The sequence below is a fragment of the Cannabis sativa genome, chromosome 5, assembly GCF_029168945.1.
Source record: "Cannabis sativa cultivar Pink pepper isolate KNU-18-1 chromosome 5, ASM2916894v1, whole genome shotgun sequence".
Lineage (NCBI taxonomy): Eukaryota > Viridiplantae > Streptophyta > Magnoliopsida > Rosales > Cannabaceae > Cannabis > Cannabis sativa.
In genome coordinates this window covers 27368308-27440396 of record NC_083605.1, presented here as the reverse complement: position 1 = coordinate 27440396, position 72089 = coordinate 27368308, and the positions used below count along the sequence as shown (strand labels likewise).

The 72089-nt window shown below is 36.8% G+C and overlaps 2 protein-coding genes and 2 long non-coding RNA genes across 4 annotated transcripts in view; 2 read left to right on the top strand and 2 right to left on the bottom strand.

Annotated features, from left to right (window-relative positions):
* Positions 1-20401: 20401 nt before the first annotated feature.
* On the top strand, positions 20402-51425 carry LOC133038247 (uncharacterized). Its single transcript, XM_061116337.1, has 4 exons — positions 20402-20821; positions 49252-49866; positions 49962-50273; positions 50676-51425. The coding sequence occupies exons 1-4, from the start codon at positions 20402-20404 to the stop codon at positions 51423-51425; spliced, it is 2097 nt and encodes a 698-aa protein (XP_060972320.1).
* A 5751-nt stretch (positions 51426-57176) lies between these two features.
* On the bottom strand, positions 57177-57528 carry LOC133038563 (uncharacterized). Its single transcript, XR_009688069.1, has 2 exons — positions 57460-57528; positions 57177-57425 (listed from the first exon to the last, which is right to left on the bottom strand). It is a non-coding gene; the product is annotated as an uncharacterized LOC133038563 (long non-coding RNA).
* A 9915-nt stretch (positions 57529-67443) lies between these two features.
* LOC115716921 (uncharacterized) lies at positions 67444-68076 on the bottom strand. The gene is made up of 4 exons (XR_004011631.2): positions 67978-68076; positions 67834-67892; positions 67636-67741; positions 67444-67502 (listed from the first exon to the last, which is right to left on the bottom strand). It is a non-coding gene; the product is annotated as an uncharacterized LOC115716921 (long non-coding RNA).
* Positions 68077-68445: 369 nt separating this feature from the next.
* Positions 68446-72089, top strand: part of LOC133038246 (uncharacterized) — a 6651-nt gene continuing 3007 nt past the window's right edge. Inside the window, exon 1 of the mRNA XM_061116336.1 lies at positions 68446-68593. Within this exon, the coding sequence (XP_060972319.1) occupies positions 68446-68593 (148 nt within the window). The remainder of the gene's footprint in view (positions 68594-72089) is intronic.

The window sequence follows — 72089 nt, the reverse complement described above, 5'->3', positions numbered from 1 at the left end:
CCTCGGGAATTGTGCCGACCGACTTCAGCAAGAAAGAGAAGTATCTTGATGGTTTAAATGCGAAGATCAAACACGATTTAATGATCACCACGGACGACAACACCACCTATGCTCAGATGGTGGAGAAGGCACTACGAGCTGAGGGCGCAGTTGGGTGTATGTCGGAGTCAGCTAGTACTCCGGCGAGTGGCGGGGCTCCTACCCCTCCTGCATCAGGCTTTAGCAGGGGGAGTAGTGGTTCGGCCATTGATCAGAGGAAGAGAACACCCACTGCTTCAGGTGGCTCGAGTCAGAACAAGAGGTTCCGGGGGAACTAGAACAGAGGGAGTCGTCCTGGTGGTACAGAGACCCGATTCTCCTATCCCGAGTGCCCTAGCTACAAAAGGCACCATCGGGGTGAGTGCAAAGGTCAGGGATGCTTTCACTTTGGCATGCCCGGACAGTTCAAGAGGGACTGTCCCCAGCTCCGATTAGAGGCACCGAGAGCTCCGGCGATACCCACTCCAGCCAGGGTGTTCTCCATCACTCAGGCTGATGCAGATGCCAGCCCATCAGTTGTCACAGGTCAGCTTTCTGTAAATAACTCGCTTTATTCAGTGCTGTTGGATTCTGGGACTACACATTCTTATGTGGCGGCCAGAGTCTTTAATAAATTGGATAGACCGTACGATAGATATGAATCAGGGTTTGGAACCCTATTACCTGGCGGAGAATTGGTTACTCCAACAGGTGGATTAGGTCTATGCCGATCAGGATAGATGGTAGGGAGTTAAGTGCTGATTTGATAGAGATGAGTTTAGTAGAGTTTGATATTATTTAGGAATGGATTTCCTATCTAAATATTCGGCGAGCATTGATTGTAAAAGGAAGATGGTGATCTTCTAACCGGAAAGTGAAGAACCATTTGTGTTTGTTGTTCAGTTCAGGGATCCCGGATCCCGGTGATTTCGGCCATGTCAGCTAGAGAATTATTGCATGGCGGTTGTTTAGGGTTTCTGGCCGTGGTGGTGGACACCACTCGGCCAGATACCATTCGGCCAGAGGACATCAAAGTGGTTCAGGAATTTTTGGATGTTTTTCCCGAAGAACTTCCAGGGTTACCACCTCAGTGGGAGATTGACTTCGTGATAGATTTGGCACCAGGGGTGGAACCGGTTTCCAAAGCCTCGTATAGAATGGCTCCAGCTGAACTTAAGCAATTAAAGATTCAGCTCCAAGGGTTGCTTGACATAGGGTTTATTCGGCCCAGTGTGTCACCCTGGGGAGCCCCGGTTTTATTCGTCAAGAAGAAAGATGGATCTATCAGAATGTGCATCGACTACAGAGAATTGAACAAGCTGACGGTGAAGAATAAATATCCATTACCTAGGATCGATGATTTGTTCGATCAGCTTCAGGGGAAGACGGTCTTTTCTAAGATTGATCTCCATTCGGGTTATCATTAGTTGAGAATCCGAGAGGAGGACATTCCGAAGACGGCTTTCCGCACTAGGTATGGACATTACGAATTTCTGGTTATTTCGTTCGGACTAACCAATGCTCCTGCAGCATTCATGGACTTGATGAATAGGGTATTCAAGGATTTCCTCGATATCTGTGTGATTGTGTTTATCGACGACATCCTCGTGTACTCTCAATCAGAAGAGGAGCATGAGTTACATCTTCAGATGGTACTGCAACGACTTCGAGAACATAAGCTTTATGCCAAGTTCAAGAAATGTGAGTTCTGGCTATCTCAGGTGTCCTTCCTAGGGCACATTGTGAGCAAAGATGGGATCAAAGTGGATCCCTGGAAGATTGAATCCGTCAGGGATTGGCCGAGACCGAAGACAGTGACAGAGATCAGAAGCTTCTTGGGATTAGTTGGGTACTACCGTAGGTTCGTCGAAGGGTTCTCTAAAATTTCAATGCCCCTAACCGAACTTACAAAGAAAAATCAGCGATTTATTTGGTCAAACAAGTGCGAAGCTAGTTTTCAGGAGCTAAAGCGGAGGTTGATTACCGCTCCAGTGCTAGCTTTGCCTTCAGACAAGGAGAAGTTCGTAGTTTATTGTGACGCATCCAAACAGGGTTTGGGGTGTGTGTTGATGCAAGCCGATCGGGTTATCGCTTATGCCTCCCGACAGTTAAAGGATTATGAACAGCGATACCCGACTCATGACCTAGAGTTGGCCGCGGTAGTTTTCGCATTGAAGATTTGGCGGCATTACCTTTATGGGGAAAAGTGTGAAATCTATACCAACCATAAAAGTCTCAAGTATTTCTTCACTCGGAAAGATTTAAATATGAGACAAAGGCGTTGGTTGGAATTAGTGAAAGATTACGACTGTGAGATCCTCTATCACCCCGGGAAGGCCAATGTAGTGGCCGATGCCCTGAGCAGAAAGGGTCCCGGGCAAGTAGCTAGTATGATTCAGATCTCTCCTCGGCCCAGCGCAGGATATGGTTAGATCCAGCATTGAGTTTGTGGTAGGTCAGCTTCACAACTTAACGCTGCAATCTGATCTGTTGGAAAGAATAAAAGTCGCTCAGATGAAGGATCCAGAGTTAGTGAAGATCAGAGATGAGGTGTTGGCTGGTCAAGCCAAAAACTTTTCAGTGTCAGACAGCGGGATGCTTTTGTATAAACCCAGGGTTTGTGTTCCGAATAGTGTAGAACTTAGGAATGAGATCTTTGAGGAGGCTCATTCTACCCCGTATTCTCTGCATCCCGGCAGCACTACGATGTACCAAGATCTTAAACCGTACTTCTGGTGGAGCGGTATGAAGAAGAATTTGGTAGAATTCATATCAAGATGCCTCACTTGTCAGCAGATTAAGGCTGAACATCAGAGACCAGCAGGGTTGTTGCAGCCTCTAACCCTACCAGAATGGAAATGGGAAGATATCGCGATGGATTTTGTGGTCGGGTTACCTAGGACCACGGGTTTATTTGACTCCATCTGGGTAGTGGTAGATCGATTTACGAAATCTGCTCATTTTCTGCCAGTTAGAACAACATTTACAGTGGATCAGTTGGCAGAGTTGTATGTCAGAGAGATAGTAAGACTTCACGGGGTACCGAAGTCTATAGTTTCGGACAGGGATCCGAAGTTCACCTCCAAATTTTGGCAAAGTTTGCAACGAGCAATGGGTACAAAGCTGAAATTTAGTACAGCATTCCATCCTCAGACAGATGGTCAGTCCGAAAGGACAATTCAGATATCGAACGACATGTTGCGAGCCTGTGTTATGGATTTCGAAGGCTCATGGAATAAGTATCTACCGTTGATAGAATTTTCTTACAACAACAGTTACCAAAGTACGATAGGGATGGCTCCCTATGAACTGTTATACGGTAGGAAATGTAGATCTCCCATCCACTGGGATGAGACAGGGGAGAGGAAATACCTAGGTCTAGAGTCAGTGCAGCAGACCAATGAGGCAATAGAGAAGATAAAAGCTAGAATGCTTGCCTCACAGAGCAGACAGAAGAGTTACGCAGATCCGAAACGCAGAGATATTGAGTTCCAAGTAGGGGACCATGTGTTTTTACGGGTATCTCCGATGAAGGGGATCAAACGTTTCGGGAAGAGAGGCAAGTTATGCCCTAGATTTACAGGACCTTTCGAGATTCTCGAGAAGATAGGTCAAGTGGCATACCGGTTAGCATTGCCTCCAGCATTATCAGCAGTTCACAACGTATTCCATGTCTCGATGTTGAGAAAATACGTTTCAGATCCCTCTCATATACTCAGTTATGTGAGCCTTGAGCTGCAGTCAGACATGTCTTACGAAGAACAGCCAGTGCAGATCCTGGATAGAAAGGATAAAGTCCTTCGGAATAAGACCATAGCATTGGTCAAGGTTCTCTGGACAAATAGCAAGGTGGAGGAAGCCACCTGGGAGCTAGAGTCAGACATGAGAGCTCAATATCCGGAGTTATTCAAGTTAGATTTCGGGGACGAAATCCTTTTAAGGGGGGAATAGTTGTAAAGACCGCTTAGTTTAATTTGGAAATTAGCAGTTAATCATGATTAATTATGAAAATTATTTATAGCTATTTAAATAATTTATTATACTGTTATTTATTGAATTCAGAGATGCATTTTTATGTCATGTAGTAGTTTGCATAATTTTGCATTCCGGTGCCCGGTATTTTGGAACTCGGTGTTTGGCTCAGTAGAAATCACAACTTAGTATGTTAGTAGTTTGGGGCGGATTATTAGACATTGGGAATGTCGGGAATGGCCGGGAATTTAGAATTTCCCAAAAATACCCCTTTAGTGTAATTTATGTGATTTTGGTGTGGAGGGGGAAAATGGTCTTTTTGCCCCAATGATATTTTGTCTTCTAGTGACTTTATTAATTGAAATAAAATAAATGTTAATTGTTTATTTTTGGCTGAAATGATATTGGTTTATATTAGATAGCTTTTATTTCTTTTTATTCAAAAAATACTAAGTTAGAAAATAGAAAAAAAAATCAAAACACTCTCTCTTTTCCTCTCTCTTTTTCGGCCCTAGGAGCAACTGGGTTCTTGCTCTTCTTTTCTTGTGGATTCAAGGATTTTGTGTGTTTAATCCAAGCTAGGTTAGCTCCTCATCTTTTCCTCTTTAAGTTGTTGAATTTTTGATGAAAAAAGTGTTATGCATGCATGATTATTTGGTTGTGTTTGCTGCTGTGTTTTGTGGTTAGATTCTGTAATTAAAGCTTGTTAGATTAAGGTTAATTGAGTTGTTTTTGAAGCATGAATCTTAGGTTGAGCAAAGCTATGGTTTTTCTATGCAAAATATATGATTTTTGAAAGAAATTGTATAATCATTGCGTTGATGTTGTTGATGTTTTTAGTTGTTTTCAGAGGTTATATTATGCTTGTTTATGTAGATTTATGTTGGTTTGATTGCATGTTAGCGTATCACTTATAGTGTTGTGATTTTTATGGTTTAGGAGCCTGTAATCCGCCGCGCAGTTAAAGTTCCAAATCGGAGTTGGCCAAGACACCGTAATCTCGAATCCGTGTAAGATTAGTATAACAAGATGCATATGTAGATTACATGTTTAGCGTGCATGTAGGAAGCCCGTTAGATTACATTAGTTATGTATGTTGGCTTCGAACCATCCAACCCCGTCACGTCAAGCACAGCCGGAGTATGAACAAGAATGCGGAGTATGACCGGCTCGACCGATCAGCCGATTTGGTACTCTTTAATACGCCTATGTTAGTTAGGGTGTTACAAGTTTAGTCTTATTCTACTCTTTAATCTTCTAATGAAACTGATTTTGTATTTAAGCTGAAATGGATGGTCTAGATGACTTAAATTAGCTATGTACTAATTAGAATGAAGATTGAAGGAAGCTAGGTATTATTTTGGTATTTTATGGACTTATTAAATCTATCTATTTGGTGATTACATAACTGTGGGGATATTATTGTTCTTTTATATTGATGAGTTGTCCTGATTTTGTTACTAATATTTTCTTATTAATGTTAGAGTTAATCCATTACTTTTAAATTAGTATTTTGTAATATAAATTAAAGGATCATTTATAAGCTTTATCTTTCTACAAGGGTCAAAGTGCGACCTTTGACCACCCAAGTTATGGATATTACATATCTGCCACGGCCTAGGGCTCGGGTCGTGATAGAAAAATGGTATCAGAGCACCGGGTTTAATTACCTGAGATTGTGTCACCAAATAGTTTAGATTTATTTTAAATAATAATAGTAATAAGTATCTTGGTATTTTTATGTATAAGATATATTTATATTATTAACATCCAATCCTTGCTAACTTATTAGCCTTTGGTTCTCAAACCTAAGAAAGTACCTCCAAAAGGAAGGAAGACAAGGAGAACAGTTGGGGAAGACGCCCCTCAAGATAATGTCCAACCTCCACAAGCTGAATTCCCTATGAACGCCCTTCTCGAAGCCTTAAGAGCAGTTCTCGCTCAATAGATGGATCCTACCGCTTGATAGAGTCATCATTTTCAGATCTTCCATCGGATCCAAGTGCCTGAGTTTGAGGGTGGACAAGATCCCATGGTAGCTGAACGGTGGTTGAGGTAGATAAAGAAAAATTTCAACACAGTAGGAACACCTGAGGAATATCAAGTTACTTTTGTTGTGTTCAAGTTAGAGGGTGGTGCAGCAGATTGGTGGGAGACCTTGTCTAGGACAATGGAAACTGATGGGATGACTTGGCGAGATTTTGAGGAAGTCTTTAGGGAACAATATTTTAGTCCATCTCACAAGAGGGCTCTGATTGGAGTATTTGATGATCTAAGACAAGGGGATATGATTGTGAATGAATTTTACTTGAAGTTTGTAGAGCTATCCTCTTATGCATATCCTGGTGTTGTTGAGCAACCCTTGGTGATTTAACAGTTCATGCGTCGTTTGAGGCGTGCGATACGTGGCCCTATAGCCCATTTGACCTTTAATAATCTGACAGAGTGTGTGACCGCAGCCTTGCAAAATGAGGCTCATGTAGAAGGGAATGAGAAGAAGAACACAAGTAGAGGAAGAGGAAATGACCGAAAGATGACCAAGACGAATCAAGGACAGTGGTCCCAAGGACAACAATTTGGTGGGGGTAGCACTAGTAGTGGTTCATCTAGAAAGACTCGTAATGGACCATACGGGTGTTTTAGCTGTGGTCAACAAGGTCATAAGAAGAAAGATTGTCCACAACGACAACAAAGATTTCAAGCATCTCATGGAGGACCCATAGGGAGCTATGTAGAGTTTACTCCTTTTCATGGACAGCCCAGGACAAACCAGTCCCAGTCTTCATCCTATGATTTCACACCCTGATCGGGCTAGCAGTCTCAGTATCAACATCAGTTTAGGCCACAAGGTTCAGGGTTCAACATGGGGTACTCACAAGGTTTCTGAACTCCTACTCCTAGTGGGAGTCAAAGAGGCTACAATCAAGGTGGAGGGTCTGGTGCAAGTACAATCCATCCTAGTTAGGGAAAGGGAAAGGCAAAAGCAAAGTCATCCGTTCAAGCCTACGCTCTTGGGGTTGATGATGTATAGGGCGAGGCTGACCAAGGAGTTGTTGATGGTATGGTTCTTATCTCACACTCTTGGGCTCATGTGTTATTTGATACTGGTGCATCCCATTCCTTTATATCTTTGATGTTTGCTAGTATGTTGGGTTTTAGTTGGGAAACTTTTAGTCCTGCACTACATTTGAGTGTACCTATGGGCGGACACGATAAGGTATCCACCATATGTAGGTCAGTTTGTATTGTGTTCGAGGGACACAAGTTATTTGGAAACTTATTAGTGTTGCCTATGGAGCAATTTGATGTAATTCTTGGTATGGATTGGTTGTCTAAATACCAAGCTATTGTGGATTGTTCACGTAAAAAAGTGACTCTTTTAACCCCTAGTGGTGATTTCATTGTTTATCGAGCCAACATGAGTGCAGTGAGATAAAATCCTATCTTAAGGGAATCTATTTGCAATCAATGATTAGTCTAGGAATTTAGAACAGTTCCCTTGGATATCAGTGGTTAGTGGTCTTCTAGATGTGTTTCCGGAGGATTTACCAGGATTACCACCTGATAGGGAGATTGAGTTTTGCATTGATTTGATTCCTGGAGCTCAACCAGTTTCTATTGCGCCTTATCGCATGGCACCTGCAGAGTTGGTTGAATTGAAAAAACAATTAGGGGAGTTAATGGATAAGGGTTACATCAGATATAGTACTTATCCATGGGGAGCTTCAGTCTTGTTTTCCAAGAAAGCTGATGGGACTTTGCGACTTTGTGTCTACTATAGAAAGCTAAATCAGGTGACAATTAAAAAAAAAATTCTCTATCGAGGATTGATGAATTATTTGATCAACTTGGTGGTTCAAAGTTCTTTTCAAAGATTGATTTGAGGTCAGGCTACCATCAATTGAGGATTAGGGAAGAAGATATCCCTAAGATTGCTTTCAGGACACGTTATGGACACTTTGAGTTTTTGGTAATGCCATTTGGGTTAACGAATGCACCTGCTGCATTTATCGATCTTATGAATAGAGTCTTTAGACCTTTCTTGGATAAGTTTATGGTGGTATTCATTGATGATATCTTGGTGTATTCTAAGACACGTGAGGATCATGCTGAACACTTGACAATAGTATTATAGACATTGAGAGATCATCAATTGTACTCTAAGAAAGAGAAGTGTGAATTTTGGATGACTGAAGTCAAGTTCTTGGGCCATGTAATTTCTCAAGATGGTATCACAGTTGATCCTGCAAAGATAGACTCTATTCTACAGTGGGAAAGACCAAAGAATGTCACTGAAGTTCGAAGTTTTCTTAGGTTGGCAGGCTACTACCGTCGCTTTGTAGAGAATTTCTCTCGAATTGCTATGCCTTTGACAAAGTTAACAAGAAAAGAAGTAAAGTTTATGTGGGATGATAGTTGTGAAGAAGCTTTTAGAGAATTGAAGGAAAGATTAACTTCGACGCCTGTTCTCACTATTCCTAATAGCGAGGAACCATATGTGGTATTCACTAATGCTTCAGGTACTGGATTAGGAGGTGTACTCATGCAAAATGGCAAGGTAGTTGCCTATGCTTCTCGATAATTGAAACCACATGAGAAGAATTACCTACGCATGACCTAGAACTTGTTGCGATAATCTTTGTCTTGAAAATTTGGAGATGTTATTTATATGGCGTAAAGTTTGAGTTATACTCAGATCATAAGAGCTTGAAGTATCTTTTTACTCAAAGGGACATGAACTTGAGGCCAAGAAGATGGGTTGAGTATATGGAGGACTATGATTTCACTTTGCAGTACCATCCTGGTGAAGCTTATGTAGTAGTTGATGCACTAAGTAGAAAGCCTCATGGTACTTTGGCATGTTTAGCTCTCAAGGACTGGAAAAGGACAATCACAATGGGTGATTATAACTTGCAATACTATGAAGGGGAAGGAGTAGCTTGTATCTCTAACATAGTGGCTACACCAGTGCTACTTCAACAAGTTAAGCAACATCAGTGGCAAGATGGAAAGCTAAGACTTATTTGGAACCGAATCTAGGATGGTGAGCAACTAGATGGGTGGACAATTAATAGTGAAAGGTATCTATACCATATTGGAAGACTAGTTGTTGCAGATATCCCTGATCTTAGGGAGACCATTTTGATTGAGGCCCATAGATCCAAATTTGTTGTACATCCTGGAAGTATTACTTCAACCTTTGCCTATACCAGAATGAAAGTGGGACAAGATTACAATGGACTTTGTTACTGGGTTGCCGTTGACACCTTTGAAGTATGACAATGTTTGGGTGATTGTTCATCGTTTGACTAAGTCTGCTCATTTTATTCCAATTAGGAACAATTACAAGCTTACAAAGCTAGCTCGACTTTATGTAGAAAATATAGTCCGACTACATGGAGTGCCTTCAAGCATTGTTTCTAATAGAGATCCTCAATTTACATCAAGGTTTTGGAAGGCCTTGCAACAAGCCTTAGGGACTAAACTTCACTTGAGTACTGCCCATCATCCACAGAGAGATGGACAGTCTGAGAGGACCATAAAGACTTTAGACAACATGCTTCGCTCTTGTGTTTTTGATTTTGGAGGTAGTTTGGGAGAACACTTGTCACTAGTGGAATTCACATACAACAATAGCTACCAAGCCAGTATAGGTATGGCTCCTTATGAGGCCTTATATGGGAGACCATGCAGATCGCCATTGTGTTGGGCAGAACCAGATGAGCATGTCACTATTGGACCTCAGATTATCACTAGTACCACTGAAAAGATTAAGGGAATCCAAGAAAGACTTAAGGTTGTTCAGAGTCATCAGAAAAGCTATGCCGATCTCCATGAACGGGAAGTTGAGTTTGATGTTGGTGATTATGTCTTCTTGAAAGTTACTCCTATGCGTGGCGCAACGAGATTTGGAGTGAAGGGTAAGCTAGCCCCGAGGTATATTGGACCTTTCAAGGTTGTCGAGAGGATTGGGGAGGTCGCTTACTGATTAAACTTACCAGGACAGTTGGGACATGTTCATAATGTGTTCCATGTGTCTATGTTGAGGAAGTATACTCCAGATCTGTCACATGTTATTGAGTATGAGGCTATCCCTCTTCAGGAAGATGTGACTTATGAAGAACAACCTGTCAAAATCTTGGCGAGAGAGCTAAAAGTGTTAAGGAACAGAGAGATTCCAGTAGTCAAGGTCTTATGGAAGAACCACAGAGAAGACGAGGCTAAATTGGGAGTTAGAGTCCAAGATGTATATGAAGTATCCTCACTTGTTTAATTTTCAACTTGAGATTGTACTTTGAAATTTCGGGATGAAATTTCTTTAAGGAGGGGAGAATGTAAGAACTCGGTTGACCGAGTCAAAGAAAAAAAAGTATATATACAATAATAATAAATAAATAAATAATATATATATATGTACATTCAAAAAAATGAATCATATTAACCCCCCCATTTCGTCCTCTTCCTCACTCTCCCTCTCTCTTTCTCTCTCTTCAAACACAAAAGAGAAACCCACAAACCACCATCACCACCACTCTCCGGCGACCCACCTCTGGCCACTGACTAGCCCCACGCGCCGGACAAAATGAACCACTTGGTGCCGGCGACCTCACCCCCAAGCGGTGCCACTTCTTTCGCTACCATTAGCTCGGGATCCCAAGTCAAAGTTTGGGGGTTCAAACTTTGAACGAATTTTCTGGTCACCAGCGGTGTCCGTTTGATGAGACGTCTTCACCACTAAACTCAGCTCGTCGGGAAAACAACCTACACTAAACCATTTTCCCAGTTCGCTACTTTTCCCAGTGACATTAGCTCCGCCCCTTTCCAGCAATATCGTGTACCGTTTTAACAAATAGTTGGCATGGGTGTGATCTACTCATCGAGGTGGTCATTTTGATATACACTACATCTATTTTCGGCGATGTTTCCGGTACACCGATTTTTACCGCCACCGATTTTTAATGTGTACTGCATAGGTGAGGTTTTGGAACCCCAAATTTTAAATATAGTCATATTATATGTCGGTGGACTCAATTTTGAATGTAGAATGCGATGATGATAATTATTTAACCATTTGATGGTATAGGTGAGAGTAATATGTAAGATTGGACTAAATAATTGGAGCTCGGGACTTAAGAGCTTAAGATCGTCTTTTGGAAAAAGTTTAACGACTCGGGAGAGGTAGGGACTCAACTTGACTATTGGACTTGATTTTTATATGTCTTGTATAACATTGAACATATTCCAATTTTTATGATTTACAAAATTGTTTGAAAATCCGAAAACTTAATCTGCATATTTTTCTGGACTGTTATGGGGCACTGAGTGTCAAATATATTTTTTTGTGCAAATACTTATGCAGGTTATGATTTTTGGGTTTATTCCAAATATAGTTGTTATGCTGCTGAATTTTCTAGAAAATAAAAAGGAATATGTTCTTTCGTTATGCTTATTATTTTCCTGCCTTGGTTATACTGATGAGAGCCATGTTGATCATGTTCGATGCATATTGTTGTTTCACGACCTAGTCTCTGTGTCATCATAGGTAGATTAGGTGTGCACTCACCTGTAGGTGAAAGACCTAGAATATGTACAGGGAGTGAATTAAATCTGAGTCCTGGTATTATGGTGGATATCAGATGCGACTACACGGTATTGGATATCGTTTTCTATGATTGGTATTGACAGCTATGGTCTATTTACTTTGTTTATACATTTTGATACCGGTGATGAGGTATTTTATTGTTACAAAGCTAACCATGCAGGAATTTTATTAAACCAATGGTCCTTTGATATTAGTTGTTTTCCTACTAGGCTTTATAAGCTCACCCCCTATTTTATCCCATTCTAGGAACTCAGTTTGATGTTAGTGGATGAGGATGGTATTGTTGGGAAAGGAAGTTGTTAATAGATTAGTCTTATTCTACTCTTTAATCTTTTAATGAAACTGATTTTGTATTTAAGCTGAAATGGATGGTCTAGATGACTTAAATTAGCTATGTACTGTTGGGTTTTGTGCCCTAAATAAAATCCATTTCAATATAATCAGATTTATTTATTAATAAAGATCAAAAATAACATTTTATGTTTCATGGTTCACATAATTTATGGAATTGACCATTTTACCCCTAGCTTTAGAAATACCCTAAGTTTGAGTCAAAGGGCAATTTGGACTTTTTATTTAAGTCATGGATAGGTGGCTTTTTGGTTAGTTGACACCTAGCAAGGCTATACTCAGCAAGGAAAAGGATTTTTCCTAGTCTTTATTTCATTTAGAGAAAATAGGAAAACATAGAAAAATATCTCAACCATTTCCTCTCTCTCTCTTGCTTTCGGCTGGGGCAAATCAAAGGCAAAAAAAGATTTTTTTTCCTTTCATTTCCTTGGATTTTTAGCAAGGATTTAAGCTATTGCAAGTGAGGTAAAGCCCTAGACTATTGGTTATTTATTTCAAGCTTTTAAGTTAGGTTGAAATGGTGTTTTGGAGTAATAGGGGCTGTTAGGTTTTCATATGCCTAGGGTTCGAATTTTAGGGTCTTCTTGAGTTGATTTTAAGTCCTAGTTGCTGGTTTTAATGATTGGTTTAAGTTTTGTGCAATTCTAAGTTTAGAGTTGAAAGCTTTGAGCTTTAATGGCAAATTGATTTGGAATGGTTTTGTGCAATTCTAAGCTTCACAACTTCTAAAACATAAGATTTTATTTATCTAAGGAAAAGTTTCAACTATTCCAGAAAAGATAAAGCCATGAAAGAATTTCTTATATCAACAGTGAGAGGTCTTAGATATGCTATTGTATGCCTTAGACCAGACACCTGCTGTTGAGTGGGAGTAATGAGTAGGTATCAGATTAATCCAGGAGAAGAACATTGGAAGACAATCAAGTAAATTTTAAGATTAAGAAGAGGAACTATATGTTAGTCTATAAGGGTATGTTTAAAACTCTTAGACTACACCATATTAGATTTCGAAATTTGCCTTTGTGCTAGTAAATCTTTCTGATAAGATGGTGGTTACTCTGGGGGTGGAATAGTGATTTTGGAGAAGTGTAAAAACCTATCTGAAGTCTCTAGGTCTACCAGAGAGGGACTGAATGTTAAAGCTGCAGGAAAGGTACTTATTCAGTCTAAGGAAAGTTCTATACATCTTTGGCACCATTCCAAATTGCCTTAAACTACTAGTGTTAATTTCCTGATTAACCAAAAGTAGTTGCCAAAGGTATAGAATCCAGTATCCCAAGAGAGTAGACATATAGAGAGGAATTTCACATTATCAATGATTTTGTGATTAAAGGAAGAGTAATAGTGGAGAAAAGGTTGTGGTTAATTCAACCTTTCAGATCCTATTACGAGGAGTTTACTACTACTACACTTGATTTGTATATCAAGGTGTTGAGATTATTTGAAACACACTTTTTTGTTTTATATTAGTGCAAGTGGGAGTTTGTTGGGTTTTATGCCCTAAATAAAACTCATTTCAATATAATCAGATTTACTTATTAATATAGATCAGAAATAACATTTAATGTTGCATGGTTCACATGATTTATTTCATGATTATATGTACATAATGTATAGATTCATCTGAAACCCTTTTCACATACTTGATCCTGTTTATTGTGCCGTCAACACATTGGAAAGTAAACATGACTATGTGAATAAAGTTTCCTAGATTTATCAGACACAGGGTTTTACTGATATGATAATCTACAACAAGAGTTACTTGTATTTGGAGAAATACTATGTTCTTTCCAGAACATTGGTTAAAGTAAAGCTCAGGTTGGATGCATGGAGTATCCATCGGAAGGGACCGATATTGAACTTTGACTTAGATTTAATTGAACTTACCGTAAAATCTATTCAAGTCAATATCACCTAGTTGATCCTAGATCAAATGATCTTAATCCTGTTATGATTAGGCTCAATCTTGAAAGGCTATTCGTGTTCCTTGAATTGTTAGGTAAGCCTACTTTTAGGTCAGGGTCATACGTACTTTTTGGGAACACGGTAGTGCAATTGAGTGGGAGCGCTAGCATAAACATGGAATCTATAGCTTCTATCTGGCGAATAGTAAGCAAAGGATGATCACCTTCGAGCTTGACCAAACGAAAATAAATGGTGGAGATCTCATTTCACATAAGCTGAAATATCATTTATACGGGGTCAAGTGTTTTAAGGATAAAATACATAGTAGGGTGTTACGGTAATTTAATCCCTTTACTGTGTAGATCATTCATATAGAGGATAATTGATCACATTAGGATTATAACAATGGATAACTAATGATGTGTCTATATGGTGGAACATATAGAGCATTTTATATACTGAGAGTGCAATTCTAAGTTCTATGCGTGGATTCAACGAAGAATTAATAAGTTAGTGAATTTTAGTGCTAAATTCTTGATCTACTTATTGGAAGCTCGGTTATATAGACCCATGGTCCCCCCACTAGTTGAGATAATATTGCTTGTAAGACTCATGTAATTGGTTTTGATTAATCAATTATAATTCACAAGTTAGACTATGTCTATTTGTGAAATTTTCACTAAGTAAGGGCGAAATTGTAAAGAAAGAGTTTATAGGGGCATATTTGTTAATTATGATACTTTGTATGGTTCAATTAATAAATATGATAAATGACAATATTATTTAATAATTATTTATAGTTATTAAATAGTTAGAATTAGCATTTAAATGGTTGAATTAGGAAATTGGCATTTTTGAGAAAATCAGATACAAAAGGTGTTAAAATTACAAAATTGCAAAAAGCAAGGCCCAATCCATTAGTGTATAGCCGGCCACCTATTGTAGTATTTTAAGTTGATTTTTTCATTATTTTAATGCCATATAATTCAAATCTAACCCTAGTGGAATGCTATAAATAGATAGTGAAGGCTTCAAGAAAAATAGACTTTTCTTCTGACACTTCTTCTGATTCAGAAAAACTGAGCCTTCTCTCTCCCTATCTTTAGCTGCCACTTCTTCTTTCTCTTCCTTTGAATTTCGAAATCCTTAGTGATTAGAGTAGTGCCCACACACATCAAGTGATACCGTAATCATAGTGAGGAAGATCGTGAAGAAAGATCATTAGCAAAGGAGTTTCAGCATCAAAGATTCAGAGAAAGAGATCCAGGTTCAGATATTGATAATGCTCTGCTACAGAAAGGAATCAAGGGCTAGATATCTGAACGGAAGGAGTCATTATATTCCGCTGCACCCAATGTAAGGTTTCTTAAACTTTATATGTGTTTAATTCCATCGTTTTAGAAAGTTCATATTTAGGGTGTTAATAAACATACTTGTGAGTATATCTAAGATCCTGGTAAAATAAATTCCAACAAGAATAACCCAGTAAGAGCATAGCAGAACCTAGGGTTTTGGTTTTGGGTTTCCCGGGATTAGGGTTTTAATCATGTAACTTACCCGGTTTCAAAATGTGATTAGGGCATCCATCTAGCACGAGATTTCCGTTCACGTCGGCCAAAGACACTTGAATTCGAAAAACAGGTAAGAACTGGATATAGTGTGTGATGTGATTATCTGAATGTATGTATATGTGTTTGTATATGCATGCTTAAATTGTGATTTGCACTACCAACACTTGTATGGATATGATACAGAGTGCATTGGTATAGTGAGTGTTGTTGTTGTGAGTACAATACAGTGATACCAACACGAGTAGGAGAAAGTGCTAAGGTGTGTGGTATATCACTCAGTGGTACTCAGGGTACGGAGTAAACCCTAACAACACTCGTACATAGAGGTACGTTGTGTATGTGGTATAGTGGTTGTACCCTAGTATTGAACGTTCATACTCATCTGTTAAGCTCTGTAAATAGGTGTATGGGCGCCTATTTACAGGTCGAAAATTATATGATATGTTATATGCATTTCTTACTGACTCTGTTGACTCACAGTTTTTGCTTCCATGTGTAGGTAAAGGAAAGGCGAAGGCTGAACAGGAGTGAACCTGAGCTCGGGTGAGATTGTACATGTCAAGCAGCGCGACCTGGAGTGTTCGATCTCGGGACATCTAAGAGTTGTATTTTGAAAGTCGTTGTGCGACCAGTAAATTTGTGTATTTTGGAATGTATATTTTGGAAAGTAAATTTTACAAAGTTTGAAAACGGGATCCCGGCACTTGTAAATATTTTATTATATTATAAAGTTTAATATTTAATGCAAAAGTTTTAATTTGACACGTTTTTCGAGAAAATTCTTTGATTAGCAAAGATTGCATTATAATTGAAAAAGCATTGTAGCATGCCTTAGCATTAGGGCGTTACAATTTTGGTATCAGAGCAGCCAGGTTTGTCTACCGAAGCTTGCTAAGACATGTACAATCTTCATCAGAGAAAGCTCGGTTCACGGTTCAGTAAGCCCGTACTTGTTTAGTACTTTAAATAAATGTGAATGTGAAAGCATGTTAGGAAGCATATTAGATTTTAATTAATTATTTAAAAAAAAAGTGTGTTGCCTTTAAGTTATCAAGAGCGGTGTTAAGTTTTGATCGCTGTCTAACCTGCCTGGCTTATGGATTCGTAGGCTAAGTCCTATTAAATGGAGGCCCCGCGAAATACAAGAAGTCAGGGTGATATGGTTGAGACCGGAGGCGGTCAGAGGAATCCCCAAAATCCTCGTGGTCGCGGCCGTGGCCGTAGCCGAGCTCAGGGTGGTCGCCCTGTAAATCCACCTCAAGCTCCTCCTGACTGGGAGCAAAGATTTACGGAAATGCAAGATAGAATCCGCCAACAAGATGAAGAGATTCAAAGATTGAGGCAGCAGGGTGCTCCTGCCGCGCCTCCTCAATTGGTTCAGGTCGTGGCGCTCCTACAAGGCGCGAACAACTTGTTGTTGGCAACCATATGGAGCCGTTGTACGAAAGGTTCCGGAAGCAGGCACCTCTAGTGTTTCTGGGAGGTCCTGATGTGATGAAGGCCGAGCAGTGGCTTTCGGTGATCGAGCGTATCCTCAACTTTATGGGAGTTGTGTTAGGTTTTATGCCCTAAATAAAACTCCATTTCAATGTAATCTATTTTATTCAACATCAATAAAGAAACAGAAGTATTTTTCATTCATTTGTGTACGTTTTGGTTCACTTTATCAATTGCTTGTCTATTTGATTTATAAATTCATCTTAAACCCTTTTCACATACTTGATCATGTTTATTGTGTTGTCATCACATTGGAAAGTAAACATGACTATGTGAATAAAGTTTCCTAGATTTATCAGACACAGGGTTTTACTGATATGATAATCTACAACAAGAGTTAACTTGCATTTGGAGAAATGCTATGTTCTTTCCAGAACATTGGTTAAAGTAAAGCTGGTTGGATGCATGGAGTATGCATCGAAAGGGACCGATATTGAACTTTGACTTAGATTTATTAAACTTACCGTAAAATCTATTCAAGTCAATATCGCCAACTTGATCCTAGATCAAATGTTCTTAATCCTGTTATGATTAGGCTCAATCTTGAAAGGCTATTCGTGTTCTTTGATTTGTTAGTTAAGCGTGCTTTTAGGTCAGGGTGATACGTACATTTTGGGAACACGGTAGTGCAATTGAGTGGGAGCGCTAGCATAAACATGGAATCTATAGCTTCTATCTGGCAAATAGAAAGCAAAGGATGATCTCCTTCGAGCTTGACCAAACGAACATAAGTAGTGGAGTACTCATTTCACATAAGCTGAAATATCATTTATACGGGGTCAAGTGTTTTAAGGATAAAATACATAGTAGGGTGTTACGGTAATCTAATCACTTTACAGTGTACATCATTCATATAGAGGATCATTGATCAAATTAGGATTATAACAATGGATAACTAATGATGCGTCTATATGGTGGAACATATAGAGCATTCTATATACTGAGAGTGCAATTCTAAGTTCTATGCATGGGTTCAACGAAGAATTAATAAGTTAGTGAATTTTAGTGCTAAATTCTTGATCTACTTATTGGAAGCTCGGTTATATAGACCCATGGTCACCGCACTAGTTGAGATAATATTGTTTGTAAGACTCATGTAATTGGTTTTGATTAATCAATTATAATTCTCAAATTAGACTATGTCTATTTGTGAAATTTTCACTAAGTAAGGGCGAAATTGTAAAGAAAGAGTTAATAGGGGCATATTTGTTAATTATGATACTTTGTATGGTTCAATTAATAAATATGATAAATGACAATATTATTTAATAATTATTTATAGTTATTAAATAGTTAGAATTGGCATTTAAATGGTTGAATTAGAAAATTGGCATTTTTGAGAAAATCAGATACAAAAGTGTTAAAATTGCAAAATTGCAAAAAGCAAGGCCCAAATCCACTAAGCCATGGCCGGCCACTTTTGTAGGCATTTTAAACTGATATTTTCATTATTTTAATGCCAAATAATTCAAACCTAACCCTAGTGGAACGCTATAAATAGATAGTGAAGGCTTCAGGAAAATTACACTTCTGAATCAGAAAAACCTAAGCCTTCTCTCTCTTCCTTGTCTGCCACCCTCTCTCTCTCTTCTTCCTTCATATTTCGAAATTACCTTAGTGATTAGAGTAGTGCCCACACACAGCAAGCAATACCTCAATCATAGTGAGGAAGATCGTGAAGAAAGATCATCAGCAAAGGAGTTTCAGCATCAAGGATTCAGAGAAAGAGATCCAGGTTCAGATCTTGATAATACTCTGCTACAAAAAGGATACAAGGGTTAGAGATCTGAATGGAAGGAGTCATTTAATTCCATTGCACCCAATGTAAGGTTTCTTTAACTTTATATGTGTTTAATTTCATCGTTTTCGAAAGTTCATATTTAGGGTGTTAATAAACATACTTGTGAGTAGATCTAAGATCCTGGTAAAATAAATTCCAACAAGTGGTTGGTAATGACCGGGTGACCTGCGCCACTTTCCAGTTTCAGAAAGACGCTCTCGTGTGGTGGGAGTTGATAACCCTCACTCGAGACGTCACAGTGATGACCTGGGAAGAATTCAAAGAGTTGTTTAACTCTAAGTATTACAACGAAGCAGTCGGCAGTGCAAAGCGGAAAGAGTTCGCCGAATTGGTTCAAATTGAGGGAATGTCGGTTACTGAATATAGGACAAAGTTTGACCGGTTGGCCAAGCTGGCAGCGGGAATTGTGCCAACTGATTTCAGCAAGAAAGAAAAATATTTGGCGGGTTTAAGCGCAAAGATTAGACATGATCTGGTTATTACTACTACTGAGGCAACCACATATGCAGAGATGGTTGAGAAGGCTTTGAGAGCTGAGGGTGCAGTGAAATTCCTTCAGGAGCCCCGGGTGACTCCGAGTGTTGGTGGAACCCCCACTATTCCTACTCCTGTTTACGGTAGGGATGGTGGTGACTCCACCACCGAGAAGAAAAGAAAAGTTGTTCCAGCTTCTGGTGGCTCGGGGCAAAGTAAGCGGTTCCGTGGGAACCAAGGCAGAGGTGGACGCCAGGGTTACTCTTACCCTGAATGTCCACGGTGCAAGAAACATCATCTGGGAGAGTGTAACCGGAAAACATGCTTCCTGTGTGGCATGGTGGGGCATTTCAAGAAAGATTGCCCCCAGGCAAAGAAAGAGGAGCCGAAAGCTGAGGTGAAACCGGTTCCTGCTCGAGTGTTTGCCATCACCCGAGCTGATGCTGCAGCCGCCTTCGCCAGACAGTCGCCTTCCCGTCAACAACTTATTGTTTACAGTATTATTTGACTCGGGAGCTACACGCTCATATGTAGCTACAAGAGTAATTGATCTTTTGGGTAGGCCTTGTGATATTTTAGAAAGAGGGTTTGGAACCCTAATGCCTAGCGGGGAATCGGTTATCTCTAATAGGCGCATTAGGTCTATGCCAATTAGGATCCAAGATAGGGAATTGAGTACTGACCTCATAGAATTGAAATTAACTGAGTTTGACATTATACTGGGAATGGATTTTCTATCCAAGTATTCGACCAGTATAGATTGTAGGCAAAAAATGGTGATTTTTCAGCCACAAGGTGAAGATCCATTTGTTTATGTTGGATCAGTTCAGGGGTCTCGGATCCCGGTTATTTCTGTATTAAGGGCTAGGGATTTACTATGCAATGGCTGTGTAGGATTTCTAGCGGTGGTATTTGACTCCAGCAGACCTGAAACATTTGGGCCTGAGGTAGTCAGGGTGGTAAAAGATTTTCTTGACGTGTTTCCCGAGGAGTTGTCGGGATTGCCGCCACAGCGAGAGATTGATTTTGTAATTGATCTGGCACCTGGAGTTGAACCTGTTTCTAAAGCTTCATATAGGATGGCTCCAGCAGAACTCAAGGAGCTTAAGTTGCAACTTCAGGGATGCTTGACATTGGGTTTATTCGACCCAGTGTATCGCCCTGGGGGCTCCGGTTCTCTTTGTGAAAAAGAAAGATGGTTCCCTCAGAATGTGTATTGACTATCGGGAACTAAACAAGCTGACGATTAAGAACAAGTACCCGTTGCCTAGGATCGATGACCTGTTCGATCAGCTTCAGGGAAAGACAGTGTTTTCAAAAATTGATTTACGATCTGGTTATCATCAATTGAGGATTCGAGAGGAGGACATACCAAAGACTGCTTTTAGAACCAGATATAGGCACTATGAGTTTCTGGTAATGTCATTCGGATTGACTAATGCTCCTGCGGCCTTTATGGATCTTATCAATAGGGTATTCAAGGATTTCCTCGATAACTGCGTTATAGTGTTTATCGATGACATTCTTATATACTCTCAGTCAGAAGAGGAGCACGAGCATCATCTTCGAATGGTATTGCAGCGACTTAGGGATCACAAGTTGTATGCAAAGTTCAAAAAGTGCGAATTCTGGTTGTCTGAGGTGTCCTTTCTGGGTCATATTGTTGGGAAGAATGGAATTATGGTTGATCCAAACAAGGTAGAATCAGTGAAGAACTAGCCGAGGCCCAAGTCTGTGACGGAAGTTCGAAGTTTTCTCGGGTTAGCAAGGTATTATCGACGTTTCGTCGAAGGATTTTCTAAACTCTTTATGCCCCTAACCGAATTGACCAAGAAAAATTAGAGATTTGTGTGGTCAGATAAGTGTGAAACAAGCTTTCAGGAGTTGAAGCAACGTTTGATAACAGCTCCGGTGTTAGCTTTTGTTGGGTTTTATGCCCTAAATAAAACTCATTTCAATATAATCAGATTTACTTATTTATATAGATCAGAAATAACATTTAATGTTGCATGGTTCACATGATTTATTTCATGATTATATGTACATAATGTATAGATTCATCTGAAACCCTTTTCACATACTTGATCCTGTTTATTGTGCCGTCAACACATTGGAAAGTAAACATGACTATGTGAATAAAGTTTCCTAGATTTATCAGACACAGGGTTTTAGTGATATGATAATCTACAACAAGAGTTTACTTGTATTTGGAGAAATACTATGTTCTTTCCAGAACATTGGTTAAAGTAAAGCTCAGGTTGGATGCATGGAGTATGCATCGGAAGGGACCGATATTGAACTTTGACTTAGATTTAATTAAACTTACCGTAAAATCTATTCAAGTCAATATCGCCTAGTTGATCCTAGATCAAATGATCTTAATCCTGTTATGATTAGGCTCAATCTTGAAAGGCTATTCGTGTTCTTTGATTTGTTAGTTAAGCCTACTTTTAGGTCAGGGTGATACGTACATTTTGGGAACACGGTAGTGCAATTGAGTGGGAGCGCTAGCATAAACATGGAATCTATAGCTTCTATCTGGCGAATAGTAAGCAAAGGATTATCTCCTTCGAGCTTGACCAAACGAAAATAAATGGTGGAGATCTCATTTCACATAAGTTGAAATATCATTTATACGGGGTCAAGTGTTTTAAGGATAAAATACATAGTAGGGTGTTACGGTAATTTAATCCCTTTACTGTGTACATCATTCATATAGAGGATAATTGATCACATTAGTATTAAAACAATGGATAACTAATGATGTGTCTATATGGTGGAACATATAGAGCATTCTATATACTGAGAGTGCAATTCTAAGTTCTATGCGTGGATTCAACGAAGAATTAATAAGTTAGTGAATTTTAGTGCTAAATTCTTGATCTACTTATTGGAAGCTCGGTTATATAGACCCATGGTCCCCCCACTAGTTGAGATAATATTGCTTGTAAGACTCATGTAATTGGTTTTGATTAATCAATTATAATTCTCAAATTAGACTATGTCTATTTGTGAATTTTTCACTAAGTAAGGGCGAAATTGTAAAGAAATAGTTTATAGGGGCATATTTGTTAATTATGATACTTTGTATGGTTCAATTAATAAATATGATAAATGACAATATTATTAAATAATTATTTATAGTTATTAAATAGTTAGAATTGGCATTTAAATGATTGAATTAGGAAATTGGTATTTTTGAGAAAATCAGATACAAAAGGTGTTAAAATTGCAAAATTGCAAAAAGCAAGGCCCAATCCATTAGTGTATGGCCGGCCACCTATTGTAGTATTTTAAGTTAATTTTTTCATTATTTTAATGCCATATAATTCAAATCTAACCCTAGTGGAATGCTATAAATAGATAGTGAAGGCTTCAGAAAAATAAGACTTTTCTTCTGACACTTTCTGAATTAGAAAAACTGAGCCTTCTCTCTCCCTTTGTGGAATGCTACCACTTCTTCTTTCTTCTTCCTTTGAATTTTGAAATCCTTAGTTATTAGAGTAGTGCCCACACACATCAAGTGATACCTCAATCATAGTGAGGAAGATCGTGTAGAAAGATCATCAGCAAAGGAGTTTCAAAGATCAAAGATCTCGTAGAAAGAGATCCAGGTTCAGATATTGATAATGCTCTTCTACAGAAAGGAATCAAGGGCTAGATATCTGAACAGAAGGAGTCATATTATTCCGCTGCACCCAATGTAAGGTTTCCTAAACTTTATATGTGTTTATTTCAAAAAGTTCATATTTAGGATGTTAATAAACATACTTGTGAGTAGATCTAAGATCCTGGTAAAATAATTTCCAACAACTGGCCTCAGAGCCATGGTAATTGATTTACTTTCAAGAAATTTGGACTTTAAAACGATTGTTTGTATGTTCTTTGGATGGTATCATGTTGTATTGAGTGTTATTTGATGATTGATTGATGTTTGTGAAATTTTCGTGAAAAATAATTGCGATTTCATCTCTGGAATTATTTTTATTGGATAGTATGGGAAAAATTAAGCAAGTTAGCCTTTTACAGAACTTAATTTGGATTTTATTTGAATTAGTTATGATTTTTTGAAGATTTAAAAAAATCGGGGCTCTGCTCATATTTTCCTGCGATCGCAAATCTGTCCGTACAGTTTCGAATTTTTTTTGTTTTTCTTCGATTTTTCATTTTTTTTAATGGAATTAACTTCGGATTTTTGGTATAGTTTTGTATTTATACTATCACTATTCCTAATTCAATTCTAATTATCATTTTGAATTATTTTAATATTTTTTTTTTAAATTTAATTCAAGATATTAGTGTAATTTGAATTAGAATAGAATTAGTTTCTATCTTCTTGCTTAAAATATCTATCTTATTTTAAAATTTGATTATATCTTATCTTATTTTAAATTTAAAAATAAGATATTTATAATCATGTAATTTTTAAATGATATAAGATATTTTGCTAATTTTTTAAATTTTGTTATTTTATTTATTTAAATTACATTTAAAATTTGAAAAAGATATTTATTTATCTTTTCTAATTTTTTATTTAATTTTTATTTATAAAATAACATTTAAAATTTATAAGTAGTTAGCAAATTTTTGAAATGATATTTAGGTTGGTTGAAACCTAATTTTTCAAAAATTGTAGGTTTAATTTTAAATTTAAATTTTTTTTTAAAAAAAAAAATTCGAATTTTTTCAAATTTTTTTTAAATTTTTCCAATTTTTTTTTATTTAATTAATTATTTTCGAAATTAAATATTTAATTTAAAATTAAATAAATCCTACATCCAACTATCCAACTAACCTTGTTGCAGGAGTATGTGTTTTAACTTGTATGTAAGTTTTTAAAACCTATTATTACTTGATTGCAAATAGCCATGGTTACCTTTTGCCAGATCTAATGATCTGATGGCTCCCTTGGTCAAGATAATAATTTGTAACGGGTATAATTTACAATCTTCTTTCATCTGTGTATGACCTAGCAACATGATAGGACCCATCCAAAGTGTGCCTGTGTAAGCCTATGTGTTTAATTTTATTATAGATGCATATAGGTTGTTGTTGCTAAATAAATTATCATAGTTCTTGATAGAATTTCTTTAAGCCCATTTAGTTTTTGGGCCTATTCAATTAATAACAGTTGTTCTTATTAAGGTTAAATTCCTCTCTTTTGGGCCTTGTGTGAGAGTTGGGAGCCATAGAAGTGGGTACGACATACTGAACCCAGCACCCCCTCACAAGAACCACCCCAATTGTGAAGGCCCATTTGCCTGATTTGAACAACTGTACTAGGTTAATTACACTAGTTTAACCTAATAAAATTGATTAGCAACATAATTAATTTCATTTATTTTGAAATTAATTTAAGAAAAATATAGTTTAAAGAATTTTTTATTCTAAGCTAAACTATATGTATTTTCTTGTATTTAATTAAATATAGAATTATAACCATCTAGATTCTTTCTGAAGCTTAATTTAAATTTTTCATTAAATATTCCTATTTAAGTTGATATTTAGTTATCTACAACTAACCAACTTAAATCTGAATATCTTTTGAATTTCAAAATTCAAAATTAAGTTGAGGAATTTTAGGCATTGGTTATTAAGATTCTTTAAATATTTTTTAAGTTAATATCTTTTCGAATATTAACTTAAAATGGAATATTTTCAAATTAAGTGGTTACAACTTAATTTTTGATATTTAATTAAATTTAAATTTGAAAAATATTTAAGTTCTAGATTTTTTCTAATACAACTTAAATTAGATATTTTTTCAAATTTTGTGGAAAAGATACTTAGTCAAATAAGATATTTTCTAGATAGTTATTTCTAGACTACTTATTATTTCTAATATTAAATAGAAAAATATTATACATTGTGAAATTAATTATTTATATAATTAATTTTGGTACAATTTATTTTAAGTATATTTTTCCTAGTATTAAACTAGAAATTAATAATTAAGCCTTCTCTACACTTAATTATTTATTTCTTGAATTTAATACATTTAATTAATTTGAAAATTAAATATCTAAGTTGATTTTTATCATCATACTTAAATATTTCTTTTTCATGACATTTAACTAAATAGAAAATTATTTTTAGTTGAAATTTATTTTTTCAACTAAATTTAAATAATTTTCAAAATATATTTTTTCTTTATTTTATTAATCAATTTTCGAAATTGCATTTCTTAAATGCTAGAATTTCGAATTTTATCTTGAAAAATAGATTAAGTTGTAAATTAATTATTTATTTTAATTAATTCTTGAATCAACTTAAATCAATGATTTTTTTCATTTATTGATTAATTTAAAATAAATTGAATTAAAGTATATTATTAGAAATTGAATTAATTAGTCAAAGGAAAATCTAGATAGATGATATTTTTGCTTGAAGTATTTTTCTAGTGTATTTAATTAAATAGAAAATTAATATTTAAGTTGATTTTCATCATCATACTTAAATATTTGAAATTTTTCTTATATATTTAATTAAATAGGAAAATTATATTTTTTGTTGTAAATTAATTTTATTAATTAATTTTGGGCCAACATTAAATTAGAATAATTTTTTCCAGGATTTATTTTTTATTTTAATATGCATTTTTCGAAAATTGTATTCTTATATACTTTAATTTTTCGAAATGTAATATATATTTATAGAAAATTAAATTTGAGTTGTAAATTAATTTAAATTAATTTTGTAACAACTTAAATTGAATATTTTTCTAAATATTTATTGGAAATTATTACTAAGATGGAAATAATTCATGTTATTTTCATATCCATCTAAGTAAAATTTATATATATTAAATTAAAATTTATATTTAGAATTTTTCATTCTAAATTGGAAATTTTAAATAAATATATATTTAAAATAAATAAATTAAATAAAGAGAATCAAAGAAAATACAACTCACTTTAAATAATGAGCTTGATTATTATTAAGACATTCGATCTCCATTGTGGGTTTTACACCGCGTTTGTTTTAGTGAGTAATCCTCCCTAATGAAGGAACGTTCATTAGCAATTTTGCACCGTTTAACCTCGCATGATAAGTAGTTTGTAAGTGTTTTGTATGGTATGGATCACCCTAATGGTGGCGACCATACTTGACTTGCAAATTATGAAACAATGGTGGAAGCTCATAAGATAGAATTGCCTTGACTCTCGCCTAAACGGGACAACGCTGAATTCCAATCTTGATCGAATAAAAGGTTGCTAGAATGTTTAACATTTTAGACGAGCTGACAACTCTATTCAATGAATGGTAGCTTTGACTCTCGCCTAAACGGGACACTGATATCAGTTTGTTGAAAACCTTGGAAATTATTTAGGATTGTAAGTTTTAGTATTTTTACTTGTCATTCCTACTTGCTATATGTTTATAATTTCTGAATTGTGTATGAATTTATATTGAACCATGTTCTTTTCTGTTATTAAGTTGTAGTTTAATTTCGAATCTTCATTGTTGGTCTAACATGTTTGTTTTTCTAATGAGATAAATCCCTAATGGATTTTCACCATTAGACATACATAATAGTGTAAGATCTCGAAAGATAAATATTGTATATGCAACATCTAGCTGTTCATCAATTGATGACACCTTAGACTAGTATTTTTACAATATGAAACAAGAAGATTACATAAATAAGATTACTTTGTCTTTCGCTAATCGAAGCATCGTTGGATTCTTATTTATAAACGAAATTATCCTAATTCCTCTTAGCTTATTCATTTCGAATTAGCTTCAAAACATATCATTGGATGAATGGTCTATAAATCATTTCATGTCATTCTATATTTTCTCTTAAGAAATTAAATGAAGCATATGATTATAATCCCGAAATTCTATTCCCAATTGATATAAAACCTCAATCTTAGAAATCTCCTACTTGTATGGGCAAATCTGACTTAGAGTTTGTATTATTAGTGCTGGTCCAAGAAAGAATTACTCATTATATTTGGTTGAATTTAAGTCTTTGACTTTAATTTTACAATCCAAACAGAAATTTTCTTATATTTCTAATTCCAGAATACAATACAGTTACACTTTCTCAAGTGTTTAATATCCATCTTTTATTAATGGATTCAAACTGTATGGAATATGAGTTAGGTATTCTGTGACCAGGATCCACTTGCAGTATTCTAAGAACTCTTTGATGTAACTAAACCTATGTCATCAATAGACACTACCACATTTTTTTTTAATCTATGGCATTTGTATCTTGTTCATAGTGGATTTGACAAGATCAATCTCTGCAAAGAGTTAATATGCCTATATCCACTGAAAGTAGTTCATCTCATTTGCAGATGGATGTACATTCAGGGGTGGATATGAGTTTTTCGTTGTATTCTTAAAACGATAACTCTAGATTATACCTTTTAGCAAAGAAATTTGAAATGTTTAAAAAATTTCTAGCAATGGTTAAAACCATTAAGGTAAGTGGTTAAAGATCTTGCGAACTGATAGGGGTGGAGAAATAGTTAGTAGATATGCAGTTCAAAGATCATTAAATTGATTTTTGAATTATATCCAAACTTACCTCCCCAGAAATTTCGAGTTGCATATTGATGATTAGTTACTAGTCGTTGCCTAAATCCTTCTATGGTAATACAATTTCAGAATGATGTAATGGTTGGGTACTTAATGTAAATCATTACTAGATTCATGGATGACCTAATCAAAATCTTAAGAAAAGCTAGAACTGTTAACCATGGTTTGTTAGCTATTCTAAGTGATTAGGGGTGGACCATCCCATTGTCAATAGATAAGAAAGTGTTTGTTCAAACAAATACTACTTTTCTAAGAAAATGACTAAGTCTGAAAAACAAGTAGCAAATAAAGGAGATATTTAATTCTTGATTCCAAAAGTGTTCTATCATCTTATATAACATATGATGATCCCACCGCCCTCGTTGTCTTGTCACAACCGAAGAGATCAATACCATTTAGTTTTCTTAGACATAATTCACGGTGCCTTGTCGTAGTGGGAGAGTTTCTAGGAACTCACCTTCTTATGACTTGGGAGACACTAGTGATTAAAATCCATTGTGAGTTTAAACAAGTAATGGATTGTCAAGATAAGAAACTAAGAAGAAAGCCAATAGAACTATGGTTTAATCCATTCACATGGAGTAACCTAAAGTTTTCTATTACAAGGACATAAAAGGAAATTTTCGTTTATAAGTCCATTCAATGGACTTAACAAAACTTCCTGTTCCTAGTATTATAGGTTTGAGTTTATCTAAACCTATGGCTTGTGGTATACCTGGTAATTACTTACTCTAATGCAAGCAACTTACTTTAGTAAGATGCTGAAGCATTTTCTTTCTAATGGCAATCTATAGAAGCTTCACAACTTCTTAGGTATAGATTTTATTTATCTAAGGAAAAGTCTCAACTATTCCAGAAAAGATAAAGCCATGAAAGAATTTCTTAAATCAACAGTGAGAGGTCTTAGATATGTTTTGTATGCCTTAGACCAGACACCTGCTGTTGAGTGGGAGTAATGAGTAGGTATCAGATTAATCCAGGAGAAGAACATTGGAAGACAATCAAGTAAATCTTAAGATAAAGAAGAGGAACTATATGTTAGTCTATAAGGGTGTGTTTAAAACTCTTAGACTACACCATATCAGATTTCAAAATTTGCCTTTGTGCTAGTAAATCTTTATGATAAGATGGTGTTACTCTGGGGGTGGAATAGTGATTTCGGAGAAGTGCAAAAACCTATCTGAAGTCTCTAGGTCTACCAGAGAGAGACTGAATGTTAAAGTTGCAGGAAAGGTACTTATTCAGTCTAAGGAAAGTTCTATACATCGTTGGCACCATTCCATATTGCCTTAAATTACTAGTGTTAATTTCCTGGTTAACCAAAAGTAGTTGCCAAAGGTATAGAATCCAGTATCCCAAGAGAGTAGACATATAGAGAGGAATTTCACATTATCAATGATTTTGTGATTAAAGGAAGAGTAATAGTGGAGAAAAGGTTGAGGTTAATTCAACCTTTCAGATCATATTACGAGGAGTTTACTACTACTACACTTGATTTGAAACGCACTTTTTGTTTTATATTAGTGCAAGTGGGAGTTTGTTGGGTTTTATGCCCTAAATAAAACTCATTTCAATATAATCAGATTTACTTATTAATATAGATCAGAAATAACATTTAATGTTGCATGGTTCACATGATTTATTTCATGATTATATGTACATAATGTATAGATTCATCTGAAACCCTTTTCACATACTTGATCCTGTTTATTGTGCCGTCAACACATTGGAAAGTAAACATGACTTTGTGAATAAAGTTTCCTAGATTTATCAGACACAGGGTTTTACTGATATGATAATCTACAACAAGAGTTTACTTGTATTTGGAGAAATACTATGTTCTTTCCAGAACATTGGTTAAAGTAAAGCTTAGGTTGGATGCATGGAGTATGCATCGGAAGGGACCGATATTGAACTTTGACTTAGATTTAATTAAACTTACCGTAAAATCTATTCAAGTCAATATCGCCTAGTTGATCCTAGATCAAATGATCTTAATCCTGTTATGATTAGGCTCAATCTTGAAAGGCTATTCGTGTTCTTTGATTTGTTAGTTAAGCCTACTTTTAGGTCAGGGTGATACGTACATTTTGGGAACACGGTAGTGCAATTGAGTGGGAGCGCTAGCATAAACATGGAATCTATAGCTTCTATCTGGCGAATAGTAAGCAAAGGATGATCTCCTTCGAGCTTGACCAAACGAAAATAAATGGTGGAGATCTCATTTCACATAAGCTGAAATATCATTTATACGAGGTCAAGTGTTTTAAGGATAAAATACATAGTAGGGTGTTACGGTAATTTAATCCCTTTACTGTGTACATCATTCATATAGAGGATAATTGATCACATCAGGATTATAACAATGGATAACTAATGATGTGTCTATATGGTGGAACATATAGAGCATTCTATATACTGAGAGTGCAATTCTAAGTTCTATGCGTGGATTCAACGAAGAATTAATAAGTTAGTGAATTTTAGTGCTAAATTCTTGATCTACTTATTGGAAGCTCGGTTATATAGACCCATGGTCCCCCCACTAGTTGAGATAATATTGCTTGTAAGACTCATGTAATTGGTTTTGATTAATCAATTATAATTCTCAAATTAGACTATGTCTATTTGTGAATTTTTCACTAAGTAAGGGCGAAATTGTAAAGAAAGAGTTTATAGGGGCATATTTGTTAATTATGATACTTTGTATGGTTCAATTAATAAATATGATAAATGACAATATTATTAAATAATTATTTATAGTTATTAAATAGTTAGAATTGGCATTTAAATGATTGAATTAGGAAATTTGTATTTTTGAGAAAATCAGATACAAAAGGTGTTAAAATTGCAAAATTGCAAAAAGCAAGGCCCAATCCATTAGTGTATGGTCGGCCACCTATTGTAGTATTTTAAGTTGATTTTTTCATTATTTTAATGCCATATAATTCAAATCTAACCATAGTGGAATGCTATAAATAGATAGTGAAGGCTTTAGAAAAATAAGACTTTTCTTCTGACACTTTCTGAATCAGAAAAACTGAGCCTTCTCTCTCCCTATCTTTAGCTACCAGTTCTTCTTTCTTCTTCCTTTGAATTTCGAAATCCTTAGTGATTAGAGTAGTGCCCACACACATCAAGTGATACCTCAATCATAGTGAGAAAGATCGTGTAGAAAGATCATCAGCAAAGGAGTTTCAGCATCAAAGATTCAGAGAAAGAGATCCAGGTTCAGATATTGATAATGCTCTGCTACAGAAAGGAATCAAGGGCTAGATATCTGAACGGAAGGAGTCATATTATTCCGCTGCACCCAATGTAAGGTTTCCTAAACTTTATATGTGTTTATTTCAAAAAGTTCATATTTAGGATGTTAATAAACATACTTGTGAGTAGATCTAAGATCCTGGTAAAATAATTTCCAACAGCTTTGCCATCAGATCAAGAGAAATTTGTTGTTTATTGTGATGCGTCCAGACAGGGTCTGGGATGTGTTCTGATGCAAGCTGACAGAGTCATAGCCTATGCCTCTCGTCAACTGAAAGATTATGAGCAGCCTTATCCAACTCATGATTTAGAGCTCGCTGCTGTAGTTTTTGCCTTAAAGATATGGCGACATTATCTTTACGGTGAAAAGTGTGAGATTTATATTGATCATAAGAGTCTCAAATACTTTTTCACCCAAAAAGATTTGAATATGCGGCAGAGAAGGTGGTTGGAATTTGCTAAGGACTACGACTGTGAAATTTTGTATCATCCCGGGAAAGCCAATGTTGTGCCCAATGCTTTAAGCAGAAAAGGTCCCGGGCAGGTTTGTACTACGGTTATTATAGCCCCTCAACTAGCCTCGGAAATGGTTAGTGCAGGGATTGAGTTTGTGGTCGGGAAATTGCATAATTTGACACTCCAATCTGATCTATTGGAGAGAATCAGAAAGGCAGAACTGGAAGATCCCGAGTTAGTTAAGGTTCGAGACGAAGTAATAGCTGGTCGGCCTAGAGGCTTTTCAGTCTCGAACAGTGGAATGTTGTTATACAAAGCTCAAGTTTGTGTTCCTAATGTTGATGAGCTTAAGAAAGAGATACTTGATGAAGCTCACACCACGCCTTATTCGTTGCATCCGGGAACCACCAAAATGTATCAGGATTTGAAACCCTACTTCTGGTGGTATGGGATGAAAAGAGATGTGGTGGACTACGTGTCCAAGTGTTTAACCTGCCAGCAGATTAAAGCTGAACATCAGAGGCCGGCAGGGTTACTGCAACCTTTTGTCCTTCCAAAATGGAAGTGGGAGGACATTGCAATTGATTTCGTAACTGGTTTGCCTAGAACTACGGGGATGTATGATTCTGTATGGGTCATCGTGGACAGATTCACAAAGTCAGCTCACTTTCTACCAGTGAAAGTTAGATATTCAGTGGATCAGTACGCTAAATTGTATGTAAAGGAGATAGTTCGTCTCCATGGAGCCCCTAAATCTATTGTGTCAAATAGGGATTCAAAGTTTACATTGAAGTTTTGAGTGAGTCTTTAGAAGGCTATGGGTACCAAGTTAAAGTTTAGCACAGCTATTCACCCTCAGACTGATGGTCAGTCAGAAAGAACTATTCAGATTTTGGAAGACTTGCTGCGAGCCTGTGTCATGGACTTTGAGGGTTCATGGAGTAAGTACTTGCCTTTAATTGAATTCTCCTACAACAACAGCTACAAGAGTACAATAGGGATGGCTCCCTATGAGATGTTATATGGTAGAAAATGTCGTTCTCCTATCCATTGGGACGAAACAGGAGAAAGGAAGTACTTGGGTCCAGAATTAGTGCAGAGGACCAATGAGGCTATTGATAAGATCAAGGCTCGGATGCTTGCAGCTCAAAGCAGGCAGAAAAGTTATGCTGATCCGAAGCGCAGAGATGTTACATTTCAGGCAGGGGAACATGTTTTCCTGCGGGTTTCACCAATGAAGGGTATAAGGCTCTTCGGGAAGAAGGGTAAGTTAAGCCCTAGGTTCATTGGGCCATTTCAGATACTTGAAAAGGTCGGGCAGGTAGCGTATTGGCTAGCCTTACCACCAGCATTATCGGCTGTTCATGACGTATTTCACATTTCCATGTTAAGGAAATACGTGTCAGACGCAACTCATGTCTTGAGTTATGAAGCCCTTGAACTCCAGCCAGACTTAACCTATGAAGAACAACCTGTACAGGATTTTGGATAGAAAGGAAAAAGTTCTTCGGAACAAGACTATTGCATTGGTTAAACTGCTCTGGAGGAACAGTAAGGTGGAAGAAGCCACTTGGGAATTGGAGTCGGATATGAGGACTCAACATCCAGAGCTATTCATGTTAGATTTTGAGGACGAAATCCTATTAACGGGGGGATAATTGTAATGATCGCTTTAGTAATTTGGATTAGTAAGGGCAATTAGCACTAATTTTTATTATTTTATTATTATATGTGAATTAATTTAATTGTGGACCCCAATATTTAGAAATAAATATTAGAGTTATAATTTCTCAATTCCAGAGATTTTATTAAACTCTAGGGGTATTATTTAAATTTTTATATGTGAAATATATTATTTTTGTAATTTTTGTTCGGCGACAACGGAAAATGCTATGGATGGCTAGATTGATCACATGGGTAAGTTTAGAACCTTATTTCATAGTGGGAAATATTTTAGAGGAAATAAATTGTCGGGATTGAGCGGGGTTATGGAATTGAACATTTTACCCCTAGCTTTAGAAATACCCTAAGTTTGAGTCAAAGGGCAATTTGGACTTTTTATTTAAGTCATGGATAGGTGGCTTTTTGGTTAGTTGACACCTAGCCAAGCTATATTCAGCAAGAAAAAGGATTTTCCCTAGTCTTTATTTCATTTAGAGAAAATAGGAAAACATAGAAAATTATCTCAACCATTTCCTCTCTCTCTCTCTCTCTCTCTTGCTTTCGGCTGGGGCAAATCAAAGGCAAAACCAGATTTTTTTTCCTTTCATTTCCTTGGATTTTCAGCAAGGATTTAAGCTATTGCAAGTGAGGTAAAGCCCTAGACTATTGGTTATTTATTTTCAAGCTTTTAAGTTAGGTTGAAATGGTGTTTTGGAGTAATAGGGGCTGTTAGGTTTTCATATGCCTAGGGTTCGAATTTTAGGGTCTTCTTGAGTTGATTTTAAGTCCTAGTTGCTGGTTTTAATGATTGGTTTAAGTTTTGTGCAATTCTAAGTTTAGAGTTGAAAGCTTTGAGCTTTAATGGAAAATTGATTTTGAATGGTTTGCTCTGTGAAATACTGCCTGAATTTTGTTGCTTATGCATTGTATAGGTGTTCTGGAAAGTTTCATGGCAATTGGTGGAAGATTGAGCAACAAATGAGAGGTTTTGGGAAACCTGGTGCAAACCGGCTAGCCGGTTTGCAGTGCCACAAAAACCAGCTAGCCGATTTTGGCAGGGTTCCCCGAACCTTTCATTTTCTCAATTTTTGCCTTTTCGATCCCTCGGATGGGTGTTTCCCTATTTCTAGAGTTAGAATAACCTAGTAAGAGCATAGCAGAACCTAGGGTTTTGGTTTTGGGTTTCCCGGGATTAGGGTTTTAATCATGTAACTTACCCGGTTTCAAAATGTGATTAGGGCATCCATCTAGCACGAGATTTCCGTTCAGGTCGGCCAGCACACTTGAATTCGGAAAACAGGTAAGAACTGGATATAGTGTGTGATGTGATTATCTGAATGTATGTATATGTGTTTGTATATGCATGCTTAAATTGTGATTTGCACTACCAACACTTGTATGGATATGATACAAAGTGCATTGGTATAGTGAGTGTTGTTGTTGTGAGTACAATACAGTGATACCAACACGGGTAGGAGAAAGTGCTAAGGTGTGTGGTATATCACGCAGTGGTACTCAGGGTACGGAGTAAACCCTACCAACACTCGTACAGAGCGGTACGTTGTGTATGTGGTATAGTGGTTGTACCCTAGTATTGAACGTTCATACTCATCTGTTAAGCTCTGTAAATAGGTGTATGGGCGCCTATTTACAGGTCGGAAATTATATGATATGTTATATGCATTTCTTACTGAGTCTGTTGACTCACAGTTTCTGCTTCCATGTGTAGGTAAAGGAAAGGCGAAGGCTGAACAGCAGTGAACCTGAGCTCGGGTGAGATTGTACATGTCAAGCAGCGCGACCTAGAGTGTTCGGTCTCGGGACATCTGGGAGTTGTATTTTTAAAGTCGCTGTGCGACCAGTAAATTTATGTATTTTGGAATGTATATTTTGGAAAGTAAATTTTACAAAGTTTGACAACGGGATCCCGGCACTTGTAAATATTTTATTATATTACAAAGTTTAATATTTAATGCAAAAGTTTTAATTTGACACGTTTTTCGAGAAAATTCTTTGATTAGCAAATATTGCACTATAATTGAAAAAGAACTGTAGCGTGCCTTAGCATTACGGCGTTACAGTTTATTTCCTGATTTGTCAGAACACTGGATTTAGACTGACATGGTATAATCAGCGATAGGTATTCTTACACCTTCGAAAAGTGTTATGTCCTTTCCAAGACATTGGCAAAGTTTACCAGTATCGGATGTATGGAGTATACATCGGAAGGGACGGATATTGAACTTTGATTAGATATATTAAATTTACCGTAATATCTATTCAATTCAATATCACTTGTTGATCCTAGATCAAATGATCTTAATCCTGATATGGTTAGGTTCGATCTCAAGAGTACTATACATATTCTTTAATTTGTTAGTTAAGCCTACTTTTGGGTCAGGGTGATACGTACATTTTGGGAACATGATAGTATAATTGAGTGGGAGCTCTACCATAAATATGGAGTCTATAACTTCTATAGGAATTTAGAAGTGAAACGATGATATCCTTCAAGCTTTGCTAAACAGAGATAAATGGTGGAGATCTCATTTCACTTTGCTGAAATATCATTTATACGGAGCTAAGTGTTTTAAGGATAAAATACATTGAAGGTGTAACGGTAACTTAGTGCCTTTCCAATGTAGATCATCTATTAGAGGGTCATTGATCACATTAGGATTATAACAATGGATAACTAATGACTTGTCTATATCATGGAACATATAGAGCGTTCTACATGACTGAGACTGCAATTCCAAGTTCTAAGTGTGGATTCAATAAGGAATTAATAAGTTAGGGAATTTACTTGGTAATCTCGGTTTGAATTATTGAAGCTCGGTTATATAGACCCATGGTCCCCATACTAGTTGAGACCATACTGCTTGTAAGACTCAGTTAATTGATTTTGATTAATCAATTAAAATTCTAAAGTTAGACTATGTCTACTTTATGAATTTTCACTAAGCAATGGCAAAATTGTAAAGAAAAGAGATTCTAGGTTTATTTATTAATTGAGAGACTTTACATGTCTAAATTAATAAATATATTAAATGGATATATTATTTAATAATTATTTTTAAGTTATTAAATAATTAGAATTGGCATTTAAATGGTTAAATTGGAAAATTGGTATTTTTGAGAAAATGGGAATGAAAAATAACAAAATGGTAAAATTGCAAAGTGAGGCCCAACATCCCTTGTTTGGCCGCCCACTATGCATAGCAATTACCATTTATAGTTTTCATTATTTTAATGCCATACAATTCTAACCTAAACCTAGAGGGCATTCTATAAATAGAAAGTGTTGGCTTCAGGAAACTCATGACTTTGCACATTGTTTCCTTCAGAGAAAAAGCCATGCGCCACTTTCCTCTCTCTTTTCTTCTCTTCAAATTTCGAAATTCCTTGAGTGAATGAGTAGTGCCCACACACATCAAGTGGTACCTCAATCATAGTATGTAACACTGTGGATAATCAGCATCAAAGAAGGAGAGAAGGAGATCCAGATTCAGATCTTGATAATGCTCTGCTACAGAAAGGAATCAAGGGCTAGAGATCTGAATGGAAGGAGTCATAATATTTCGCTGCACCCAATGTAAGGTTTTCTTAAACTCTTATGTGTTTATTTCATTGTTTTAGAATTCATATTAGGATGTTAATCAAACATACTTAGTAGTAAATCTAGATCCTGGTAAAATATTTCCAACAACTAGCATCAGAGCCATGGTAATGATTTACTTTCATGTAATATGAATTAAAACGATGTCTTATATGTTTTGTGTTGATTTGGAGGTTTCATGTTGGTTTATGTGCTTATGTGATGAATGTAAATTTTGTACGCATTTTTTCCATAAAAAATATTTTTTCTATTTTCTAAAATATTTTATTTGGATTCCTTGTGAAAAATTAAGAAATTTTTGTTTTTACGGAACTTAATTCCGATGAAAAACGAAAAAGTTATGAATTTCGAAAAATCGGGAAACAATGGTGTCGAGCGTGGTGCTCATGCGCACCAGACCCTCGGTCACCACCCCACCCCCCCCCCCCCTGGCGCGCGCGTGACATGCCCAGACAACCCTGCAGCACGCCCGTGCCTATGCTGCACATGCGGAGGTTCGCCGCACAAGCCCCCTGCAATCCCTTCACCTGCGCGCGCGTAGGAGGCTGCGTGCAGCCTCCTTGTGGGCAGCAGGTGATGATGCACCAAAATTGCGATTTTTGTATTTTTTTTTTCAAAAAGCCAATTTTTTATGGGATTGTTTCCCAAAATTCAAATTTTCCAATTTTAGATTTTTCCAATTTGAAATATTTCCTTTTTTTTTAAATATTTCCTATTACGGTCAGATTTAAAATTTATTAACTTCTTTAATATTTATATATTTTTTAATTATAAGATTAGATATTTTGATATTTAACATATTTTAAATTAAAAGATAACTTTTTCTTTTTATTTAAAATATTATATTAAAATTATCTTATATAACAAATTAAATAATTAATAAATTTGAAATTAACATAGATATTTTTATAGATATACTTACCATAATATTTTTAAATTCAAAATTTGTTATTTTGTTAAATATTTAATTATTTATAAATTATAAATTTAAAAATGATATTTTTCTATATATTTATATCATTTTTTTCCTTATTAGAAATTTATAAATTGTATCTTAAATATTTAAATAACTTAATTTGAGATATTTTGACATATAATTATGGTAATTATTATTTATTTATTATTTTATTCCTAAATTAATAATTATCTAACCAAATCTATTTTAAAATTTGTTTATTTTAATTAAATTATAAGATTTGAAAGTGATATTGAAGATTCTTTCTTTCAAATCATTGATCTTATTTGATATTTAATTTAAATTTGATTCAAATAAACCTAGATATTTTAAAATTAGTTTCTTTATTTTGAGATTTTAAGGTTTGTTTTAACAACTCTAAATCTTCAAAATTTAGTTGGTTAGTTTAAGAATAATAATTTAATTATATTAATATCTTATTTCACATCTGTTACATGGACAATGTTTGTTTATTTATTTATATTGTTTATTCAAAAAAAAATTAACAAACCTATTATTTATTTGATCTAAATTGCTATGATTAACTTGTTGACAGATCCAATGATCTGATTTTAATCATAGTTCAATTGTCAATAGATCTTATAAATAATTTGTAACAGGTAAATTTTGTACTTCTTTCATCTGTGTAAACCTAGTAACATGATAGGGCCCATCCAAATCATTTGACCTGTGTGAGCCTATATGTTTGCTATTGGGCTTAGATGCATATAGGAAGCCCATTTAACTTTTACTAAGTAAATGGACTAGGTTGCTAAAATAAAATTGGACATAAGTAATTTTATTTAGACCCAATTCGATTTGGGCTTATTCAATGAATAACAATTGTTTATTTTAAGGTTAAATTCCTCTCTTTTGGGCCTTGTGTGAGAGTTGGGGGCTAATAGAAGTGGGTACGACATACTGAACCCAGCTCCCCCTCACATGAACTACCCCAATTGTGAAGGCACATTTGCCTTATTTAAATAATTGTATTAGGTTAATTATATTAGTCTAACATAATTAAAATTGAATTAGCAACATAATTAACTTTTAAAATATATGAAATTTATTTTTCATTTTAATATTTTAAAGTTAATTTTAGAAAAATACTTAGTTAATGATATATATTCTAGATAGTTATTTCTAGTACTAATTATTATTTCTAACATTAAATATTAAAATATCATTGATTGTGAAATTAATTGTTTAATAATTAATTTTGGTACAATCTAAGTTTAGTATATTTTCCTAGTATTAAACTAGAATTAATAATTAAGTTTCCTCTATACTTGATTATTTATTTCTTGAATTTAATACATTTAATTAAATCGAAAATTCAATATCTAAGTTGATTTTCATCATGATACTTAATTGTTTTTTTTTCATGTTATTTAATTAAAGTTGAAAATTACCTTAAGTTTGGAATCTTATTTCAGAATAACTTAAATCTAATTTTCAAAATATATTTTATTTTATTTCATTAATCTTTTTCCCAAAATTTTAAAATTGCATTTCTTTAATGCAGAAATTTCGAATTTTTATTTGAAAAATAGATTAAAGTTAAAAATTATACTTTTTAATTTTGGGCCAACTTAAATCAATGATTTTTTCATTTAATGATTAATTAAATAAATGAACTAAAATATATTATAATTAAAAATTGAATTAATTTGTCAATGAAAGTCTAGATAGTTATTATCTGTTTTGCTTGAAGTATTTTTCTAGTGTATTTAATTAAATAGAAAATTAATATTTAAGTTGATTCTTAATCATGATATTTAAATATTTGAAATTTTTCTTAAATATTTAATTAAATAGGAAAATTATATTTTTGTTGTAAATTAATTTTATTAATTAATTTTGGGCCAACATAAAATTAAGATAATTTTTCCAGGATTTATTTTTATTTTATTTTAAAGCATTTTCGAAAGTAGTATTCTTGTACACTTTATTTTTTGAAATGCAATATATATTTATAGAAAATTAAATTTGAGTTGTAAATTAATTTAAATTAATTTTTAAACAACTTAAATTGAATAATTTTCTAAATATTTATTGAAAATTATTACTAAGATGGAAATAATTCACGTTATTTTCATATATATCTAAGTATAATTTATAAATATTAAATTAAAATTTATATTTAGAATTTTTTATTCTAAATTGGAAATTTTAATTAAATAAATATATATTTAAAATAAATATTAGAAGAAAATACAACTTTCATTAAATAATGAGCTTTATTATTAGGACATTCGATCTCCATTGTTGGTTTTACATAACTATTATTTTAGTGAGTAATCCTCCCTAATGGAGGAACGTTCATTAGCAAGTTAGCACCGTTTAATCTCAAAAGATAAATATTTTTGTAAGTTTTTTATATAGTATTGATAACCCTAATGGTGGCGACTGTATAAGACTTGCAAGAGTATGAAACAATGGTGGAAGCTCATAAGATAGAATAGCCTTGACTCTCGCCTAAATGGGACAACGCTGGATTCCAATCTTGATCGAATAAAAGGTTGCTAGAATGTTTATCATTTTAGATGAGCTGACAACTCTATTCAATGGATGGTATCACTGACTCTCTCCTAAACGGGACACTGATATCAGTTTGTTGAAGACCTTGGAAATTATTTAGGATTGTATGTTTTAGTATTTTCACTTGTCATTCCTACTTGCTATATGCTTAATAATTTCTGAATTGTGTATGAATTTATATTGAACCATGTTATTTTCTGTTATTAAATTGTAGTTTAATTTCGAATCTTCATTGTGGGTCTAACTTGGTTTGTTTTTCTAATGAGATAAATCCCTAATGGATTTTCACCATTAGACTAACATAATAGTGTTAGATCTCGAAAGATAAGTATTGTAAATGCAACATCTAGCTGTTTATCAATTGATGACACCTTAGACTAGTATTTACAATATGAAACAAGAAGATTGCATAAATAAGATTACTTTGACTCTCGCTAATCGGAGCATCGTTGGATTCTTATTTAAAACGAAATTATCCTAATTCCTCTTAGCTTATTCATTTCGAATTAGCTCAATGACATATCATTGGATGAATGGTCTATAATCATATAAAGTCATTCTATATTTTCTATTACGAAATTAAATGACAAATATGATTATATTCCCGAAATTCTATCCCGAAATGATATAAATTCTCGATCTTAAAATCTCCTACTTGTAAGGGCAAATCAACTTAGAGTTAAATTAGTAGTGGTGGTCCAAGAAAGAATTACTCATTATACAGTTACACTTTCACAAGTGTTTCATAACCATTTTCTATCAATGGATTCAAACTGTATGAGTTTAGTATTCTGTGACCAGAATCCACTTGCACTATTCTAAGAACTCTTTGATGTAACTAAACTTAAATCATCAAAAGATACAACCACATATTTTATAAATCTATGGCATTTGTATCTTGTTCATAGTGGTTTTGACAAGATCATTCTCTGCAAAGAGTTAATATGCCTATATCCACTGAAATTAAGTTCATCTCATTCGCAGATGGATGTACATTCAGGGGTGGATATGAGTTTTCGTTGTATTCTTAAAACGATCACTCTAGATTTTACCTTAAGCAAAAGAAATTTGAAATGTTTGAAAAATTTCATGAATTTCTAGCAATGGTGAAAACCATTAAGGTAAGTGGTTAAAGATCTTGCGAACTGATAGGGGTGGAGAAAAAGTTAGTAGATATGCAGTTCAAAGATCATTAATTTGATTTTTGAATTATATCCAAACTTACCTCCCCAGAAATTCAATTTGCATATTGATAACTAGTTACTAGTCATTGCCTAAATCCTTCTATGGTAATATAATTTCAGAATGATGCAATGGTTGTATACTTAATGTAAATCATTGCTAGATTCATGGATGACCTAATCGAAATCTTAAGAAAAGCTATACTGCTAACCGTGGTTTGCATGTTTGTTAGCTATTCTAAGTGATTAGGGGTGGACCATCCCATAGTCATTAGATAAGAAAGTGTTTGTTTAAACAAATACTACTTTTCTAAGAAAATGACTAAGTCTGAAAATAAAGTAGCAAATAAAGGAGATATTTTCTTCTTGATTCCATAAGTGTTCTATCATCTTATTCGTTACAAGATGATCCCACTGCCTCTGTTGTCTTAACAGAACCGAAGAGGTCAATACCATTTAGTTTTCTTAGACATAATTCACGGTACCTTGTCGTAGTGGGAGAGTTTCTAGGAACTCACCTTCTTAAGACTTGGAAGACACTAGTGATTAAAATCCATTGTGAGTTTAAACAAGTAATGGATTGTCAAGATAAGAAACTAAGAAGAAAGCCAATAGAACTATGGTTTAATCCATTCACATGGAGTAACCTAAAGTTATCTATTACAAGGACATGAAATGAAATTTTAGTTTATAAGTTTATTCAATGGACTTAACAAAACTTCCTGTTCCTAGTATTAAAGGTTTGAGTTTATCTAAACCTATGGCTTGTGGTATACCTGGTAATTACTTACTCTAATGCAAGCAACTTACTTTAGTAAGATGCTGAAGCATTTTCCTTCCAATAGCAATCTATAGAAGCTTCACAACTTCTAGACATAGATTTTATTTATCTAAGGAAAAGTCTCAACTATTCCAGAAAAGATAAAGCCGTGAAAGAATTTCTTAAATCAACAGTGAGAGGTCTCAGATATGCTTTAGTATACCTTAGACCAGACACCTGCTGTTGAGTGGGAGTAATGAGTAGGTATCAAATTAATCCAGGAAAGGAACATTGGAACACAATCAAGTAAATCTTAAGGAGAGGAACTATATGTTAGTCAATAAGGGTGTGTTTAAAACTCTTAGACTACACCACATCAGATTTCAAGACTTGCCTTTGTGCTAGAAAGTCTGCTGATAAAATGGTGATTACTCTGGGGTGGAGTAGTATTTTTGGAGAAGTGTAAAAACCTATCTGAAATCTCTTAGTCTACCAGAGAGAGACTGAATGTTAAAATTGCAAGAAAGGTACTTATTCAGTCTAAGGAAAGTTCTATACAATTGTGGCACCGTTTCAACTTGTCTTAACTACTAGTGTTAATTTCCTTATTAACCAAATATAATTGCCAAAGGTATAGAATCCAGTATCCCAAAAGAGTAGACATATAGAGAGGAATTTCACAATATCAAGAATTTTGTGATTAAGGAATAGTAATGGTGGAGAATACGTTGTGGTTAATTCAACCTGTTAGATCCTATTACGAGGAGTTTACTATTACTACACTTGATTTATATATCAAGGTGTTGAGATTATTTGAAATGCACATTTTGTTTTATATTAGTGCAAGTGGGAGTTTGTTGGGTTTTGTGCCCTAAATAAAACTCATTTCAATATAATCAGATTTATTTATTAATAAAGATCAGAAATAACATTTTATGTTGCATGGTTCACATGATTTATTTCATGATTATATATATATAATGTATGAATTCTATTTAAGTCTAAAACATATGAATTTGTTAAAGATTATAGTGTTGTCAGCACAGTGGAATATAATCTTAATTATATGTTCGAAAGTTTATTCCCTGATTTGTCAGAACACTCGATTTAGACTGACATGGTATAATCAGCGATAGGTATTCTTACACCTTGGAAAAGTGTTATGTCCTTTCCAGGACATTGGAAACGTTTACCAGTATCGGATGTATGGAGTATACATCGGAAGGGACCAATATTGAACTTTGATTAGATATATTAAAATTTACTGTAATAACTATTCAATTCAATATTACCTGTTGATCCTAGATCAAATGATCTTAATCCTGATATGGTTAGGTTCGATCTCAAGAGTACTATACATGTTCTTTGATTTGTTAGTTAAGCCTACTTTTGGGTCAGGGTGATACGTACATTTTGGAAACATGATAGTATAATTGAGTGGGAGCGCTACCATAAATATGGAGTCTATAACTTCTATAGGAATTTAGAGGTGAAACGATGATATCCTTCAAGCTTGGCTAAACAGAGATAAATGGTGGAGATCTCATTTCACTTTGCTGAAATATCATTTATACGGAGCTAAGTGTTTTAAGGATAAAATACATTGAAGGTGTAACGGTAACTTACTGCCTTTTCAATGTAGATCATCTATTAGAGGGTCATTGATCATATTAGGATTATAACAATGGATAACTAATGACGTGTCTATATCATGGAACATATAGAGCGTTCTATATTAATGAGAGTTCAATTCCAAGCTCTAAGTGTGGATTCAATAAGGAATTAATAAGTTAGGGAATTTACTTGGTAAATTCGGTTCGACTTATTGAAGCTCGGTTATAGAGACCCATGGTCCCCATACTAGTTGAGACCATACTGCTTGTAAGACTCAGTTAATTGATTTTGATTAATCAATTAAAATTCTAAAGTTAGACTATGTCTACTTTATGAATTTTCACTAAGCAAGGGCAAAATTGTAAAGAAAAGAGATTCTAGGTTTATTTATTAATTAAGAGACTTTACATGTCTAAATTAATAAATATATTAAATGGTAATATTATTTAATAATTATTTTTAAGTTATTAAATAATTAGAATTGGCATTTAAATGGTTAAATTGGAAAATTGGTATTTAAATGAGGAATGATTGATGCTAGGTATTATTTTGGTATTTTATGGACTTATTAAATCTATCTTTTTGGTGATTACATAACTGTGGGGATATTATTGTTCTTTTATATTGATGAGTTGTCCTGATTTTGTTACTAATATTTTCTTATTAATGTAGAAGTTAATTAATTACTTTTAAATTAGTATTTTGTAATATAAATTGAAGGATCATTTATAAGCTTTATCTTCCTACAAGGGTCAAAGTGTGACCTTTGGCCACCCAAGTTATGGATATTACATATCTGCCACGGCCTAGGGCTCGGGTCGTGACAGCAAATCTCTACAGTTCTTGAATTGAAAGCTTTGATTTGGCCGTGCACTCCTGACTTTATTTTCATAACCGAATAAAAAGTGGATGCCTCTTCTTTGGTACGCTCCCTTAATAATTTACACTTTTATCATAATATTGTTGTTCCTGCTGTGGGGGGTGTGGGGGTCTTATCTTAGCTTAGAAGGAGGGTTTTAGTTTTGCGAATATTTTCATTTCCAAAAATCAGATTACGCGTTTGGTGTATTCTGACCCTGATCATTACCCCTGGTTGTTGTCTGGTGTTTATGGGCCTCCTTACTTTCATGAGACAAAGAAATTCGGGTCAAGCTTGATGGACCTTGGTAAGAACGTTGTTAGAAATTATTTTACCAGGATCTTAGATCTACTCACAAGCATGTTGATTAACACCCTAAATATGAACTTTCTAAAACGATGAAATAAACACATATAAAGTTTAGTAAACCTTACATTGGGTGCATCGGAATATAATGACTCCTTCCGTTCAGATATCAAGCCCTTGATTCCTTTCTGTACCAGAGCATTATCAATATCCGAACACGGATCTCTTCTCTCGATTCTTTAGTCGAAACTCCTTCTTGCTGAAAGTCTTTCTTCACGATCTTCCTCACTATGATTGAGGTATCACTTGCTGTGTGTGGGCACTACTCTAATCACTAAGTATTTCAAAATTGAAGATGGAAGAAAGAGAAGAAGGTGGCGGCTATGTATAGAGAGAGAAGGCTCAGGTTTTTCTCTGAAGGAAAAAGTAGAAAATTTAAGTGTACCTGAAGCCTTCACTATCTATTTATAGCATTCCACTAGGGTTAGGTTTGAATTATTTGGCATTAAAATAATGAGAATATCTGTTTGAAAAACCATCCCAAGTGGTCGGCCATGTAGTGTAATGGGCCTTACTTGGATTTTGCAGTTTTCTCAATTCTGCATCTGATTTTCTCAAAAACGCCAATTTTCTAATTCAACCATTTAAATGCCGATTCTAACTATTTAATAACTATAAATAATTATTAAATAATATTGTCATTTATCATATTTATTAACTGAACCATACAAAGTATCATAATTAACAAATATGCCCCTAAAATTCTTTTTTTACAATTTCACCCTTACTTAGTGAAAAATTCACAAATAGACATGGTCTAATTTGAGAATTATAATTGATTAATCAGAACCAATTATATGAGTCTTACAAGCAATATTATCTCAACTAGTCGGGGGACCATGGGTCTATATAACCGAGCTTCCAATAAGCAGATCAAGAATTTATAACCTAAATTTACTGACTTATTAATTCTTCGTTGAATCCACGCATAGAGCTTAGAATTGCACTCTCAGTATATAGAATGCTCTATATGTTCCACCATATAGACACATCATTATTTATCCATTGTTATAATCCTAATTTGATCAATGATCCTCTATATGAATGATCTACACTGTAAAGGGATTAGATTACCGTTACACCCTACAATGTATTTAATCCTTAAAACACTAAACCCCGTATAAATGATATTTCAGCTTATGTGAAATGAGATCTCCACCATTTATTTTCGTTTGGTCAAGCTCGAAGGAGATCATCCTTTACTTACTATTCGCCAAATAGAAGCTATAGATTCTATGTTTATGTTAGCGCTCCCACTCAATTGCACTACCGTGTTCCCAAAATGTACGTATCACCCTGACCCAAAAGTAGGCTTAACTAACAAATCAAAGAACACGAATAGCCTCTCGAGATCGAGCCTAAACATAACAGGATTAAGATCATTTGATCTATGATCAACTAGGCGATATTGACTTGAATAGATATTACTGTAAGTTTAATAAATCTAAGTCAAAGTTCAATATCGGTCCCTTCCGATGCATACTCCATGCATCCAACCTGAGCTTTACTTTAACCAATGCTCTGGAAAGAACATAGCATTTCTCCAAATGCAAGTAAACTCTTGTTGTAGATTATCATATCAGTAAAACCCTGTGTCTGATAAATCTAGGAAACTTTATTCACATAGTCATGTTTACTTTCTAATGTGTTGACGACACAATAAACAGGATCAAGTATGTGAAAAGGGTTTCAGATGAATTCATACATTATGTACATATAATCATGAAATAAATCATGTGAACCATGCAACATTAAATGTTATTTCTGATATATATTAATAAGTAAATCTGATTATATTGAAATGAGTTTAATTTAGGGCGTAAAACCCAACAGTTTGGTGGGTCATGGTTGATTACGGGTGATGTGAACTTTATCTTAAGTAGCTCTGAGCCTGTTGGGTCTAAAGGAAAGGATCAGTTCCTCCCCTTTATATATGATTTAAATATTTGTCATGCTTTAATTGATTTGCCTATGAAAGGGGACAACTTAACTTGGGATAACCATAAAGATGGTGAAAACCACATCAAGTCGGCCCTTGACAAGGCTTTGGTCAATGAGGGTTGGTTGAGTTTGTTCCCTAAGTGGATGGCACAGCTACTCTTCACTTGCAATTCTGATCATTGACCCATTTGTTTTAGTATGGTGAACCCGAATCTTAGAAGTAAAAGGCAGTTCTGGTTTGAGGCTTGGTGGACCAGGGATCCTTGTAGCTCTTTGATTGTGGATTTTGCTTGGGCATCTACTGTTGGGTTGTGTGCCCTAAATAAAACTCATTTCAATATAATCAGATTTACTTATTAATAAAGATCAGAAATAACATTTTATGTTGCATGGTTCACATGATTTATTTCATGATTATATGTATATAATGTATGAATTCTTTTTAAGTCCAGAACATATGAATTTGTTAAAGATTATAGTGTTGTCAGCACAGTGGAATATAATCTTAATTATATGTTCAAAAGTTTATTCCCTGATTTGTCAGAACACTGGATTTAGACTGACATGGTATAATCAGCGATAGGTATTCTTACACCTTGGAAAAGTGTTATGTCCTTTTTCAGGACATTGACAAAGTTTACCAGTATCTGATGTATGGAGTATACATCGGAAGGGACCGATATTGAACTTTGATTAGATATATTAAAACTTACCGTAATATCTATTCAATTCAATATCACCTGTTGATCCTAGATCAAATGACCTTAATCCTGATATGGTTAGGTTCGATCTCAAGAGTACTATACATGTTCTTTGATTTGTTAGTTAAGCCTACTTTTGGGTCAGGGTGATACGTACATTTTGGGAACATGATAGTATAATTGAGTGGGAGCGCTACCATAAATATGGAATCTATAACTTCTATAGGAATTTAGAAGTGAAACGATGATATCCTTCGAGCTTGGCTAAACAGAGATAAATGGTGGAGATCTCATTTCACTTTGCTGAAATATCATTTATACGGAGCTAAGTGTTTTAAGGATAAAATACATTGAAGGTGTAACGGTAACTTAGTGCCTTTTTAATGTAGATCATCTATTAGAGGGTCATTGATCACATTAGGGTTATAACAATGGATAACTAATGACGTGTCTATATCATGGAACATATCGAGGGTTCTATATGACTGAGAGTGCAATTCCAAGTTCTAAGTGTGGATTCAATGAGGAATTAATAAGTTAGGGAATTTACTTGGTAAATTCGGTTCAACTTATTAGAAGCTCGGTTATATAGACCCACGGTCCCCATACTAGTTGAGACCATACTGCTTGTAAGACTCAGTTAATTGATTTTAATTAATCAATTATAATTCTAAAGTTAGACTATGTCTACTTTATGAATTTTCACTAAGCAAGGGTAAAACAGTAAATAGAGAGTTTAAAGGGTATATTTATTAATTGGGAAACTTTGATTAGTTTTTATTAATAAATAAAATAAATGACAATATATTATTTAATAATTAATTATAGGTATTAAATAATTAGATTTGACATTTATGTAGTTGAAAGAGAGAATTGGCAATCTTTGAGAAAATCGGAAACTAGAAATGATGAAATAGGAAAGTTGGAAAAGTGGAAGGCTTGTTTCCTCAATGTATGGCCGGCCACCTTTGCTTCTATTTCTCATTTTATTTTTCATTTTTAAATGCCAAATAATTCAACTTTAACCCTGTGTGGTATTCTATAAATAGAAGGTAAAGGCTTCAGGTTTGACACACACTTTACTGATCATTTTCTCAAACACTCTGATGCCGCCACTCTCTCTCTTTTTCTTCTCTGTATTTTTGAAATTCCTTGAGTGATGAGTAGTGCCCACACACATCAAGTGGTACCTCAATCGTAGTATGTAAGACTATGGAAAATTTGCATCAAAGAAGGAGAAAAGAAGATCCAGATTCAGATCTTGATAATGCTCTGCTACAGAAAGGAATCAAGGGCTAGAGATCTGAATGGAAGGAGTCATAATTTTTCGTTGCACCCACTGTAAGGTTTCTTAAACTTTATATGTGTTTATTTTCATTGTTTTAGAATTCATATTCGGATGTTAATCAAACATACTTGGTAGTAAATCTAGATCCTGGTAAAATAATTCCAACATCTACTTCCCATGCCTAGGCCTTGGCTAGAGTTTTCAAGAAATTGGGTGCCACCCGTCAGGCCCTGAGTAAATGGAATCGTCAGTAGTTTGGTAAGCTTGATTCTTACATTTACAGACAAGAGCTTCAGCTCTAGGATATCCAAGGGCGGCCTGTTGGTTTAAGAATATGGACTCAGGAGGTTGAGGTGAGAAAGGCCCTTAATGTGGCTTTAAGACGGAAAGCCTTGTATTGGCAGCAGAGATCCCGGGTTTCTTGGATTAAAGATGGGGAAAAATGCTCTAGATTCTTTTTCTTATCGGCCACAATCCATAATAGGCGTAATTCTGTGGAGAGTATCTATGGGGTGTGGATTACAAATAAAATGGAAATTGGTAGAGAATTCACGGGGTTCTTGAGGGACATCTTTTCTAATCCGACCCAAGGCCCGTTGGAAAACTTAGACCATCTGATCACTGATCACCTGTCCCCCATTGAGCAAGCAGATATGGAAAGCATTTCTAGTTTCGAGGAAATCAGAAGGACGCTCTTCTCTATATGTATCTTGAAAACCCTTGGGTCGGATGGTATGTCTGTGCTTTTCTTTAAACATGTTACGGATGACTTCTATGAGGCAGTTGTGGACTTTTGTCAGTCCAGGTTTATGTATAGAGGATTCAATGCGACGAATGTGACTCTTATTCCGAAGGTTCCCAACCCGAAAAAAGTCTCCCAGTTCAGACCTAGTTCACTATGCAATGTTGTCTACAAGGTAATCTCAAGTTAATTGCAAATAGAATTAGGCCAATCCTTCCTCGGTTGATTTGTCCTACCCAAGCAGCCTTTGTTCTGGGTCGGAACATCCAGGATAGCAATGTCTTAATCCAAGAGATTATCCACTCCTTTAAACGCAGGAAAGGGAAAGAAGGTTTGTTTGTTATCAAAATTTACCTGGTTAAAGCATATGATAAACTAAGCTGGCAATTCATTGATCGTGTGCTTTGTAGCTTTAAGGCCCCTACCAGGTTTTGTAACTGGGTTTGGCAGTGCATCTCTACAACTTCCTTCAACCTTTTTCTCAATGGTTGCAAGATGAGCAATTTTGATCCCGCGTGTGGTATCCAGCAAGGGGACCCTCGTTCCCCTACCTTTTTATCTGGACAGCTGACATACTCTCTCGTATCCTTGAAAATTCCTTAGACAATGGACCTGTCAGAGGCTTACAATTGAGTATGGATGGCCCTAGGCTCTTTCATCTATTCTTTGCTGATGACCTGATCTTTGTGGGATGAGCGAATGTTGCGGAGGCCAGGGGCTTTTGGGATTGTCTTGAAAAATTTTGTAGCTGGTCGGGACAGAGGGTTAATAAACTCAAAACCTCGATCTTTTTTAGCAACAACACTGATGAGAGTATGAAGAGAGGCATTTTAAGGGAAATTGGCCTAAACAACTCGATAGGGAACATCAATTACTTGGGGCTCCCGATTTTTAGGTCCCGCCAGAAAGACACTGATTTCAATTTTCATTTTAGATAACCTTATTTCAAAACTTCATGGCTGAAAATTGAAATCTCTGTCAAAGGCGGGACGTGCTACTTTAATCACATCTGTGGGGCTTGCGCTGTCAGTTTATACTATGCAGACCACGAAGCTTTCCAAAAAATGTTCCTTAAAGATTGATGGTATGGTCAGAGACTTCTGGTGGGGTTGCAAGCAAGGAAAATGGGGTATCTGCTTAAAAGCCTGGGATCACTTGTGTCTTCCCAAATCTCGGGGAGGTCTTGGGTTTTGCAAGACAGGGGAAATGAATAAAGCTTTATTGGCCAAGTGGGGTTGGGCTCTTCTAAATGAGGACCAATCGTTATGCTGTCAAGTTCTAAGTGCCAAGTATCTTAGAGGGAAAATCTTTTTTGAGTGCTCATTCAAGAGCTCTTATTCGTGGTTCTGGAAGAACGTTGTTCGTACTAAAGATATCCTCAAAAAGGGGGCAGGCAAGCTTATTTTGAATGGGAAAGAGATTAATATCTGGGAGGACCCATGGGTTATTCATAGTAGGGATTTTGTCCCTAAACCTTTTACCCATCCGCCGGACAGCTTGAGGTTAGTGGCAGACTTACTCTTACCGAACAGGGACTGGGACATCTCTAAGCTCTCAAATCTTTTTGACCAGGAAACAATTAGTAACATTATCAAAGGTGGCAAGCCTAATGGGCAAGAGGGTGATTTATGGGTCTGGACTATAGAATCGAATGGGTTATTTTCTACCAAGTCTGCGTACCTTATCCAAGCCCTTGAACGTGCTCCCCTGTGTAGTGTTGCCCCTGCACTCTAAAACTCCAAAATTTTAGAGCGGCATAAAATCCTTTGGTGGAGTATTCTTTCTAATGCTCTACCTACCCGAGCCTCTCTCGCGAAGAGAATGCATATCGAGGAGGTCTCTTGTCCCATTTGTGGGGAGGGAAAAGAGACGCTGGAGCATCTCTTTCTCTACTGTGACTTTGCTTTTCATCTTTGGTGTTCTTCCCCTTGGGGGGTTATGCCTGTCTTGAATTCTGGAGCCCGTGTTTGGGATTGGGTTAATTTCTTGTGGAATTTAAAGTTTATAGGGGTGGACATTGATAAATTATTCCTTTATGCATCGATTGTGGTTTGGAGACCGCGCAATGACAAGGTACACAAGAATGTTCTCGGTAGCATTATACATTATATTGACACTATCTCTTATTGTTATGCAGATTATGGTTCTAGTTTACTTACTCTTTCGAAGGTTGTTGGGTCTCCTGTTTGGGTTTCGCCTCATGATGACTGGGTCAAGATCAACTGTGATGTCAAAGGTTGTTGCGACTCCATGTGTGTTGTGGCCATTGCTAGGGATCATAAGGAGACTATTTTGTGAGTGGCTACAACTTTGCTCAGCTTTTCAAACCCCCTTAATTATTGGAGAAGTTGTGGCATGTCTGCCATGGAGACCGCTGTCTCTCAGCACCATCGTTTTATTTTCACGGAGAGTGATTTGAAAACTGTTATCAAGGCCCTGACGGGCATTGGTACCTTTTGAGGAATTGATAATTATGCACGTCATTGTAAAAGACTTTCTACTTTTATGTTAAGTTGAAATTTTTTGTTTATCTCCGAAACTTGTAACTTCTTGGCTCATAATGTGGTTAGGTGGGTTTATGTTAACTCTATTTCTGGTATGGTGGATATTTCGTCAATATCGGTTACTATCCTTTGTAATGACCATGAGGTAACTTTTTCTACTTATAAAACGCCGTTTTTTTTTAAAAAAAAAAAAAGAAAGTGTGACAATGTACGTTCAATTTAGCACGGGTTGTAATTATCAAAATTTTGTGATTTTTTTTCTAATTTTTTATATTTAATATTTATTATTAGTAATTGTTGACCGAGTTTTTCGGCAACTAATAAAATATTATAAAGTTATAGAGCTGTAAGAAAATTAGAGGAAGATTTTTACGTGGTTAGGGCGTTAATGAGCCTTAGTCCACGAGTCTTTGTTATTTATGGATGTATCCAATACAGAGAATGTATTTGGTGAGTGTTTCACTCTTATAAATACAGAGAATGTTCTTGGTGAGTATTTACTCTACTTGCTCTTATGCAGCCCAAGATTCTCGATCCCATTTAATGAGCTTTGAGGGGGTATTTATAGTGTTTTTGGTGGGGTGATCCCCAGAATTATCCTTACAAATGTATCTGTAAGTATCCATAAAGTTGGGCATTCCCAATGAATATACCACGAGTAATGCATGGTCAAATCCCTAGGTGCTGTAAGGCTTTTATGTGGAATGTCCTTATTGTCTTTTGACTGATGTGACTCTTCACAGTGTAGCCGTCGCTAGACTTAAATGATCATTACTTTGTAGCTGCTGGTTGGAGGTTGTGTCGTCAGACTTTATTGCGTGTAGCAGTCCCAACACGCTTCCTCCCATGGAGCATTAAATGCGACTTGATTGCTCAGGAGAAACCTGACACTTCGCGGAGATACCTTAACGTTACTTCGAGCTTCCGGGAGCATATGGGGTTCCATATGCCTTCTCCGGGAGCTACGTCCTGGAAGCCACCTTACGGCATAAAGACTTAGCAAATATTTTTGGATTGTACATTGCTTGACCTACGTGTCCTTGTTTGGTTGGTCCACGTATATTGGGCAAAATCAGGGGCAACATTTACCCCCCAAGCCTTGTTTATTTGAAAAAATAAAACAAGGCTTGCTCAAGTGCTTCCGGTTGACTCCTCGGTTTCCTGGCACGAGCTTTGAGCGCGTGAGGGTGTATTTAATGATGGCTTTTAATGCAGCGATTCACTTTTTGCAGAGGTCGATTCGTTTCACGCCCATTGATTGATACGGCGCATTAATGGTGTCAGACGGATACTCAAACGTTTCCACCGCCTTAATTGCAAACCAATCTGGTTCGTTGATTTCTGAGAATTCGAATCGTGCGCTTCCCCCACCGTTCGATTGGTAGGTGACGACGCTTGTTCCTCATGCAGCTTTGCCTATAAAAGCCACCACCTTTCCTTCATTTCGGTTACTTCCCATTTCTTGCCAACTTTGCTCAAATTTCCCAGAGAGAAAAAATTCTCAGACCCAGAAAAACACTTTTGAACACTTTGCAATTTTTCCAGTTCTTCTTTGTTTGTTACTGTCAGTCCTTCTTATCTTCATTTGATTCACAGCAGGACCCCCAGTCTCAACACTTCATTGTAAGTTCCTTGAACCCTTTGCTTTATTGTTAATATGCATGGCATGCTGTTACTTATATGCTTGTTCTTTTCTGGGTTTTGTATTCGAAGTTTCTGGGAATGCAAATGTTTAGATTCTTCATATAATTGGTTTGGGTTCACTGCTCTAGTGATAGGATTACTCTTGTCACGCATATGTTGTTATTTTTTGTAGAAGACCATACGTTCTTTGCATAATGGTCGCTTAGGGCATAGGATAGATTGTTTTCTTTCTACTTTCTGCCCTTTCTTTTTCTTTAGTGCGCAATGCCGTCTTCTGTGAATTTATTGCACCCGACTCTTGTCCAGGGAATCCTTCTAGGGTTTCTTGTATGACAAGTATCCGGAGGGGGCCTCTTTCCAGCGGTTAGGGGATCCCCATTCCCTTTTTCTTGGTTTAGGGTTTGGTATGGGGCCTAACTGCTGGAACCTTAATTCTTTTTACAGAATCGAAACATGTCTGCTTCTGGCTCAAAGTCATCTAAGAGGAGCGGTAAGCGCCTGGCTACCCTCAAGGAGGTCTCGCTGGGTCTTGTTGCCCAGGAGGGATGCAAGTCTCGAGCAACCGGATGGGAGGCGGCCGAGCTTCACTCCACTCTAACTTGTCCCCATCAGCTGGAAAACATCATGGAGGTAGCTGGAATCAAGCCTTCCACATCCGGGACCTACCACCGGCCACCTCGTGATGCGGAGACGCCCAATCATAACTACGACGGCTTCGGGGCCTGGAGCCAGACGCATTTGATGGCCGGGGCCATGCTTCCTCTCCAAGACTATTTTGTTAATTTTTTAGTTTTTGTCGGCCTTGCGCCATACCAACTTATTCCCCAAGCATACCGCCTGCTTTCAGGCTTGTTTATTTTTTACTCCGCCCGGGGTGGGGCTCTCCCAACCCGGCGGAGATATTGTATTTTTACGAACTTGTTTTTGTCCCCAAGAAGGGGGACAAACTTAAAGACGGTTTTTACGGGTTCCGGGCCCACCCTGCCAATGAGGGGGTTGTCCGGTATAATAGGCAAACTCATGTTAAGGAGTATCGCCATCGTTTTTTCTTCTCTTCTGGGTTCCGGGCAGTGGACCATCCGGAGCTCCTCACTGAGTGGGTCAGGATTCCTCCTTACGAACGGACCGCACCTACTCAGGTCTTTCTTCGGAGAGCCCAGGCCTTTGCCTCTTATGACCGGGCTGATCTTGACGTCGGGGGCCTGGTTACTACAGAGAACTACAGGAAGGCAAAACTCATCCTGCCGCACCAATCCGTGGAGGACTCTAACCTTTCCTGGGTTATCTGTCCCAACATGAGGGTGCCTGCCGCGGAGAAGACCTTCCGGGATGAGATCATCGCCACTGCGGAGAAGACTTCCGAACACTGGGGCTCCTGGTGCCAGCACTTCCGGCTCCGGTGGTAAGTCTCCTTTAGCAGTTCATTACGTCCCTTCTGTTGGCGAGTATGCCACTCTTAGGCCTGTAGGGTTCGATGAGCGTCTTTATAGGTTTAGGATGCCCTCGACCCGGTGGGGAGACCATTTGAAGGAGTTTTATTTTTCCAACTTAGGAGATTTCCTAGGTCGGTCCCGGATGGGTTCTGGTCCTCCGGAGCCCGTTCCTTTAGGCCCTTCAGCTTATATTACATCCAGCTGGTTCCGGCCTTCGGACAGCTATCTCGGAGATGATGTTGCCAGCATAAAAATTCGGAACTTTGCTAGGGCCAAATTAGAGAGTCAGGGTAGGACTAGCCTGCTTGTCATATCTGAGTGTTGGTGGTTTCCCACGGATGTTCTAACACTTGCTTTCTTTCTTTTGTTGTAGCAGGTGCTTCCATGGACGCCATCTTGGCCGAACTTGCCGGGGTTCACACTCTTGAGGCTCCCCCTCCCTTTACTTCTTCCCAGATGGCCCCCTATAAAGATTTCTTCTAGTGCTCCTCCAGACACTATTGACTTAGTGGATGAGGAGGTGCTCCCGAGAGAAGGTCAAGAAAAGCAGTGGGGCTTTTCTGAGGAAGTTGAAGAAGGTGAAGGAGAGCAAGAAGTTGCTCTGATTCGCAAACGCAAAGGCAAAATGGTTGCCCAGGAGGAGCCCAAACGGCCACGGAGAGCTGATACTCCGGCCCACGGTCTTGATGGCGGGGTCTCTCCCATGGAGGAACACTCTGCCCCTCCTAATATTGTGCTGACTCCGGTTCTTGGAGATGAGGCGAGACAGGAGCTCCGGATAGCTAAACACAACTACGCCATGGACGAATACTCCCAGGGGTATGCTGAGGTGGAAGCCCTTAGGAGGATCCTGCGAGTTGAGATGCAAAATACTCTCAACAACCCGGAATACCAGAATCCGTGGGATCTAAATTTGGATCCCCTGTCGGACTGGTTCGGTCGCTTCCTCGGGCCCACCTTAGCTCCCTTTACCGCGGAGATGACTGGCGAGTTTGCGTCCCAGCTTACCCGGTGTGCACCTAAGCGGTTCGCTGCTTGTGCATCCTTGAACTCCATCTTCCAAGTCCAGGATCTCAGCCACTCCCTCACTGTGGTAAGTGTTTTGTAGTTTTCTTTTCTCCTTATTGTTTTCTTTTTCGGAGATTCTTACTTATACTTGTATTATTTTTCTTTAGCTTGCTGCTGAAGCCGGCCGTCTCTCCAAGAACATAATCAACCATGGTTTCGTCCTGACCGATTTTGGGGACATGGACGAAGTCAAGAAGATTCTTCAGGATCTTACTGCTGAGAGGCGGCTTTATCAGGAGGCTGCTGAGCGCCGAGAGGCCATTGCCAAAGCTAATGAGGAAGAGGCCAAGCGGAGGGAAGCGCAGGCGGAGACAATGATCCGGGAGGAGGCCCTGCGGAGAGATAGGTTGGAGGCCAGGCACCAGGAGGAGTTGAGGACGGAAGGTGAAGCCACTGCGAAGGCCAGGCGGGAGCTTCGGGAGGCTAGGGAAGCCTTGGAGGAGATGGCTGCTAAGGTGAGGTCCTTAGAGGAAACTCACCAGGCAAACTTAGAATCCAGGGCCACCCTGGCCGTGGAGCTGAAAGAGCTCAGGGACTTCATGGAACAAGCCTCAAAGAAGGCAAAAAGAGATGAGCTTCTTTCTCCCGTCTCCTGCAGCCGGTGCGCCAAGCGTTTTGATGATGGCGTCTTCATGGCTTGGTCTACAAATGACCAGAACATCAAGCTTACCTTCTACCCCAAACCCGAGGAGATGATCGCCAAATTCTGGGAGAAGAAGAAAAAGCTTGATGCCATGGTGGAGGCACGCATCGGACCTCGTCTCCCTCCTCGTATCGACTAGGCCGCTCCGAGTTTGACCCAGTACAACCAGGATTTCACTCTTTTTTTATATATATATTTGTTTATTTACAGCTATTTTTCTTTTATTTAAGACAATATCTATATAGCTGTTTTATTTAAAGGGGAGACAATTTCTAAGGCCTGTCCCCGGGCCATTTGTATATATTTAGACCTGCCCTTTAAGGCTAGGATTTTTATATTTATACATGATCTCTTTTGATGCACATATTTTTCTTTTGGACCTGTCCTTTGGATCAGGATGTTTATACTTATGCTTTTTATTTTTGTGCATACTCTTTTTGACCTGTCCTTTGGATCAGGATATTTTACTTAGTGACCTGCCCTTTGGGTCAGGATATTTTACTTAGTTTGTTTTTTGTCTGTCCGTGCGGTATACCCTAGTACCCCCTGAGTGGCATAGAAACTTTGTTTTTAAGGCACTCAGTTTTATTTAACATGCGGAGGCTGTATACATTTAGAAAGTACAAACTCTTTAAAACAAAATCTAAGTTACATTTTTGGCTATTGGTAATATTTTTTGAGGTGATCGGCATTCCAGGCCCTTGGCACAATGGTTCCATCCATCCTTTTTAGCTTGTAAGTGCCTGAGCCGATTTCGTCCTCGATTTCATATGGTCCTTCCCAATTTGGCCCAAGTACCCCCACTCCGGGTTCTTGGGTGGCTGGGAAGACTCTTCTTAAGACCATATCCCCAATAGCGAATTTTCTGTTTTTAACCTTGGAGTTAAAATACTTGGTCACCTTCTTTTGATAAGCCGCCATCCGTATTTAAGACTCGTCCCGGAGTTCTTCAACTTGATCCAGGGCTTCTTGAAGCAAAGCCTGATTCATGACTGGATCGTAAGTTGTTCTCCTGTGGGACGGGAATAACATTTCTACCGGGACCATTGCTTCACAACCGTACGCCATTGAAAAAGGCGAGTGAGCGGTCGTGGTTCTGGAGTCGTCCGGTAGGCCCATAACACTCTTGGAAACTCTTCAGGCCAGTTGTTTTTGCAGGCCAACAGCTTTTTCTTCAGGGTGACCTTTAGGATTTTGTTGACTGCTTCCGCTTGACCGTTTGTTTGAGGTCTGGCCACCGCGGAGAAGCTTTTCACTACTCCGTGTTGGTTGCAGAAGTCAGTAAATTCCTCGCAATCGAATTGCTTTCCATTGTCAGAGACTATTTTTTGAGGCAAGCCATATCGACACACAATGTTTTTGATAACAAAGTCTAGTGCTTTTTTAGCAGTTATGGTCTTCATGGGCTCAGCCTCCGTCCATTTGGTGAAGTAGTCTACTGCTACTATTGCATACTTTACTCCTCCTTTTCCTGTTGGCACGGACCCAATAAGATCTATTCCCCATACCGCGAAGGGCCAGGGACTAGTCATCAGGGTGATTTCATTTGGAGGAGCTCTCGGTATGTTCGCGAACCTTTGACACGAATCACACTTTTGGACGTAGTCTATACAATCTTTTTTCATTGTTGGCCAGAAGTATCCCTGTCTCAATATTTTCTTTGAGAGACTGGGTCCTCCCGTATGATCTCCACAGAACCCTTCGTGGACCTCTAGCATGATTTGTCTAGCTTCAGGGTCCGATACACACCTTAAATAAGGCATGCTGAGTCCTCTTCGGTAGAGAATTTGATCCATCATTACATAACGATGAGCCTGGTACTGAATCTTCCGAGACAGTGCCCTTTCTTGGGGCAACTCACCTTTTGTTATGTATTTTATGATGGGGACCATCCAGCTGGGTTCTTGCCCAACCGTTATTGTGGCCTCTTTTATTTTGATGCTTGGCTCTGCCAAGCGTTCCACTGGTACTACCCCCAACTCTTTGATTTCACTATCTGAAGCTAACTTAGCCAGACAGTCCGCGTGAGCGTTCTTTTCCCGGGGGATTCTTTCTATTTTGTAGTCCGTGAACTCGTGGAGCAGCTCCCGGACTATTGTCACAGACGCGGCAATTCGCTCGCTGCGTGTTTGGTATTCTCCCGATATCTGGTTTACGACCAGCTGGGAATCACTGTAGACTTCCACTCTTTTGGCTCCTACGGCTTTTGCCAATCTCAGCCCTGCTATTAGGGCTTCATATTCGGCCTCATTGTTTGAAGCTGAGAAGTCGAACCGTAGGGCCGCCTGGAGTCGCAGTCCGGTCGGAGATATCATTGCCACTCCTGCTCCGGACCCATTTTCATTGGAGGCTCCGTCCACAAATACTCTCCATGTGGGGATCGACGGTACCGGCATATTCGCGGTTGCCTCGGCTTTGTTGCATTCAGTAATGAAGTCCGCCAAGGCTTGGCCTTTTATGGAGATTCGGGGAATGTAATGCAAGTCAAATTGACTTAACTCCATTGCCCACTTGAGGAGCCTTCCGGACGCCTCAGGTTTTTGGAGGACTTGCCGGAGTGGGTGGTTGGTTAGTATCTTGATCGGATGTGCTTGGAAGTATGGCCTCAGTTTCCTCGAGGCTATCAGGAGGCAATAGACCAACTTTTCAATGATGGGGTATCTCGTTTCTGCTCCTATCATGCGCTTACTGACGTAGTACACGGGATGTTGAGTTTTCTCTTCTTCCCGGACTAGGGCAGCGCTGACCGCGTGCTCGGAGACAGCCAAATATAAAAATAGGTCTTCCCCGAGAACGGGTTTTGACAGGATAGGAGGCTTGGCCATGTGTTCTTTTAGCTTTTTGAATGCCTCCTCGCATTCGTCTGACCACTCGAACTTTTGGCATTTCTTCAATATGTTGAAGAAAGGGATGCACTTGTCTGTAGACCGTGAGATGAAGCGGCTTAGGGCAGCCACCTTTCCGATCAGACTCTGCACATCTTTGTGCTTTTTGGGGGATGGCATGCTCAGGAGAGCTTGGATTTTTTCCGGGTTTGCCTCAATCCCCCTCTGGCTGACGATGAAGCCTAGGAATTTTCCCGACTTGACCCCAAAGGTGCATTTCTTTGGGTTGAGCTTCATGTCGTATCTCCGGACTACTTCAAAACATTCCTCTAAGTCGTCTGCATGGCTAGTGCATGCTTTGGACTTGACGAGCATGTCATCTACATAAACCTCCATATTTTGTCCCAGGAGGCCTTTGAACATCTGGTTGACCATTCTCTGGTAGGTCGCTCCGGCATTTTTCAGTCCGAAGGGCATGACTAGGTAACAGTATACCCCCTTGTCGGTCCTGAAGCTAGTGCACTCCTGGTCTTCCGTATGCATCTTTATTTGATTGTACCCAGCATAGGCGTCCATGAAGGATAGTAGTTTGAATCCAGAAGTGGCGTCTACCATCTGGTCGATCCTGGGCAGCGGGAACGGGAAGCAGTCCTTCGGACAAGCTTTGTTTAGATCAATGAAATCTATACAAACTCGCCAAGTCCCATTTGGCTTGGGTACCAGGACCGGATTGGCTAGCCACTCTGGATAGTATACGTCGCGGATCATGCCGTTGGTCAAAAGTTTATCCACCTCTTTTTCCAGAGCCTTGGCTTTCACCGAGTCGAGCAGGCGTCACTTTTGCTGGACTGGCGGCATGTCCGGATTGACGTTGAGTACGTGGGTGATGACATGGGGGCTTATGCCAGTCATGTCTTCTTGGTGCCATGCAAAGATGTCGATGGCGCCCTTCAGTGTTTTTATTATTTTCTCTTTTTCCTCTGGATCTAGGCTTTTTCCCAGCCGGAGTACTTTGGTGGAGTCGAGGTCGCACACTGATAATTCCTCGACATCCTCCATTGGTTCCACAATTCTTTCGGACCCCACACGGGGGTCTAACTCATCTTCTTCAGCCATTTCTGGCTCAATGGATTCCCGGATCATTAATACCGGCAGGTGGGTTGCGACATTGTAACATTGCCTTGCTTCCCCCTGGTTTCCTCTCACCGTCCCGATCCCAGCTTCCTGGGTAGGGAACTTTAGGCACAGGTGCCGAATGGATGTGACCGCGCCAAAATCTACCAAGGCTGGTCGGCCGAGGATCGCGTTGTAAGCAGTTGGACAGTCCACCACCACGAAAGTGCAGTATTTAAATGTGCTCTGGGGGTGTCCGGGCACAAGGTGACTGGAAGCCTCACTTTTCCCATTGGGATAAGTGTCGTCCCATTAAGCCCGGTGAGTTGGGACCCACTGGGCGAGAGGTCTCGGTCCGTCAAGCCTATTACGGTGAAGGCCTCCTTGAAGAGTAGGTTCACGGAACTTCCATTGTCAATTAAGACTCTGGCCACCACTTTATTAGCGATGGGGGTTTCTATGACCAATGGGTCATGATGAGGGAAGCGCACCGTCTTGGCGTCTTCTTCCGTGAACGTGATGTGTTGGTCCATCAGCCGGGGCCTTTGAGCTGGGAGTTGAGTAACCTCCCAAACCTCATTATGTTTCACGGCTCCTGCGTATCGTTTCAGCTCCTTGCGAGTAGTTCCTCCGATATGGGGAACTCCGGAGATCATGGCTACCCTCCCGTTAGGTCTGGGCGGCAGACCGGGGGTGTGCTGGGCGTCGCCCGCGGGAGCAGCTGGAGCTAACGCTCTTGCTGTACTCCTCGGTGTTCCCTGGGGCACACCCATTGTCGCCTGGCCCGGATTGAGGTGAGGCAGCCTATTTTTGATCCACTCATAGAGGTGGCCCAACCGGATTAGGTTTTCAATCTCGTCCTTGAGATTCTTGCACTCATTGGTGCTATGACCAATGTCGTTGTGGTACTCGCATCTTTTACTCGGATCTCTCCGGGAGCTATCCTTATACAATGGTTGTGGTCTCCGGTAGTGTGTATTTTGGTACACACGCTCTTGGGAGTCCGACAGCTCCGTGTATTGGGTGTACTGGGGAGTGTACCCCCTTTTCTGGCGCTTCTCCCCCGTCCGGGTGCTACCCTTGGAGGACCTTTTACCCCTCGAGCCCTGGGAAGGGCCTGCCAGGCTAGCGGTCGGAGCGGAGCGCGAAGGAGTTTGTCCATTCGTCCCGGACGGATTGCCGAAATGGGATGACGCTGGCGCCAAGGCCTGGCCCTGACTATATCCGGGGGTGGCAGAGAATTGTATGCCGCTTGTCTGTGGAGTTGCAGTCAGGGCAGTACCCGAGGGCGATACTCCGGGTATGTACCCTGCTATCCCTGTGGGATAGTATCCTCCATAAGCCACTATTTGGGCTTCTTCGAGGTCGATATATTTTTGGACTCTCTTCTGGAAGTCCTGAAGGCTAGCAGCTCCTTCTTGCTGTAGTTCATTCCAGAAAGGAGTCCCCGTACGGATGCCTGCTTGGAGAAGCGCAAGCTGTTGTCCGTCGTCAACTTTCTTGGTTTTCGAGGCTTCCTCTCGGAACCTCTTTATGTAGTTTTTCAAGGTCTCGGTGGGCAGTTGCTTGATGTTAGTCAAGGCACTGACCTCCAGGTTGACATTTCTTGCAGCGACAAACTGTCTCCGGAAATTGGTCTGTAGCTTGTTCCAACAGCCCACGGATCCTGGTTCCAGCTTCTTGAACCATTCCTACGCGGACCCACTTAAAGTAAGTGGGAAGCATAGACATTTGGCGTCATTGCTGACTCTCATGACCGTCATGACTCGGTTGAACTGCGACAAGTGGTCGCTTGGATCGGAGTCCCTGGTATAAGCTGCCATTTCGGGCATCTTGAAGTTCTTAGGGAGCTCCGCCTCCAAGATGTGCTTAGCACATGGCTCCTGGTCCTCGCAGTCTGAGTCGGAGTCGTCCCCTTTCTGCCTTCGGGAGACTCGGGCAATGTCTTTTCGAAGTATGGCGAGTTCCGCCATAATTCCTTCATTTAACGTACCCGTGGAGACCGCGGGTCCGTATCTTTTTTGGTCAAGGTGATCCCGGAGGTCACCTTGGTTCCCATTGATTTGATTTCTCAGATCAACGGGAGGACATCTCAATCCTCTTCTTCCTCTACCCCCGGGCTCTTGGTGTACGGAAACGCTTTTTCGGTCCTCTCAATCCTGAGGACCAAAGCTCCCTTTTTGGGGCTTGCCCCTCTGCGGACCTTTCCCTTTAGGGAAATCTGAGCGGACCTTTCGCGGATCCTGCACCTTTTTCTTTCGCCCTGGGGTAGAGGTAGGGTTTTTTGTTTGGTTCCCTTCAGCAGGGTACCTTATAGGACTAGGCTCCCTAGACTTCTGCTGTTAAGAACTAGGCGAGGATGTCTCTGGTTCCTTGCCAAGTCCAGCAGTCATTGTCTTGGGATGCACGTGAATGCCAGCCGCCTCCATGGCTTTTTGCATGGCCAGCATCACTTCTTGCATTTTTTGGTTTTGTGCTTTCTGAGCTTCGATCTCGGCTTCGTGATCGATAGCTTTTTGCCTGAGAAGCACCAACTCTGAGTAACTACCTTCGTCGTAGGCATACTCATCGAGGTTTCCCTCGTAGTCATCATCTGGAATTCCTTCTTCTTCCTCGGAACCCTCAGCTGCTCTTGAGGCTACATCTTCCTCATTTGGGTCTTGAGCATCTTCCAGTGGGTGAGGCTGACGAGTACTTCTAGTCTCCACCATGTTTGTGAAGTCAAGTGTTCGTTTACAGTAGCTTTCTTCAGCTCTCAATAAAAGCACCAAAATGTTGACCGAGTTTTTCGGCAACTAATAAAATATTATAAAGTTATAGAGCTGTAAGAAAATTAGAGAAGGATTTTTACGTGGTTGGGGCGTTAATGAGCCTTAGTCCACGAGTCTTTGTTATTTATGGATGTATTTAATACAGAGAATGTATTTGGTGAGTGTTTCACTCTTATAAATACAGAGAATGTTCTTGGTGAGTATTTACTCTACTTGCTCTTATGCAGCCCAAGATTCTCGATCCCATTTAATGAGCTTTGAGGGGGTATTTATAGTGTTTTTGGTGGGGTGATCCCCAGAATTATCCTTACAAATGTATCTGTAAGTATCCATAAAGTTGGGCATTCCCAATGAATATACCACGAGTAATGCATGGTCAAATCCCTAGGTGTTGTAGGGCTTTTATGTGGAATGTCCTTATTGTCTTTTGACTGATGTGACTCTTCACAGTGTAGTCGTCGCTAGACTTAAATGATCATGACTTTGTAGCTGTTGGTTGGACGTTGTGTCGTCAGACTTTATTGCGCGTAGCAGTCCCAACACGCTTCCTCCCATGCGGCATTAAATGCGACTTGATTGCTCAGGAGAAACCTGACACTTCGCGGAGATGCCTTAACGTTACTTCGAGCTTCCGGGAGCATATGGGGTTCCATATGCCTTCTCCGGGAGCTACGTCCTGGAAGCCACCTTACGGCATAAAGACTTAGCAAATGTTTTTGGATTGTACATTGCTTGACCTACGTGTCCTTGTTTGGTTGGTCCACGTATATTGGGCAAAATCAGGGGCAACAGTAATTAAAAGAGAGAATAAATAAATTCTAATTACTTCTTAATTAATATTATAAACAACTAAAAAAATCACAAAGAATAATTTATTAGAATATTTAAAATTGAGAATAATTTAGAGACGTGACTTTTTTTTTTATATAATAATTTAAATTACATCAAAACTATAAATTTAAACAGAGTAATCACTTTTTTTTTAGTGTAGCATAATGATATTTTTATAATCAATTAATATAGTTTGTAGCTTGAAAGGTCATGAGTTTGAACGCATGATCTCTCCCTTTTTCCATCCCTCCTCCACTACTAAGCTAACCTTAGTGGCTTAATAGAGTAATCACTTTAAATAATAGTAATGAGAGATTGAGAAAAATCTTAAAAATTATGATGACGTTTGGTAACACTTTTTTAATCACTTTTCTATTTTTAAAATTGAAAAAGTGAAAATATTTTTCAAAAACATGTTCTATAAAACTATTTTCACTTTTTAATTTTTTAATTGAAAATCACAATTTTAAAAACAGAAAAAAGTTACATTCAATAATTTTTTTAAACAGTTTTTTTTCTTAATTAATATTTTGGACTCCGACCAGACCCGAACCCAAATCCCCCCACGGCCTTGGTGCTGAACCCGACCTCTGACCCGAACCCGAATTCCACCTCAGACTTAGACCCGACTTAAATAAATAAAAAATAAAAAAATAAAAATAAACTTTAGAGAATACATTTTTGTATTCTCGCTTTTAAAATTAAAAAACAAAAGTAATTACAGAACGCATTTTTATTTTTCAAAAATAAATTTTTTAAAACAAAAATTTTACTTTCATTTTGTGATTAAAAATTTAGAAAACAAAGGTGTTACCAAACGAAACTTATAGGTGGCGTTTGATAACACTTTTGTTTTCTAATTTTAAAAACAGAAAAATGAAAGTAGATTTTTTATTTTTAAAATTTTGTTTTTAAAAAATAAAAATGTGTTCTATAACTACTTTTGTTTCTAAATTTTAAAACCAGAAAAATGAAAGTAGATTTTTTATTTTTAAAATTTTGTTTTTAAAAAACAAAAATGTGTTCTATAACTCTTTTTGTTTCTAAATTTTAAAAACAGAAAACAAAAGTGTGTTCTGTAACCACTTTTGTTTTATAATTTTAAAAACACAAAACAAGCTTTCTCAAATATGTTACAAAAACCTTCGCCCGGTATCATTTACTAGTGTATATATATACTAGCAAAAAGCTACGTGCGAGGAACGTATACTAAATTTTATGCTAATTTTTTTCTATGTTATTTGAAAGTTATACAATTAAAAATTAAAGAAAAAATATTATTAGTTATTAGGGGAGATTATTATTATGTGTATAGGAAGAAAACACAAATTAATTAATCTTATAATCTTAACTTTAATCAAATAGGGTTCTAGATATATGAACAATAAATAATCACGTAAAAATCAAAAATAATTATTTGAATAAAGAATTCAATATACACAATTATATATATGAATCCCATTAATCAAAAATAATTATTCAATATATGAACAATAATTTATCACGCTATATGTTTCCCAATAAAGAAATCCACCTCCTCATAGTCAAAAATAAATAATACATGTAATACAGATCTTTGTAATGGATTACCTAAAAGAAACAAAACTTCAGTTACTATAATTGAAAAAGGTTTAAGTGAACTAAATAATGACTAAGAAGATCTAAATTACAAAATGAAAATAACATGTCTATATGTGTATGATTTTTTTGCTATATGAGCATGATTGATCTAAGAGAAAATAAATAAACCTATAAACATATAAATATACTTAATATTACTTTTGACAAAGAAACAATTCAATTATAAACAATTCTAAAGCTTGACAATTTAAACACACTAATTACTCATTAAATAACCATAATGTATACATCATGATAATTTTATTTTATTTGATATCAAATGATAGAGATTATTGAGGTTTTCAGCCATGGAAAACACACTATGATCAAAAAGGAATGCTCATAAATTGTATATTTCAAAGAAACCCTAATTTCCATGAATGTCCCTAATAAGATATAAACAATAAAGTTGTAAATTAAAAAAAAAAGTAGCAAAATTTCAGTTAATATAAGAAATAGAATAAATTGAAGATTTATACAATACTGGAATTTGAACTCTTAGAGACCATTAGCGAAGGGGCGAAACTCGTTAGATCCCCTAATAGAACACTACCTTAATGGTCTGAACACAAAAATCGTAGAAATCAAAATATGAATAAATTAGCATCATCAACAAAAAGAAAATTAAAAGGAAAAGACTTAATAATTACGTGACAAATAATTATTAATTGAATTAAAAAGTTAAGATTATAAGATTAATTTAAATTATTATTCATATATTGATTATAAGATTATTGCATATTGTTTTAGCTCTATTAGACAACCATATTTTCCCTCCTAAAAAGTCATTTTTTTTTATAATTGAAAGATGTGATGTCTGAGTAATTACATGTATCGTGTAATTGAAGATTTGATGTTGAGTAATTTACATGCGGTGTAATTCAAGATTTGATGTTGAGTCATTTTTTGTTTTTATTTAATGATGTTTCTTTTTTTTTTTTTTTTGGATTTAATGGAATTTATTTTATTTTTATTTTATTATATATAAATAAAAAGTGACCCATAAATTTTTGATAAACCATTTTATTTTTAATAATAAATCATTTTATTTTTAATGTCTATTCTATATAAAGTATACCTATATAACTGAAATTCTTGGTTTTTGAGAATTTTATGGGTGACTTTTAATTTTTATTTAATAAAATAATAAAATATTATTAATCTATAATAAAATAATAATAAATATCCTAAATTAAATATTTGAATTTGAACTGATATTAACAATCACCTCAATTAAATATCCTAAAACAATTGAATCAACCTCTGCCCTCAATTAAATATTCTAACACAAAAATACAGTATTATTCCAAAATGGCTAATACTGTTACCAATTTCCATCCAACTTCCTGTATTTCGAACCTGAAATTGATTAACCAAAACAAAAAAGAATGTTGGTAATGATTACTATGCCAAAACATATTCTTGTCGGTTTTCAATCTTGCTTAAAGTAATAAAGTCAACAAGTAAAGGAAGAAAGAATTGATCAAAGTACCAGGAAGAAGAAGTGTAAAGTCATCACATCCGAGACTAATATGACAAGGAAATAACAACCCGAACGTGGAAGTTTGTTAATCTTTGTTATCGCACTGAATACACATCTGCATTTTTATCGACGACGAGTTAAGAAAAAAGTCAATATTTTGATATGGTTGAGAAATCTGCCATCATAAAAGTTGGAACCTTTACTTACATGACGAGCATGAATGGGATGAATAACTTGAAGATAAGCAAGGCTGCCATCAAGAATGGCTGCAATTCAAGGAATATAATTTAATCTCAAAAATATCTCGCAAACAATACAATTAAAAAGTGGGAAATTTTAACCTTCACTTACATTGAAGATGGTAATGAATCGATAAACAGATGAAATCTCAAAGCTTGCAATACTCGCGAAATTTCCAGTTCCAAAGAAGGCCACATTAAATAACACCATCTTAATATCACAGGAATTAGCTAATCAGAGGCAGTTTAATGTTAAGAGTCATAATGTTAAGAGTCATTTGAACTGCTTATTTCCTTGATCTTTACTACATTGAAGTTCTGCTTTCCAATTCACTTTCTTTGTGTTTGATTTCTATTTTTTTTTTGTTTGTTAAATTACACTTATATTTGGAAAATACCAATTTTTGTATTTGTTTTTAATTAAAAGGATCACCAACAAATTTTATTTTAGTCAGAAAACCACCAAACGGGCTCGGCCATGAGATTGGGAGTTGTTGGCGGATCTACTTACAAAACCATCGTCTCTTTGACGCAATCTCACCAAACCTGATTTCTTACGATTTCCACCCAGAAGGAATCCATGGCGGACGATTCGCTCAAAAAGGCCGCCAAACAGCTCCAATCAAAGCCCCCAGTCGTCGCCAGTAAAGATGGTGGCGAACCTCCCGCTACTGGATCGGAAAAACCTCCGTCGCCTCCTCCGCCGGAAAAACCGTTGCCTGGGGATTGTTGCGGAAGCGGCTGCGTTCGATGCATATGGGATATTTATTACGATGAAATTATATTTATCCAGGATCTTAGATCTACTCACAAGTATGTTGATTTAACAACCTAATATTGAACTTCTAAAACGATGAACTAAACACATAAAAGTTAAGAATAACTTACAGTGATTGCAGCGGAATTAATGTCTCCTTCCACTCAGATCTCTAACCCTTGATTCCTGTCTGTAGCAGAGTATAATCAAGATCTGAGCCCGAAAGTTCTTCAGTTGGATGTGATCCTTCACAGTCTTCCAAACTATAATGAGGTACTGAGTGATGTGTGTGGGCACTTCTCTCTCACTAGGAATTTCGAAATTTCTCTCTTGTTTTCTCTCTTGATTTCGTGTGACACACAATGCAAAGCAAAGCTTTCTCATGCACAAGAAGAGTAGAGAGGGGTGGCTATAAATAGGAAAAGGGAAGAGCACAACTTTCCAAATAAACAGTTTCCTCTTTTACTGTGTAATTGAATAACTGCCTTATTTAGTGTGATTCACCACTTTCCTATTTAGGCTAGGCTTTGATTAGCAATTATATGGCAAATTAAATTGAAAATAATAATTGGGAAACATGCAATCATGTGGCCAGCCATGGTGTGTATGGGCCTCACATGGATTTTGCAAATATTTCCTCAATTTTATTTCTATTTCTCCAAAAATGCCATTTTTCCAATTCTAATCATTTAAATGCCAAAACTAATTATTTAATTACTAAAATAGATTATTAAATAATATTGCCATTTAGAATAATTATTAATTTAGACATGGAAAGTCTCATAATTAATAATTAAACCTAGAAACCCTTTTATTTACAATTTCATCCCTAAACTGTGAGAATTCACAAATTAGACATAGTCTAACTTTTAGAATTATAATTGATTAATCATAAATCAATTATAGAGTCTTACAAACAGTATAGTCTCAACTAGAATGGGGACCATGGATCTATATTCTGAGCTTCCAATAAGTTGAACCGATTTACCAAGTAAATCCCTAACTTATTAATTCCTCGTTGAATCCACTCTTAGAACTTGGAATTGCACTCTCAGACTTATATAGAGCATATCATATGTTTCACGATATCAATATGCTATCTCATTTAACCATTGTTATAATCTTAATGTGATTTAGAGATCCTCTATATAGATGATTTACATCGAGACGAGACTAATTTACCGTTTACACCCCTCAATGTATTTTGCCCATTTGAACACTTAGTTACCTGTAAATGATGTTTTAGTGATCTAATATATAGTCACTGAAACAAGAGCTCATCCATTTACTTCTATTTAACTAAGCTCAAAAGGAATCATCACTTTACTTCTATACACCAGTAGAAGCTATAGATTTCTATATTTATGTTTAGCACTCCCATTCAGTTATGCTATCATATTCCCAAAATATATGTATTATCCTGACTCAAAGGTAGGCTTTAACTAATAAATCAAAGAACAAGAATAGCACTCCTGAGATTGAGCCTAAGCATATCAGGATTTAGATTCTCTTAATCTAAGATCAACTTCTGACATTGACTTGGAAAGATACAACGGTAAGTTTACAATATCTTTAACCAAGTTCAATATCGGTCCAGTCCAATGCATACTCCATGCATTCGAAACCAGTATACTTTGCCAATGTTCTGGAAAGAACATAACACTTACTCCAAGTGTAAGTATACTTCATCGCTGATTATCACATCAGTGTAAATTCAAAACACTGATGAACAGGGACCAAATCTTTTGAATCATATAATCACAATCACATTCCACTGTATTGACGATACTGTAATTGTGAATAACTATATGTTCTGGATTTAACTGATTTTGTGCATATATCAAGTATATGTATTAAACCATAAACATGTAACATACATGTAATCATACTTCACTTCTAAATTGATAACTAATCAGATTGTAATGAGTTTTATTTAGGGCATAAAACCCAACAGCCTCCTCCGCCGAAAAAACCGTTGCCTGGGGATTGTTGCGGAAGCGGCTGCGTTCGATGCATATGGGATATTTATTACGATGAACTTGAGGATTATAACAAGCTTTACAAAACGGATTCGAAGCCTTCGTGAGAAGAAATCAAGATTGATTTGGTTTTTTATACTTCGAAATTTGTTAAATTAATGTTTTAGTTGAGTTGATTGATTTAATTTTGCTGAAGCACTTTGTGTAAAGATTGAAGTTGAATTTGATTTAATTGAACAATAATAAGGTTTCTGCTTTGTTTTTCTTTTGTATGATCATCATATCAAGCAGGATTTATAAGTTGATGTGTAAATAAAAAAAAAACTGCATTGGAAGTATGTACAGCATACTGGCATGGTTTTCTTCGAGTTTTCCTGTTTCCCAATCGAATTAATCTCGACCATGATCGCTACTCCACAGAATTTGCTCATCTATCTTGCTGAAATTGTCATCGTCAAGACGCTTCCATGTCTTGATCTGCTCCACTCCCATCCAAGCATTTTCTACTTTACCCAATTCTACTAATATAACCCTTGCTCTCCTAGGCCACCCGTACTTTCCATAGCTGTAAAATTGGATTCGTGCAAAGTAGAGTAGAATTTAAAAGAATTCAACAGAACTTATCAGAGAGTAAATTCATTGCATTAGGCCAACCTTGATTGACAGATTGCCTTTACCTTTTCGTATTAATTTTGTAAATAATTATTAGGTTTAGTAATATTCTAATCACTCGTGCAGCAAAGAAGGGGAAAAAAAGGGTTAGTTAGAATCAATCAAACGATAAATTTTTTTGTAGCTGTTTTTATCTTTTTTTTTTATTTATTTTTTTTTTTGTTATTTAGCTTTTGTTTTATTTTTTATCTTTTTTTTATTTATTATTTAGTTCGCCATAAAGAATTTAAAAATTAAATATCTATGTATTCCTTTTCCTATTATTATTTATATCATAGCTAGATGAGAATAATAATATATGTCATCAACCCAAAACCTATTTATATTTCATCTCTTCTCTGTCTTTTTTCATTCCAATATATATAACAGAATCATATACCCTCTAATTTTTTTGTTGGCCGTTACACCGCTTCTTTTCTTCTCCAGATTTTTCTCTCTGCTTATTCTCCCAAGTAATGTTAATATTCATCACTTTAATATCATTTTTTTATTTTTTTTTTGAATAAAGATAAATATGAAATTTTAATGTTAATATTCATCGCTTCTTCATTTGTTTCTTTTAAGAAGAATATATCTTCATCATGCATCTCTCATATTTCGTTTTCGTTTCTATTGTTTCTATTAAATTTCTAAAACAGTAATAACATTGATTGATTGTAAATTAAAAGAAAATATAAAAAGAAAGTAGTTGTAACAATTTATTGTGAATAATGAATATTGTCCAAATATTATATTCAAAAATAATGAATATTGTCAAAAATAAAACTCTATACTATATTTAATCATATAGAGTTTTTCTTTTTTGATCTAACCGTT

Bases quoted from the DNA above. Each gene is read 5' to 3' on its own strand.
- LOC133038247 (XM_061116337.1), top strand. From the start codon at position 20,402: ATGTGTATTGACTATCGGGAACTAAACAAGCTGACGATTAAGAACAAG. The intron at 49,867-49,961 runs GTAATCTCAAGT...CGGAACATCCAG, and splicing joins TATGCAATGTTGTCTACAAG to GATAGCAATGTCTTAATCCA. The intron at 50,274-50,675 runs GTATCCTTGAAA...TCTCTGTCAAAG, and splicing joins GACAGCTGACATACTCTCTC to GCGGGACGTGCTACTTTAAT.